The 72,089-nt window shown below is 30.6% G+C and overlaps 3 protein-coding genes across 6 annotated transcripts; 1 reads left to right on the forward strand and 2 right to left on the reverse strand.

Annotated features, from left to right (window-relative positions):
• Positions 1 to 11,138: 11,138 nt before the first annotated feature.
• Positions 11,139 to 38,626, reverse strand: LOC121120671 (uncharacterized). The gene is made up of 4 exons (XM_040715537.2): positions 38,015 to 38,626; positions 24,388 to 24,723; positions 19,541 to 19,657; positions 11,139 to 11,719 (listed from the first exon to the last, which is right to left on the reverse strand). The coding sequence occupies exons 1-4, from the start codon at positions 38,507 to 38,509 to the stop codon at positions 11,459 to 11,461; spliced, it is 1,209 nt and encodes a 402-aa protein (XP_040571471.1). The 5' UTR covers positions 38,510 to 38,626; the 3' UTR covers positions 11,139 to 11,458.
• Positions 38,627 to 63,232: 24,606 nt separating this feature from the next.
• LOC121119614 (4'-phosphopantetheine phosphatase) lies at positions 63,233 to 66,122 on the reverse strand. Of its 4 annotated transcripts, none has more exons than XM_071889017.1 (4): positions 65,861 to 66,114; positions 65,189 to 65,415; positions 65,034 to 65,126; positions 63,233 to 64,974 (listed from the first exon to the last, which is right to left on the reverse strand). In XM_071889017.1, the coding sequence occupies exons 2-4, from the start codon at positions 65,223 to 65,225 to the stop codon at positions 63,320 to 63,322; spliced, it is 1,785 nt and encodes a 594-aa protein (XP_071745118.1). In that variant the 5' UTR covers positions 65,226 to 65,415; positions 65,861 to 66,114; the 3' UTR covers positions 63,233 to 63,319. The 4 variants fall into 4 exon arrangements, with proteins under 4 accessions (XP_071745118.1, XP_071745119.1, XP_040570261.1 ...); XM_071889018.1 differs by having other exon boundaries at positions 65,838 to 66,004; XM_040714327.2 differs by having other exon boundaries at positions 65,189 to 65,489; positions 65,861 to 65,997.
• A 1,923-nt stretch (positions 66,123 to 68,045) lies between these two features.
• On the forward strand, positions 68,046 to 69,788 carry LOC121120166 (WD repeat-containing protein 13). Its single transcript, XM_040715012.2, has 2 exons — positions 68,046 to 68,780; positions 68,854 to 69,788. The coding sequence occupies exons 1-2, from the start codon at positions 68,140 to 68,142 to the stop codon at positions 69,425 to 69,427; spliced, it is 1,215 nt and encodes a 404-aa protein (XP_040570946.1). The 5' UTR covers positions 68,046 to 68,139; the 3' UTR covers positions 69,428 to 69,788.
• The last annotated feature ends 2,301 nt before the right edge of the window (positions 69,789 to 72,089 follow it).

The raw sequence follows: 72,089 nt of genomic DNA on the forward strand, positions 1-72,089 counted from the left end.
CTCATCCTCGTCAATTACAGACCTATCATACTTCTTGACACATCGTACAAGATCTTCACTGGAATCCTTAACAAAAGAATTAACTTAACTCTCATTCTGATCATACCTCCAGCACAAAGAGGCTTTATCAAAGGCACGATTGGCAGAAGAGAAAAAGTTTGCTATTTGCAATTATCCAAGATATCAACATTGGAACACTAAGGGTTCAGACATATTTATAAATGTTACAGGAAGTCCTAGAAACATCCCTGAACTCTGATTCCATAAGGAGATAAAATTGAAAACAATTGAGTTTATTTGCCAATCTCGACAGGGTGGAAACTATTTTATCTTTCGTCATTTTCGGTCTTCTTTTGGTGAAAAAACTAAATTGGTTCATTACTATAAGTCTTGGACTATCTATAGACTTAAAAGAAAACATCGTGCAGAAAAGATATGAGAGACGAGTGGAAGAGTATAAAGCTCAAGAATCGAACGGGGATGAGTTAATAGATTCAAATCAAGCATCAAATGTTTATTCAGAGAGTTCACTTTCATCCACATCGACTTGCAGGCATCTAGTGATATTAATGATAGTATCTCAGATTCTGCAGTGGAAATAGTTAGTTTAATTACAAATTCCTTGGAATCAAATTCAACATCCAACACTTTGCATACTGATACGCCTAATAAACCTTATCTGACCAACAAACTCCGGCACGAAATTTAATCTGTGTGTTTTTATCGTTTTTTGTTACTTCTTTCTAAATAAAGTAATGCGCTCAAACACAATTCAAACTAAAGCTTCTGATTTTTTTCGCGAAACAATGTATTCGCGTAAATAAGCAAGCATTTGATGAAACACATTCTAGCTTACGAATTAGTAGAATTCTTTCTTTCAATATTTGAGGAGGAAGAGATGTATTATTCCAACATGCATTTATGAAACACATAGCATCTTTCAAACTTGACATTATATGCCTACGAGACGTTATATCAAAGGTATCTTCTCGTGTCGGCCTCTTGAGTATTTTAACTTTTTTAACATCTATTTTAAGAAAAGTTGAAAATCCTGTATTCTCAGAGTGGCATAAAGTTTTAATACAGACTTTGCGTTTTGCTTAGTTTTTCTAATTAACACTTATGGTCCCAATCAAAAGTCCTTTTAGTTTATTCAAACATTGTCAAAAACCAAGGAAAAGACGGAACCCCACACTTGTTAATTGGAGATCTCAACGTCGATCTTGATTAATCGAGATACTATTCACAGATAATTTCAAATTTTATGGTCTGCTGGATAATTTGCCGGAATGACGCAAAAAATTCTAGTAAAAAGCAAAAATTCCTTAATTTGGGGGGCTACACCCCTATAGCCCAACCCAAGGGGACGCCCTGTAGACTGTGAAAAAATGGACAGAAAAGAAACATCTGGTAGCTAGCCTTTTGTGTTTTTTTTTAATTTGCCAAATTTTACTTATTATTTAGATCAAGGAGTCTAAACAAGCGGATACATGCTGAATCCGTCGTACCAGTCCTTGTTATACAGCCCGTTAGCATTATTTAAAAAAAAAAAAAAAAGCTTAAAAAATTGAGAAAAATATTCGTTATTTTCTTGAATTTATGCATTTGATGTTGGTATCTAAATGTAATTGGATCAGGATTAAGGTTACATTTTTACTGATTACTGATACCAAAAAATAAATAACCCAATTTCATTATTATGAGAACATATTTTTTATATTAAAATTGTACACGTATTTACTTTTGTTGTATCTTGTATCCTTTCCCACTAAAATAAACAAACAAAGGTCCAATATGAATTTGGTAATTGGCCAATTCTTCCAAATATGGAATTATAATTCAATAATAGTTACTAACTGTTCACAGCTTCCTAAAAACTCATTTGTATCCAACTAATCATTGTTAAAAACATTAATTAGAGAAAAAGAAGAAGGAACTTAGACAGCTGACAGCTAAATACAATCTACATTTGCGAGCCTGGTGTCACGTCGCTAACAAAAAATTATATAATGCTCTGCTGATAATATTTTTCATAATTTTATGAAAATTGATTGGTTAAATTATAATTAGATCCTTTCAAACTGTGAACAATTCTTAACAATAACTGATACAATTATTAAATACAATTCTATAGTTGTAAATAATTGGTTAAATGCCAACTGACTCTGGGCTTTTCTCCCGTTTATTTCAAGAGCCAGCTGGCATGATACAATAAAGGTAACAACAGTTTGGATATCAGTTATCTTAAGATAATACAAGCTTACTTATACCATATTTGAGTAATTCAGATCTATATGAACAAAAGCTTGAACTATGACCTTTAACATTCAATTTTTGGGAGTCAATGTATTGGACAATACAAAAGCTAGAAGATTCAGATTTTAGCATAATCATTAACACAATGTAGTCACTAGATTGTAAGTTTTTTAGTGATTTAGATTTGTTATAAATACCAAAATTATAATATGTATTTACCAGTGCTCAAATGGGCAATTTGGTTTAGATTGTATAATAATGTTTAAATTTCAAAAGATATACGAGGGTCCTTTGCAAACTCCGTGCAAAGTCCAAGAGATGTCACTACTGGTGCGTATTGGTGTTATATTTTGTTAGTAGTATCTCTTGGAAGAACACACACCAACTTTCAGCTAGATTGTTCTATTTCTTTTTGTTTGGCATTTGTTTGAATCGAGGAATCTTCACTCTTTTGTCATCCATCATCATATCAAGGATTTCATCAATGATTTCAAGCGTAGTAACCTCAACAGGGAGTCCAGAACGTTCAGCGTCACTTTTGCCCATATGACCACTCCCAAAATTTTAAAACCACTTATAAATTGTTCTAATTGAAGGTGCAAAGTCCCCATCATGTTTATGAAGCTTTTTTTTAGTCTGTGGAGGCGTTTTGCTTTCCATAAAGTATCCTTAATTAACACAGGAATAAATTTTTTTCCGTCCATTTTTATGATCCGTAAAAGTTCGAGTAGCCAAAGCTGGTTCATACCTCAGATTTAGTGGAAATTTCCAAGTTTACTTATAGCTTACTTGTTTACTTCAGATCCAGGTCTAACACTCTCTAAATACGATAAGTTTTTTTATGAACCGTAAAAGTTGGGGTACCCGAAGGCAGTTAGGTTCTTGGACCTTTTCGGATAATACAATTTGTATTATACTGGGTACTTCGAAGCAGGATCCAAGACCCATCCTTTCTCCAAGTACTATAAGTTTAAATATCCGTAAAATAACTCAGATCTTTTTTATGATCCGTTAAAGTTTGGGGTCCAAAAACCTGGTTTGGGTATCAAATCTTTTCGAATAATACAAGTTTACTAATACTATACCCGGGTACTTTGGATCTGAGTACAAGACCTGAGTACAATCTCAACTTTTACAGGATTGTAAATTGTGAATACAAATGTAATCCAGGGCCATTTGTAGGGAAAATCCTTCTAACTTGCTTTAATTTCGACAGATCACATATTCAGACTTATTAAAACATAATTTAATATTTCATTTTATTTTTCTTTACTAATATTTAAAAAAAATATTATATTAATTTATAATGTATTTATGGATATTTGTGATTTATGTTGTTTTGTTTTTTTCTTCTTGCATATATGTAGATTGTAGACGCATTTAATAATCCAATAATACCCGGTTGGTTTTATGATGAATGGGATTCAATTTACTATGGAAAAAAGTGTAAGGAGCATAAATTTTTCTACTTTTTAAAAAAATGAATAAAATTTATGTAAGTACACCCTTTTAACTGTCATCCACCTCCTTGTTCTAGTTCATGTCATCATCTTTTAAAAGAAATTTGATAAATCTTATAGTCTGTATATATAAATAGGGTGGAGTCTATTGGAGTATTAAAGAGTCAAAATGTTTTTTGTCAGTCTAAAAATATCATATACAGGGTGCACAAGCTATATATTCTGCCGCATTGGCGCATTCTCTACGACAAACACAGGTAATTTGGCAGCTCTTTTTTTTGTTATGAGACTTGTTCAAACCTGCACCAGTTGGAAATATATGGAATCAATTGACGAATTCGTTTTTCAAAAAAAAATTTAAAATGTTTAATTTAATTACTTATTTGTAAAGAAAATTGCGTTTTAACAAAAATAATTTTCGCAGCAGAGATAGATTGCGCAGCTTGTACATACTGTTTTGAAAGTATTTAGAGGTCGTTGAAAGGCCCAAAGTTTTGAAAATTTACATTTAAAAAATATATATATATAGGGTCGTGCACTAGAATTGAAAAAAAACTATGAACAAATCTAGATCCCGTATGAGTGCATCGCAGCCGAGATTTTCCATCCTCAAACATGAAGTTAGATGACTAATTTCCGTTTGTTTTCAGTTTGAGTCAGTTGTCAAGATGAAGCAGTATAGAAGAAACACGATCACCGAATAATTTGAAGCAAAAAGCCATGTCCGAACTCACTGGCTAAACTAGAAAACTATTCTGGAAAGTGACTAAGAAGCTGGAGTCTTCTGACAACATCACCAAGAAAGTTCAGGAGAGGTATTAGGAGAAGAAGGCGATTATTACCTTTATGGTAGGATTAAAGAAATCCATCAAGGCCAATCCAGGAACACAAATGTATGAGCTGATAAACAAATGTTCTCTTCATCGCTCCACCATCAGCAGGGCCGTCAAATGGATGGGTTTCTACTCTTACAAGAGTTTATTATCATCGACCATGAAGGTTGGAAGTGATAGGAAGATCTTCGAAAGCTTGAAGTCGAGGTCAATTAATCTCAAATGAGTAACTTTTAATTCCTGATTGATCCAGCAATCGACGGAATTACACTGTTATATTTTTTACACTTCCATGGAAGTGTAAAAATGCTATGAGCATGGGCCAATCAGGCCCATCTAAGGATCGGTTAATAATTTTTCCACCAGTAGATAAATCGTTGAACAATGATATTGGCTATCGAAGCGGCCATAATTCAAAAATGTTGGTGTCCGCAATACTTATTAGACAAAGGGAAATTAGAGCATTCGACGCGTAAAAATGAACTCCACTTCTCAATTTGTAAAATTTACAACTTGTACAAGGAGATCGTACAAGTTATGACGTCATGACATTTTTAGATTCTTCCGCACTAGAAGTCATTAGCCAGTTCCTATTGGATGCAAGCCCAAAATGATCAATATTCTGCGTTTTCCTCAGAAAACGTTTTCATGTGGTTGGAAGCTAGATGAAACATTTGTAAGTCTTAAGACCCTAATATCTTGAAAATATAAAAAGTAAGCTCTACCCTAATATACAATATACATCGACCCTATGTAATGTACACTTGATATTAATACAGAAAAATTTACCCTGTCCTTTCTCTCGAGTTTATACGTATAATAATAATAATAGCCCCTTATTGAAATTTGTAGATACAAAGTGTATATATACATTGCACATAATATTGAGTTTCCCAGATAAATGGAATGACTCATAAAATAGAGTATTACCATATTATCCACTCCCTCTTTAAAAAAAAAAGTAAATCTACCATTTTGGTAAGGTCAGAATGAAAGCTCATTTATTTAATATACCGACAATATCTTATAATATTTATCAAAATGACTTTGTCGAGTTAAATCAATTTGTAGCAAACTCTTCTCGTTAACATCCTATTATTTTTTGTAACAAGCATATTAGTCTTCTCCCTTCTATAGTGAAGTGTCAGTCCTTATTATTCAGTCCAGCATTAGCATCGGTCATTTTGGTCCTTGGAACTAGTCTTTAAGGGCGTCTGTCCTTAGTACTATCAAGGACTTAAATAAGTTCAGCTATTCCAGTGATGTAGTTTTTATCTCCTCAATCGTTGGGAACCTCCATAATTTCATAGGTATCTTCAGTTTTGGGAACAAGAAAAAGTCACATGTGTCCAAAGCTAATGAATATTGTGGGTGAAGCATGATTGTTGTCTTGTTTGAGGCCAAAAAATATCTCACAAACAAAAATGAGTGAGCTGGGGCATTATCGAGATCCAAAAGCTATGAATTGTTTTTCCACGATTCCAGAAGTTTTCTTCGTACTGCTTCTAGCAAGCGGCGCAGAACTTCAAGATAATACCCTTTTATTGACTACATATATCAAAATATAGTAAGAACTCTTGATGCAATACTCTACTGTAGTCGAAAAAACACAGGCGTCCCTAAGCGAGGCTTGTCATTGGCATCTTTCCGGCCATCTTGGAAGAGTTTGTACCATTTATAAACATTTTTTTACTCAAAACATCTTGTCATCATTTCTAGTCTTTTGGGGCATTTAATTTCATTTTTACAAAAAATTTGATGCATATTCTTTGATCCATGTTTTTCAATAAAACACGCAAAATACTTCTCACCGTTATGCCTCTCACAAACCAACTAAAATATTATATATTTGAAACAGTTAATATATTCGCCACGAGTGTACTAACATAAAAAAATCAAAAATACAGCAGACCAAATGTACGTTGACCGCGAAATTTGAAAAGTCACCTTACTTTTTAAATACGCCTCCTACAAATGTACACTTTATTTTGTAGAGGTGGACTGAAAATCCAAGTCGAGTCTTTGCTCACAAGTACAAGTCCTTTAATATTTTCATCAAGCCCAGTTCGAGTCCTTGAATATTTTTATGGATTCAAGTTCGATTCTTCAGATATCTTTTGAGTTCATTTCAAGTCCATTATTATAGTATAAAGACGTTAGTAGTGTTAAGGTAAGTTGAGTATAAATTAGCTTTTGAATTTTATTCCTCACCTCTTGTATTTTGTTATCTTTTGTTGATTATACTACTTCTTTGCTTCGTATCAGCACCATGAACTATGATTGATTAAAAGCTCTAAACAATTCTCAATAATTATTTAATAAATAATAAAAAGCTTCGAAGAATAGACTAATTGTTATCAACTGATTTAGGGGTTTTTTTCCTTATCGTTTTTTGGAAGAAAGGTTGTGAGATACAATAAAACTAATGACGTTAAAAATAACAATATATTTTGTTGTTAGTTGTCTATTCAGTTCGCTTCTTTTCACCTTATCAGTGTTCTAACTGTTGATTGATTAAATTCGAAGTAGCTCTTCTTAAGCTCTGGGCAATTTTGAAACAAGAGTGTGCAACGGCATTTTTGTCCACCGGCTGTAACCTATATTTATTATTATTATTGAAGTTGTAACTGACCATTAAATCTTTCCACAGTTATAAGTTACATCCTTTTTTTTAAATTACGTTTTAAATGTTTTATTTCGATTCAAACGTGAAAGAAGTATACACAGGATGGATCTTATTTGGTGGTTCCGTAAAGACCCATGCCGTCCTGAGAGACCACTTTGCGGACTTTTTTCACCTCAAAATGTGGTCTCCCTTCTCTCTAGATGCAAATCTCATAGACTAATCTATATGAACGTGGTTGGAAGAGAGATTACTACTCCTTATAAGATTGTCCAGTCTCCAGAGGCTTCCCTCATGAAGGAGTTAACCAAGCTTGAGTCTGACTACATAGTCAAGGACTGCAACAGATTTAGACTCCGTATTGAGGCAATTATTAGAGCTGAGGGATCACATATTGAATAAAAGTTGTGCAAAGCAGTATTTTCAGATGATTTTGTTTAATAAATGTCCTTACAAAACCTCTTGTAATAATATGTGTTCTACTAGATAAGATCAACCCTGTGGATGAAAATAAAAGTTAAAATAAATTAATATTGCAGCATATGAATGATTGATTTTGTTGTCTTGATTACACTCCCTTCCAAAAAAAATCCGGTAAAATGAAGAATCAATCTTCTTTGGAAAACAATACTTCGCTATATTTCTTATCATTGGCCTTAAATCATAGCTAAAATATAAAAAATTATAATTTTAAACAAAAAAAAGGTTTTCTATAAAAGAGGTCAATTTTGATTAATTTTGTAGTTTAACTTTTAAGTTTCTTATGGAATATTTAATAAATCAGTAATAAAAAAGGTTGCTTAAAAAATCTTCTTCATTTTACTTGATTTTTGTATGTTTAGCCTCATTTCTAAGGAATTATAATCAAGATAAAATATCGAATCATAATTATCAAAATGTTCTCGTCAATTGATTTCCACTTTTATTATATATGTATTATGTAAATCTTTGACGTAGAAATATGTCCCTGAATCGAAATTATACTCGAAAAACGTTATTTTCTTTTTACAGGCTCCTAAGGTTAATTTTATATCTGTTGAAGGTCTTAATGGAAAGTTTTTTATATTTTACGGCTGAAATAGCATTAATAAATGTGAGTTTTAGTCCATGGGTGCTCCAATACCTGAATTTTCTTACAAAATGTAATAATTTTATCTTTGGAAGAATTAGCTAATTACTACCAACTGCTTTCTAGCTTCTTTTTTTCTCTCTCTCTCTTTCTTTTTACAGGAAAAGTTGCAAAATATAATAAACATAGCAACGTGAAAGGTAGTCCTTGGTATTTTTCTTATAAATTACTCGTGTACGGCTCCGGCCTTGTTTATGCTCCACTAAGGTTTTGCCCTCGAAAATAATTGAATGGATGTTATTTCTTCACTCCTTCTTTGATATGAAGCATTTATGCGTTGCTTTTATATATATAAATTATCATTGTATTTAATTAACTTGAGGAAGTAAAAGTAATCCTACTGAGCAAGAGGCATATGTATTTTTAGACATACAAATGTATATCCTCTATATTAATAAAGCCAAGTTTACGGGTTTTCTTTGTTACTATTGAATTAAATAGATGAACAGGATTCCCGCGTGGCAGCGTTCACAGAGAGTTGATCAATACTAAGTCATACATGTAGTATTATCAGTAAATTGAATGATATATTGCAGAAAATGAAAAGAATGAGCAAAGAGTCTTAAGAGTAAAGAAAAAACACGCCTTCAAAAAAGATATTTACCTGTTTTTATGTTAACACATGTGCAATATTGTGATCACACTTCTAAATTAATCTAACTATGAATCTGTATTTTCGTTGGAATTGTCAATAATGTAAATATTACCATCTAAAATCAATATTCACCCCCCAAAAAAAGAAAAAAAGTTTGTCTGTCATAAAGTCATTTCTGAATTTTTGACTGTTTAGTACAGAAGGCCACTTGAATCAAGTTTCCTATTTTGTAACAGATCTAAATTGGAAAGCTTGACATGACCACTTATGGTGGTGACACGCTTAAAACAGGTGACCGGTTGACCAGGTTTAAAAGTAGGGTAGGCGGGACAAATTCCAGGTAGAAAACGACAAATAAATTCTTAAAGTTTGAAACATTATGTCCCATTTTGATGACATAAAACATTCCCATCTTTTTCGAAGAAAAAATTGTGCATTTTTTAATGTGATAAACTTTGACCCCTGGAAGGTAAAGGAGCCCCAAAAATAAAAGAATATATATTTATTTTTTTAACTATTAGCTTTTCTTATTTTTCTAATCCTAATACAGCTATTTAATGAAATATTGAGATTTATAAATTCCTCTTTTAAGGGTGATTATCAAACTTAATCTTGCTCAAAATTGAAATGTACGTTTTAAGGAAGATAATAAGTAACATTTAAATGTTCATTGAAGTAAAAGGAACAGTTTAGAAGGCGGAACCAACAATCAAATACACTTGGTCTGAAACTTTTCCAATCTTGTAATGAACTCCTAAAAAAATGATCAACTATGTACATTTAGGTAGATTTTGATCTCTTTTTCTTTTTTTAGAAACGAAGCTTATAAAACTTCACTCTGGCTCAGTTAATGTAGGTGGAATTGTAAAACGACCCTCATTCAATTGTAGAAGGGCTTTAGCTTCATTGAAATCCCCAGTCTGATTTCAATATAAATAAATGTTGCTGTTTTTTTATTTAATTTTAGCAATATTAAAGGAATGTTCACATACTTAAGAAGCGATCATAATTTTTCGGAATTCTTTAAGGATGTCTCAAAAGTTCTTAGCTTTTAAAAATTAGAAATTGTTCTTGAACAACTTCAATTAGTATGTTTTCATGAATACTATACTCTTTTTGTATCGAAAAGATTATTTGGTCAACATATTTGAAAGAATAAGACAACCTTAACCTTATTAATAGGGATTCCAAAATCAATATCTTTCTAAACCAAGTATTCATAATTACGAGAGGAGGCGCAAAAGGAAAGTAGAATTCTATCTAGGACTATTTCGATAAAACATGTTTTATCATGTAGAAATATACTGCACATTCCATTATTGGGAATGATTGACTTAATAATTTCCAATAATAAACGCAACACACACTTGTTTCCACTATTCAGACCATTCCCAACCACATTTTTGTATGCGTTTAGTGAGATAGATTAAAAATTTCGAGTAAATGAACTGAAAGCTTAGGAGATTCACTTTCATTTGATATACATAACATTAACACAACGAGCAAAATAACTACGATGGAAGAAAAAAGACCTTATATAGGCGTTATAGTACGCGACGAGAAGACCAAGATATGTTACACAATTGAGGCTTAAATCCCTAACATAGTCACAGTGGCCGGGTGCTTGGTCTTGGTGACAATCCTAATGTTGCTCCTGGTATTATCAAAGCAGACCACCAGGTCACTTTGGTTACTACAAACAGGATCCACTGTGAATGTTTTTCCATCAGAAAAAAAAAATCATCTAACTTCCATTTTACTTCAAGTCATTTAGAAGTCACTAACAACACACTTGAAGGAATTTTTGCTGTTGTTGTGGAAATAGGAGCTTCTCAATCCTCTTGGCATACTTTTTAGCAGCTTTTTTTTACGGCCTTCCCAACTGAGAACCAGTCTTCTGCAAACTTCATAGGCGGCTCTTATCAAATGCCTTTCTTACATCATTAAGCTTCAACTTTGTTGGTCTCCCATTCTAAGACTTGTCCTCAATGGCCAACTGAATTCTGAATCGACATCCAATTGTATTTCTGACCTTAGGTGTCTACATGATAAGCTCTTTTTTCTTCCATCGTGGTTATCTTCCTTATGTTCTATATATCAAATGAAAGCTGTAAACCTAAGCTTTCAGTTAGTTGTTAGAACTTCTTTATTTAACTCACTAAACTTGACAAAAAATCAGATTGAAAATGGTCCCAAAACTTTTTCCTTTCCGGTAATTAAAAAATAGTTAAATGTTGTATTCAGATAAATATGTAAATACTTATTATTAAGTTTATTTTTGGTTTAAAACTATACCAAAACTACTTACATAAAAAATATATAAACTTCTTAATACACTTCTAACTAGGCCATACATACATATACATATATATATATAGGTATACGAAACAATGCTTTACAATTTGTAGGTATGAATAACTAATCTGCTATTAATGTGCATTAATATCCAGTATATGCAATATACTTCTTTAAATAGAGTTTTGCACTTTCCTGCAATAATCCAAATAATAATCTGGATTACATAAGTTTACATATATACAAGTACATATTAACTATACAATTTTATTGCATTGGAGAACTTGCGCTGAGGCGATCCATTAAATCCTTAAATTTTGCGTTGAGAAGAAGAATTTCTTGAGGAACATTTTTTAATCTCATTATACTTCTCACGAAATGATCAACTTTTTCATTTGTTTCATCGATGGTCTTTGATATTCCTTGATGAGAGGCTGTAAGGCTTCTTTCAACTTGTCGTAAATCATTTTTGAATAGTTGGTTGTTACTTCGTATTTGTTCCAGATGTTTATACTCACTGTCTTTTCCCTTTAAAAAAATTTAAAATTATTAAATTTGAACGCAAGAACCTTAATTTAATCCCAAAAGCTTAGACGTAGCGAGAATTTAAACAATTTTTGGTCCAAATAAGTAACCAAAAAAATTAACAATGAGTATGCTGCTTAATCATTGAGATTATATTGTGGCAAAAGCTAAAAATATGCAAAAATGAAAACAAGGGTAGATAAAGTACAGTTCTTTATGTAACAACTCGGAGATAAAATGTTTAGCCAGTAAACATAAAATAAAGCTTAGTAGAAATACAAGGTTATACCATAATGAAACAAGGCTTGCCAGGATTTGAAATTTCATGTATCGTATCGAATGCTGGTCAAGACAGACAGATTTTGACGTCATAGTGTATAATAGCAGTAGTACTGCGATAGTAACAGGAAGACAATATATAGCTACTCTGTGTAAAAAATGAATAAACCATTTTTGCTTTTTAATAGAAATTTAATATCGGGATTTTTTTCCAAAAAAAGATGATAATTGGAAATTTAGTTTAATTTTTCAATTTTTTTGTAAAAAAAAATTAATTTTTTATGCATACCTATGATTTTTTGGAAAAAAACCGAAAAAATGTGAAAAAATTGCGAAAACAAAGCCCTGTCCCCCCTCCCTAAAAAAATTATTATAATTATAATCCCACGGACGCCCCTATATACTATTTGACGTCACTATTTAGAAGCGTGGCGAAAGTCAAACATATCTCGGAAAAGAGTTATGGTATAACCTTGTATTTCTATTAACCTTTGCTAAAAGGATTTTTCTCCAAACTGAATTTGGATTACATTTTCATTCTTCAATTAATTATACTATGCAACAGTATTTTTTTTCGCCGGCTTACACCCACACTTATTATTGTTGTTTAAGCCATAGAACAGGACAATGGTCATTAAAAATTTTAATCGCAAATAGGTTTTGCATTTAATGCCTTCTTTTTTTTTATTATATTTTTTTAGTAAAATTTTGCTATTTTTGTAAATGAAATAACTACATAGATAAAAATGTAATGTAATAAAAATTGATTTAAAAAAATTCCATCATTCCAAAGATAAATTATTTATTAAATTATCTTTTATATATTTCCTACAAAATTTGTCAAATCAAAAAAAAAAAATCAAGTTAAATGAAGGTTCTTATTTGGAAGCTAATATATATATTTTTTTTTTCAATTATTTTATGTTATAAGCAAAACAAAAAAATAAACGTTATATTACAACTGAAAAAATTTTGCTGTCAAAAAAATGTTTGATGTTGATTTATTTTTTTCAGTTTAACTATTAATTTTCTTATAGAGTATTTAATAAATAAGAAATGTAGCAAAATCCTAAACATTGAATTAATGAGAGCAACTGCAGATAGATTACAGTTTTCGAAACTCATTGGGGTAGGGGCAAGAAAATCAAATGTGTGGTCTGTCAACACAAAAACAAGCTAGAATGATTTTTCTCAAAAATGAGTGTGGATAACATTTGTATTCTTTGGTGAATTATCGTCAATTTCTATCAACAAATTATTCATAATATCCCTTTGTGTGACAGTCGCAAATGGCATTTAAATAAAATAAAAAATGATTGCACGATAAAAGAATGAAAAATCAATATATTTTATATTTGGATACGTCATATAAGGGCGAAAATAAGCTTTAAAACTATACTGAGTGGTCCGTTAAAATCTGAACACTTTGAATTTAAACAAAATATAATTTAATCATTAACGATAGAATTACAACAAAATTAATGCAATAAATAGATGTTTGTCTGAGCTCTTTTAATCATTAATATAGCCGGCCTAAGCGATAATGATGGCTTACAGGCGGTGGCGGAAGGCCTGGCTACCGCTATTGATGTAGTAATCTATAATGGCGTCCTAGTACTGGCTGATAGTGGCATTGAGGGCTTTGGTGATTGGGTAACGGTCATTGCAGGCCTTTCACTCGCCATACATCCAAAAGGTGTAAACGAGGGAGTTGACATCAGGGATCTAGTGGGGGAGGAGGCAAAGTATTTGGGCCAGAAAATAATGTTGTTGGCCAACCATTTCTTTGCTTTTTTTTAAGTGTACACGGTGTACTATACTACTGGAAACCTATTTTCCCGGCAGAATGGTTTGCTTGCACACATGGCAAAAGGTTCTCCTCCAAGGCAGTCACATAGTCGGGTCCCGTGAGTCTGTACCCTACCGGGAACAGCCCCAGAAAGGCTACATCATCCTTAGATTCCATAATGCCCAAGGACATGGCAAATGTAGGGTGCTTTGTGGTACTAAGTGACCTAATTGATTCATCAATGTCTCCAAATCTTAAGTAATTGTCATTCTGCATGTTCCTCACGGGTCGATGTTCAAGAAATCCTTAGTGTGCACGAATGGAAATTCGTCGATCATATTTTAGTGTCAAATTCTCTATTTGTAAGTAATCAACAGAGCTCATGTTTATTTTTGTTTTATAACTAATTGTTAGTGCTTTAATGTATCGGAATATGAATTAATTTCAATAACTCGACCTTCATTAGATATTGAATTAGTGAGTGTTCCGATTTCATGTTCAGATTTCTATTTTTTCTCAAGGGTTGCCATGAGAGCATCTTTATTTCTTGAAGGATAAGCATGGACCTCCCTCTCCCACATTCTCTAAATGGAAATGTCCAGAGGATTTAAATCAGATGAAGAGGGAGGCCACATATACTTGTTCAAAAATGGTGGCTTTTTTTACAACAGTTTTGAAGTGAGTGGGCACCATCTGCTGGAACTTAATCATTCGTGAAGCAAACTTCTTAAAGTGGAAATGCTGTTTCAAACTAGGGCTTCACTTTAGTCTTCAAAAAGTATAAACAAACTTTTTGATTAATTTTTTATCCCATCAGGAATCCGGAATATAAATGATTTTGCCCCATTTGAAGGCACAACTCCCCGAACCATGATTGATTGGGGTTTTTCCACTTTGAAGGCAAATTTTTGGCAGCAAACATTGTTGTCATATGTCTTTGCCAAGACTCGTTCATTTTCCTTATTGAATTTCCGACTTACAGTAAATAACTTTTCGTCAGAATAAATCATGGTGACATTCTTATGTACTACATGCCATTTGAGCAAAACTTTACTTCTATCCTTTCTCTTTGTAATGGCACCCTCTGACAAAAGATGACCAAACTGAATTTTGTAAGTTTGACCCCAATGTCATCTTTAACAATCTTGATCATAGTGGCTCTGCTTACATTGTGATCTTGGTCCAGATTTTGTATGGATCTTTGTGGATTTCGCCGAATTTTTTTCATAGACAGCCTTGGCCTACCTTGAAGCTCCCACAGTTTTGGTTGTTCCACTCCTTGACCTCCTATAGGGACTCAATTCCATCTTCCACTCATTTTTTTGCACCTGAAAGCGATTTTCCAATTGACCTTGGTAATCTTCTGGATTGACTTGGAAGTGTGCTCATCTTTTTATAGAATTAGAATCTGTTCCCTTTAGCATTTTTCAATTTTTGAGAATTTCAAAAAAATTAATTAATCTATTCATAGGTACCCTTCTCTTTAAAGATTTTGAGGGGAGAATTTATAATTATCTTGCAGCTTTCAGTCAGGCTTTTAACTAATAAAAAGGAAATTGCAAATTTCCTATTCCTAAAGTAGATGTGTGTATGAGCTATCTTCATCATTAATGCAGCCACTCTTAGCTCTCCTCTATCATGATGTCCCAGTAGTAGAGGGAGTTGGCATCAGGGCTGTAGGTGGGCTAAAAGTGTCAAAAATGATTTCATAAGAACTCGAAAGACTCATTCAAAAGAGTATTGCATCACCCCTTACGGGTCCAGTTTGGCCTTTTTGATAGAGTCCTTCTTCCTCTTCCATGTTTTGGACTTGCTGCCGAGGTAAACTGTGGTTCCGGAGACGCACAACTGCTTGGAGTGTACAAACAGAAACTCGTATAGTCACGTTCAAGTGTAATTTTCTCGACTTGTACGTAAGTTAGAGAGCTCAGGTTAGTTTTGTTTTGTAACTAATCGTTAATGCTTTTATATATCGAAATATGCATTAATTTCAATCTCTCAACTTGCATCAAATATTGGTTTAGTAAGTGTCCAGATTTCAACGGAACACCCGGTAGAAGTCCATTTTTGTATTCATCCTTACTACATATATATTTATGTGTTGAATCGAATCCATTTGGATTTACTCTTAATTTAGTATGTTCATTTTTATTTCTCAAAGCTTACTAAATTGAATATACTTTACAAGACATTAATCAAAAAATAAATAAGTCTTATTGTTAAAGGTGTAAAATATATTTTTCATAGATTTTAAGTAAGACAGATGTATGAAATTTAATCCTTAGACATGAAATGATGTGAGTGGTTAAAAGTTAACATATCTCTTATACGTAGAATAAATATATGTTTTGATAAATGAGTATAAATATTTTATTCCTGATTATATTTAAATTACATAATGTAGTTTAATGATCAGAGTTGTATAAAATATGACCATAACACGTTTTAGAACATTGTTGTTTTGTTTTTTTATTTTCCGAAGCTGTCATCAACATTTTTTAATTCTAACATCTATATTAATATAGAAAAGTTTGTCGGTATGTACATATGTATGAAAAACAATCATTCTTGATCGAAGGAATATAATTAAAATAATGATTTTAGCATGAAACATCGAGCGTGTAGTAGGTGCACTCTAAATAGTGCTCCCTGATGTATATATATTATATAATATTTTCTATCTTCGAAATAAAAATGTAGTAATAAAAATGAATGTTATATAATTATCATATAATTATCGAGTGTGTATACAGGATTTACTGCATTGCGGGTGGCTCATTATAATATGAACACTTGAATTTTAGAATTATCCGGGTAATGCCAAGTACTACCGCTAGCCTAACTATAAAGTAATCACTGAGAGACCATGTGGAAAGAGACACATGCATGTTAAAATAATAATGAATCTAAAAGCATGTACCTTAACATATTCACTCATTGACACATCTTCGATAAAAAAATTACTAGGAATTGGACTAGGGGAGAATAAAACTGTAATATTTATCTACAAAAATCATTTCCCTATCAATAATGCAACTCAAAATAAGTTCATAGCGCAAGAACACAAATGTATAGCTATAATTATTTATGCCGATATTTTTTCCCCTATTGATAGAACCCTAAATGGGCACTTTTCCAAAAACCTAATTGCAAAATTCCATTTTGACGAAGGAACACTTTGCAGAGTGATCTAATTGCCGAATTACCACTTTGCCCAAAAAAATAATAAATATATTCGATAATTATTCAGGCTGCCATAAATTGAATTCATGATTCCTTTTAATTGTACAATAATTTTAAAAGATAAACTATTTTATTAATTGCCACGAATTGCAATGCTTAAGTGTTGATTAATTAATAGTTGGTTCATTTCGTTATAAGGCCCAAACCACTATTAGAACAAAAATCATGGTAACTGTCCAATAATTAATTTAATTCATTCATTAAAATGAGAAAAAAATTTTAAAGAAGAGAAAAAGTCATTAAATCAATCAATGATTGGGATTCAATGGACAAAGTGAATAAATCGATTGTTTATATCGAATGTGGGTGAGCTCTTATGTATCTATTTAAGTCCTGATTGGCACACCTCTATTCACAGGTTGTCTTGGACCTTATTTTTATCAAGATATGTTTTTCATTGGAGTAGTATAATACATAATTAATTACAAAATATTGCAACATGAGTCATCATGAAATATGTACATAATTTTTTTCGGCAAAGGGTCTGTTCACCAAAGTGCCTATTTGGAAAAGTGTTTGTTCACAAAAATGTCAATTGGCAAAGTGTCATAGAACCAATAGCAGTTTAGCTGTTATGCTGTTTAATTAAATTAGCTGTTATCACCTGTGAGATGAAGGAAATTAATTATCACAGGTCCACTCCATTTAAGCAAGGTCAAAAACAGGATTTTCATCTTCAATTACACTCGTGGTCTAACAAAGACTTACACTTATAATCTCATCGTTACTCTTTATCATTCATGAGCAAACACATTCGTGGCTTCTCTGTGTACTTAGATGTTCTCTCCTCAAGAATGAAAGAATAATGATGACAGCCTTGGAAAATAAAAACACTATCATTGTTGTCTACTCTAAAAAAACAAAAAAAAACCGGCACGCTAAAAATACCTATCACCTATGATGTACATTGTACAGGCCTGGTTATAAGAGTCGGTCCTTGTTGTATTCATAAAGGAATTGAGGATCGACACCAATGTAACCTTGTTCTATGTCCTTGCTAAATACGGAGTAGGATTTGGGAATATTTCTTTGCTTGCAGCAAACTTTTGTCTAATTTTAGTATGAGGATGCGTGAATATAAGGGTTTTAGGGATGTCATTCAACTGTTACCAACTATTGAGTTATTTATGAGTCGACTATTGGCGGAAAACATTCTTGTAGGAGGACATTTCGTCGAAGGGCAATTTGCCAAATTTACATTTTACAAATAAGGGCAATTTGTCAAACGGATATATTGCCAAAGGTCAATTTCGCTGAAAAACTATATTTAATATATGTGTACGATTGTGTATTTTAATTCAATTTAAAATGATAGTTTGATAAATAGATTTTGCTCATATAGGCAAAGTAATCAGAGTTATTTCTCAGAAAATAAATTTAATTAATTAAATTGATTAATGATCATTATGTCAACACAACAGATTAGTATGTACCCATGGATTGGCGAAAAAGCATACTATCAGGCAAACACACTAATCTTCCGATGAAATTGTCTGCCTTGCCTGATATTATGCTTGTCAGTCAATAAATGGGTCCAAACTACTGTTTTGTGTTTACATAATTATCATTAATGAATATGATTAACAAAAACATATTTTCCGCAAAATAACACTAATATACCTATATGAAATATATGGCATATGAACTCTACCAATTTATCATACAATTATTTTAAATTGAATTATAATATACACTCCCATTTATCAAAATATTAAATATCATTTTTTGGCAAAATGTCCAAAATTGACCTTGAGCAAAATGCCCGTTTGGCAAATTATCCTTCAGCAAGGTGTACATAAGGAATATTTTCTTTCGTTTAAATATCCTTCGGCCAATTTTCCTAGAACCGGAATTATTATTCAATAATAATTGAGAATTGCTCAACGCATAGCATAAGCTAATTCAATCCAATATTTGTTCAAAAAAATCAATACGAAATTTTTCCTTACTATAATTTTTCTCTGTTGTGAGAGTTGACAATAGAGATAAAAAAACAGAATGAAAATGTAAAAAAGAAGCTAGCACTATCGTAGTAGACCAAAAAAGATGATTCCATCTGGAGGTATTGATTTGAAAATAGATATATTTTTCAATGTTTTGATCAACTAATTTTTAGATTAAAAAAAAAAATCCTTACTTATGCTAAGCAAAAGCAGTCTATAGGTATATTGTATCTCTATATGTTTGAAAAGGCTTAGAAATATACAGTTTTTTTCCTGAAGGTGCTCTTTTTATTTTAAGAGGCAAAATTTGAGAAAATACTCTTATTTTTCGACAAAAGTATTTAGGATTTGTCTACAACCATTGTGGATTTGACTATTTTGAACTATCCTTTTTATAAAGAACCTTCTTTCTTATTTTTTAAGTTATATGAAACGGATCATTTTTGGCAAATGATTCGAGATAACATATCAAAATTATTTGACAATAATAATTTTAGTTGACTAAGTTTTATTATGAGAAATAATTAGATTTTTGAGCACTATTATTTATAAATATAATACAATACTTACTCTTTGTTCAACCATTTTCTCAAAGTTTTCGAGCCTAGATGTAATATTGTGTAGGAGGGAGGATTCCAGATCTTTTTGGATAAAGCTCTTACTTTGATTCAATTCTTCAAATATCTCCTGTTTAAATTATATAATATTGTAATTAAAATATATACTTATATAATTCGTGTACAATTTGCGATTTTGTGGAAGTTGTAAATTGTACAAATAGATTGTACACGTTGTAACCAAGCAATGAATAAGTATAATTAAATTATGATTGAAATTGGATATGGATGTTCGATAAAAAAAGTTGCATAGTTTTTAATAATGTTTTGATACAATTTATTAATTGATTTTGTGACATATTATATATAAGTTAAAACACCCATAATAATGTTATGTGTATCTACATTAATGAAAAAAGTATGTTTACATGTCTGTTGAGACCTAATTTTTGATTAGGCTTTAATATTTTGGAACTGCCTGCAGCAACAAAATTGTGTAACGCTCCGTGTTTATCAACGTCATTTTGCTTCCCACTTGAGTCACAGATTCTTCTTTTTATATATAGGCTTTACACATACATTCCCTCTTCCATAACTTGTATATTTAGATACATTTTTCGATGATAGTTCTTTGTAAACAAGCATATTACATGATATCCGTGATAAGTAATGAGTTTTTAATTTGTAATTTTAAAAATAATTTAAAATTTTCGAAAACAGTAAATTAAAATTTGTAATAAAAAAATATGAGGAAGACCCATTTTTGCAGAAATTTGTAGTTTGACATTTAAAAAAAGTTAACCACAATATTTTTGTGTATTATTTTCGTCTTATACATTATTCTATATAACAAAAGAAAAAAATGACTCATTTGGGAATGGAAAAATACCGTTTTTATTCCAAGTATCTATAATTCCCTGGCTCAGTGTGTCATGTTGTTTAAAAAAAAATCATGGTCTTTGATATGTTGAATGATTAGTTGATGTTTCACTTCTCAACTACCAAATAATGAGACCTTTCATCCAATTTCATGAAAATTTCAAGAAAATGTTGAAATGTCCCTCCGCCTACACCAATAATATATTGGTTCCGTTGTGTCGCTGTGCTTCACTTAGCCCAGTTATTTTCTTATCGTTAATGGATTGCGATAACTGAATTTTAACTTTCCACTTTTATAGTCTCCCATTTTATAATAAAAAGATAAAGAATGGCGTATGGGAAAACTTATACAATATACCCATTAAAGGTTCTTTCAAAAATTGTATGTATATACAGGAGCAAACAAATTTTTAAAGGACTTCCTTTATAAAGATCATTTAAAGTAATTTCATCAAATTCAGGGTCATCTAAAGTTTGATTTTTAAGAAATCCCCTAAATATATAAATGTGCTGTTCTAGGATTCCTAACCCCTGATGGCGACTCCCCGTCATTGTATCCCCTGGCAATTTACCCCCCAAGGCATCTACTCCACCAGCATTTTATCCCGTAATACAATAAATAGTAACCCTACGACCAAACATTCAATCTTTTAACAACCATACAAACGTAATTATTAATTTAACTTAATAACGTAAGTATTAGTAATCCATCAGACTTCTCTCTACGTCATCATTTGGCACCTCTTGAAAGAGGAGTTTTCAATTGTATATTTATGATTTATATTATTTATCTATTTGTTATTAAAATAATTAATAGTATAACAATAATTGTGTAATTTAAGATACAATGGTCAATTATTGCCAAAGGTACACTGGTTAAACAAAATCTGAATTCAATCAGATTGGGGCCTCAAAAAGTTGCTACCTTACATGTTTACAAGCATTTCCTTGAACTTTGTTGATTTTACACTACATTTACCATAATGTCATAAATGAAATCCAGATTTTAACGAAATATTTATTAATAAAAATAATAATTGAATGGCTAATAGAAAAAGCACTCCTAGTAAATTAACAACCCTGATACTTGAGGAAAGAAAGGCACGTCCATGTAGAGGCAACTGTAAAAGCCAGAATATAGGCTATTGTGAGAGCAACCAAAAGGTTGAGGTGAGCCAGGGGGGTCTGCAAGGAGAAGCTGAAGGGGTTGTAGCCCCCCCCCCCAAAAAAAAAAAAAAAAAAATTAGAAAATTTTTATTCCGAATTGAAAATCTAATATTTAAAAAAAAAAAAAAATTCACCATTTGAAATTTAACAAATTTTTTTCAAAAAAATTTAACTGTCTATAAATACATTTGGATTTTTTAAATTTAAAAAAAAAAAAAAAAAAATTTCTTAATGGGTATGGATTTTTGAAAAAGAAATAATTTTTTGAGGATAACCAATTATTTTTGAAATTTTTCTATGAAATATTTAATATTTGAAATTTTTTTCGAAAAAATATTTTATATTTGAAATTTAATTTTAGCTATACTTTTCCAAAAAAATTTCATTTTTTGTGAAAAGATCTAGAATTTTAAAATTTTTTCCAAAAAAAATTATTATATAAAATAACTAAGGATGTTTAAAAAATTTTCTTAAAAAATGTAATATTTGAAATTTTTTTCCTTAAAATTTTATATTTGAAATTTAACTTTAGTAATTTCATTTTTGGTTAATAGTTCAAGATTTTTAAATTTTTTTGCCAAAAAAAAAATTATTTTTGTTGAACAACTCTGGGTTTTTTAATTTAAAAAAAAATACTTTTTTCTAAATAGCTGTGGATTTCTGAAATTTTTCCCTAAAAATTTAATTTATAAATTTTTTTTTCAAAAAAACTCCAAAAATTAAGCCTCCCCCTCCCCCAACATAAAAAATATATATTTAATCCTACAGGAGCCTCTGAAAGCTCATAAATTAACTTATTTCAGATAATTAAGTGGTGAAGACGGAGTGAAGAGCAATTTGATTGTTCCGCAACGTATATTTGAGTAAGGCTCTACAGAAAAGTGATCCTCAAAGGCTCAAGGATTCAATTCTTTTATTTTTTTATTTCCTTCCCCTCTCTATCAAAATATTTATTGATTATCTTTACCTCTCCGAATTATTAATTACCACTTAGTTCTATAAATATCTGGAGTAGCACCAAATCTACTTCACAAGTAATACCTCATTTTTCCTTCTATACCATAAGTCACGTTGCATAATGTGTACATCCAATATTTAGAGTATTATTATTAATATTTATTCCATCTTATATGTAATGCGAATGGGGAAACAATCAGCCTAAGTATCTATTTTAATTCAAACATATTTTTATGTTTGAATTAAAATATTGATGAATTATAGAAACTCATAATAACATTCATTTATTACTTTGCCCTTCTATCATTTTAAAACTGAACTACTCAATAATAATGGATGAAATGCCAGGAGGTAAAATGACGGGTTTTTGTTGGTCGGGGGGTAGAGTCCTGTTCCCATTTGAGAGATTTATAATTAGTACGTACGTAATAACTGAATATTACATGGAGTCTACCATAACTAAATTTATTCATAAATACATTCTCCGATCAGAAGACGAAAGTCAAATGAACTCAACCTCTGATTGAAGCTATGCAAGAAAGCATAAGAAATAAAGTTTCAGTAATGAAGCGTGTACACGATACATACTTTTTCGAAAATAATCCATTTTTATACAATGATGAATCGAGAAAAAAAATATTAGTTTTATTCAGAGGATCCAGGAACAATAACAAGCAATAATTTGAAAAAATCTATTTAGTTTTTGAAGGTTAGGACTGTATAAATACTAATCAGAGCCGGGCGTTCCGTATCAAAAGTACCCGTATAATACCCTACGAACTAATGAGAAATTAAGACCCTCTCAAATGTAAAAAATTGCATTTAACTATCAAATGATACTTCTTTCGTTTAATCTCTCGAAACCTCCAATAATACAAGCAGTGATGGGTAATAAGTTTTTTAGAGTTTCAGTATTGGATTTTGTAAGACTTATTGAGTAAGCCCTCCAGCCGAATTGGACTCACGACACATAACTGATAAATATAATTAAATTACTTTTTCACAGAGTAATAAACCATGGGCTGAAAGTCACAGGCTTAACAAAGAAAACACGTGAGTTATTTTTTTTCGTTCTAAATTGGCATTTATTTTTATTTGCTTTATGAAGTGGAGTCCATAACAATTTTCATGCCACTACATAGCTTGAGCTGTATTTTTTATCATCTGAAGCAGTTTAAAATTAAAACACAAAACTGTTTTAGATCACTAGTTTTGGAAATAACAAAAGTTGTTACAGATATCACACAATAACTCATAAACTAAAGAAGAGATTGTCATGAAATTTTGACAGCTGTCTTTTAAACGTTGGTACTAACTGAAAATAACGTGAATTAAAAAAATAGCCCCCTCTATGGTTGAAGTAGCTGACTTTTCAGCCCATGTAACGTATTGCTCAACTATCAAACATTACCCAACCCTGTTTTTAAGTAAGCACATCTCATGCTCAGGGAAGGGATACTATGTCAAAGATAAATGTTCCGGGTTATGTCTTTCATTTTTTTTAATTTGAATTTAATTACGATTTTTTTTTTTAAATAAACAAAGGGGGGGCAGTACTTTTTACGTGTAAGTGGGAGAAAGTGTCCAGCAGCAATGCCTCCCTCTAAAACCGACTCTACTCATCACCCATTGTATTTATAAATAAATCAAAACAGTGAAGCAATTAAATTCATAAGCATTGATGGTGGAAAAAAGTATTTGAAAGCTCAAGAATGTTGAAGAAATTAAATTTGGAAGAATAAATAAAAGAGATGAGAGGTGTTTGTGCTTGACAGGCTGTCAAGTTATTAACAAAGGAAAAAATTGACAATTTATCTTTTTGGCAAAGTATGCAAAAATGTTATTAAAAAAAAGTACCTTTTTGTGTTGAGAGATCCTCATTCGAATATCCTCATCGCCATTCTCCAATTGTTTTATCCGTTCAATAAGTTGATCTTCCCTTCCACGAATTTTACTCAACTCTTCTTTCCTCTCTTGACCAATGTTTTCAATTTCTTTCTGTAACTGTTGAGTCAATGTAGCTAAACTTGGGAGTCTCTCATTTAAAGATGCCAATTCCCCTTTGACATCATTGATATCCATGAAGAGTAACTTTAAAGAGTTGTTATATGAGATGTACTCTACTGCGTTCGTGTTACTCAAGTCTTGTATCGCCTTACGATATTCACTTTGTTCCATACGAATCGTTTGTATCTATGTAAAACAAAAGAAAAGAATTTTAAACGGTAATGTCGATGACCAAAGATGAAAATTTATGTTGATAATATGAAGCATCGGTAAATGCAAAAAAAGAAAATTTACCCTGACAATTTTAAGAATGTTTTGGAGGAGAGCTGTCTTGATGTTTCATTAAATTAGCTACGAGCAGCCGCGAGATTAAGGAAATAAATATAAGCCCCACTCCGTATCTTGCAATGATATAGGCTGGAATTACTCCGATTTTCTCCGTGTCCAACAAGGACACGCACTTTTTACTCCTCATCGTTAGTTACTCTCTGGCCTTCATGAGAAAACACATTCGTTTTTATACTTTTAATATCTTCTCTCCTCAAGCATGAAAGAATAATGTATCAGAGAATTTATACACATATACTCAGAAAGTAACTACTAAAATCAGGACCCTATTTCATTACAGTATTATTTTTTTCATCTAATGTGGATGACCCATAGGTAGAGTTGAATAGTTTGTAATCAAAAAACTATCATTAAAAATTATAAATGGAAAAACGGTTGTTGCTTGAGCTCTTTCTTTCTCTTTGGTCATTATTTAATCGATCGTCGAGGTGTTAGCTTATCACTCTTAAGTATGCATTATTGTCTATATTTGGTGTAAATTGCATAATAAAATAAATATATAATAATTTTAATTTAATTACAATATTTTTCCTGGATTAATGCTATTTTAAATGCTGGGTGTTTTCCACATTATAGCAATAGTTCATTTTCTCCATCCAAAATCATATAACAGACAGCTGACATTAACAAAGCTTTTAATTCAGGTGTACTTTTATGGCTCGCTCTCACCTTCTCCTTGGACTCTTTTTGTCATTACAAAAATATTTATTTTTTTGGAAACAAGTTATTCTCAAAAAAGTAAATTTTTCGATAAAAATTTCAAAAATCTACAGATATTCATAAAAAATTAAGTTTTTTGGGAAAAAAAATTTCTAAATCTATAGTAGTTCTCAAAAAAAAAAGTCAAAAATCCACAGCTGTTTAAAAATAAATTTCAAATATTATATTTTCTAGTATAAAGAAAAATTCCTTAATTGAGGGAGTAGAACCCCATCTCATCAAGCCCATCTACTCCGTACTCACTATATAATATGATCTGTTAAGTAGAATATTCGTAGCAGTGTTATTTTATGTACAATATATCTTAAATTTTTAGTATTATTTAAATATAAAAATAGGTTTAAATGTATTTAGCTTCCATATGAATATTTCTATTGTATCTAACAATCTGTCTTCCAAATTGACACATAAAAAATAAGTTGGTAGTACAGTTGGAGCTTGAAATGTGTACTATATGCCTAAATTACTTTTATTTACTAACTAAAAATATCATAATAACAATTATAATTACATAATAAATCTTGAGGATCCCCTGGTACTCCCATTAATTCCATCTATAGCTAATAGTATTATTGTTCGGTATACCACTACAATAGTTATATAATACTCTGATAATCATATTTATATAATAAATCATTGATCAATATTATAGTTCAGAGTACTTGACTCACAGAGATATCAGAGGGAAAACCCTGGGGTATCCTGTACAAGTGTTTCCCCACGTCATGATTTCTCTTTCTATCTCGAAAATTAGAGAACGCGACAGAGTATAGTTGAAATACAATCCTTGCAATATTTAATAATTAGAAAATAACTTTGCTACGTCAAACTGAAGCAAAGAATATGTATTGACGGATGAAGAGGAGAAGAATCTCGACTTTTTCGAGTTAATAGGATAATTAGCACTTGTGTGGAAGAAGTTGTGAAATTGACTCTTATGGAGTATTCGGAGACGGTGAGTTCTCTCGGAATCCATCCATTGACTGAGGTTCAATTCTAATTATGTAAGGTATGGCGACTTTTTCTTATATCTATCATGTCATTATTCATGATAGATATAAGAGAAAGTCGCCATACCTTACATAATTACTTTCAGGAATATTTTGCAAAAGAGTCGTAGTGTGCAAATTCGTGCCCGCGTTTTTCTTCTTGGAAAATGATGAACTCGGATAAGAGTGACTTCAAAGCCTCTTTGAAGTATTTTTACCCTTAGTTTAGAGTATATAATCCTCATCCTAATTCAAAATGAATCATTTCTTACCTAATAATCAGTCTTAATATTATGTTATATTAAAATCATTTGATTTTCTGTTAATATTATAGATTATAATTAGTGGAAAAAGTTTACAGGTAGGATTATACAATCATAGAAGCTTATACGGTATATTTACATCCCTAACAAATATACAATAATATTAAATAAGTAATACTAAAAAATAAACGCTTCAATTGTTAATAATGTAATTTAAATTAAGTTTCTTATTTAAAAGATACAAACATATGAAATTTTATGATATTGACGCTTTGCTTCATTTTTTCTCTTCTTTTTTTCTGTCTCCTGACTTAGTGGATTTGAAGACAGATTTGTTTTTCACAATGATACCCATTACTTTCATCTAATAAGGAAAAGAAGACGTATATCTGACATATTATTCCCAAATTGGACTTGTTCGATAGCCTTGGATGAAAAAAAAATTCTTTTGGAAGGATTGTGAATTAAACAAATTGTAATTTTGGACTGCTTTAATTTAAAATGATTATTTCTTTTATTTAAGTATACTCTTCTATACGATTAGACATTCCATTTACTTTGATGACCCTTCGAAGCCTTAATTATCCAAATTTTTCGAAAAAGTAGAGACTATTCTCCTCTTCCTCAGTCAATATATTATTCGCTTGACTTCGCGTCTCTACGCTTGATGTACCAAAGTTATTTCCTTAGTATTAAAAGGTTGTAAGGATTGATTTTCAACTATCCTCAGTCCTTGTTATTTAGGGGATTAAGTTTTGTAAATGTAAGGCCTGTTGTCTCATAGAATCTAGGAAAGCTAACCTGCGGAAAAATTCCCGAGGGATTACTCACCCTGCGAAAATTCTACCTAGAAAAAGGCTCACCGGGCAGAGGAATTGTCATCCTCTAATTAATGTAAATATTATTTACATTAGGTTTTTGAGATCCTGAAAATCCCTCGGATCCGTCAAAAGGTCGAATATCTAAACCGGACTTCAAGACCCGCCTATCTCTAATCCACACAACACTATTAATTAAAACTATTGTTTTCTTTTTAATTTCCCAGATCACACTTGCCAAATGGCCCACGATGCTCTGATGAGTCCTTATAAGGAATAAATTAAATTGTTTTATTTAATTAAAATATATATTTGTATAATCGAATATCTTTCTTTTTAATCAATTAGTTCGGAAGGATATAATAATATAATTGTTTTTGCAGCAATAAAAGTACTTGAAATAGAAAGAAAGAGAAGGAAAAAAAAAACCAAGTTGTTTTTCCAAACATTGTTATTCCTTCTACTTTATAGGGGTTTCTTCCATCCATTTTCTCTACTCTTGTAGTCTATAATTGAAATATATTTTCTATCAATATTCAGCTACTAGATAGATATAGAATAAAAAAAATACTCTCATATATAGAAAAACAAACATTATAACTACAACATACTTTTGTTTTGAAATGTTCCCTATGTTTAGCGGGAAATAACAAGTCTATTTATTCATCTACGTGTACAAATTGACCAAATATATTTTGAGCCTTTGTGTCTCTTGAGACCAAGGCTCCGAAGTTGGTACAGGAAATTCCCGACTACGACTCCAACAAAGAATATTATTCCTTAATAATGTGTTTTATAGACAATATAAGTACTATTGAGTCTATATTAACATACTTTAATTATAGATTTAAGTTATAGCTAGAGGTAATTATTAGTTCTAAGTAGTAATTAATTGTGCTATGTATAAAGAAAATATTCGGAGTATAAGATATTTGACTAGATGATGATGCATTTTAGGCATGTTAAAATTAAAGAAACAATAAATCAGCAGGGTAGCCCTGGCATATGAAGAATCTTTTCGAGGAGAGCAGTTTTATTCTACTTTGAGCCCAACAAAGACTTACAATTATGAATTCACAAAAACAACTCTGGGTTACTCTCCGTCTATTATGAGCTCACACAATTCAGTTTCGCATGCATCAATAACATGTTCTATGTAGTGGAAATGGTAGTTCACTCCAGAGGTATTAAATAATAATGATAACAGGTTAGGAAAAGAAAATCCACTCGACCGTTTGCCAACTCGAAAAAAACGGTTGAGCTAAAAATATACAACCGATTTTCATCAGTAGTGATAAGTTTTGTCGTTCCTTATTTCGGACTGTAGATGTTAGTCGTGTCCAATTAGGCTTTGGTCCGTTAGAGTTCCGTTTTGCATATCCTAAAACTGATTAAGTTCGATCCTTGATGACGTCTCTCAACTTTTTTTTAATCAGTTCTAAGACTGACCGTCTGAAGGACTGACGATCTTAGGGGCCGGTATCAAAAACTGTACTGGACAAATAAAAAAGGAAGGACAGAACAATAGGTATTTTTCAAAATTGGGCCTTAACTTGAGAGGCATTCCTCCACGTCCAAAGAACTATGGGAGTAAACGACATATTATCTCAAGATCCATCTAACTAACTTTATACATCAAAAATAAACCTTGCATTAATGGTGCATCAATATAAAAACAATCTTAAACAAAGATCTAAAGTAGGACAAAATCCCATTATTTTTTTTTTCGGGGGGGGTTCTTAGAGATATTTAAGTCAGTAATAAGCTTTACATTCAAGTTTCTGGGATTACTTGAGATACTCAAGAGTGTTAACTACAGTTTAAACCATCATTTGAGTAAAGAGACTTATACTAGGCCTGATATGGGATTTTAAATAAAATCTAGGCTATTTTTTATTGCGATGATCAATTTGAGGACTATAAATGCAATTTTGCAGACTCTTCAAAGAGTTAAAAAGAATAGTCTGTTGATAAAATTGGTCGATAATACGTCGGAGAATACAAAAGTAATCCACACATAATTTTGAGAAAAATTAATCCAGCTTTCCTTTGTGCTGACATGTCATAATTTTGTTGGAATGAATATGCTTTGTTTATTTTCACACGAATTTGAAACATGTATGGATAAAAATCGATCAAGTTATAGAAGTTGAAGTTAAATTAGTGTTAAATTTTGAACCCTTAAAAAGGACTCGTGACGTCCTTTATAAAATATGGTATAAGTCATATAGTGGACATTGATTCCAGACTTAGATATTCATTCATTTTAATAGAGTGTTTATTAACAGGGCCGGTCTTAGTGGAGTCCTATTCGAAACAAATTGTATGGGAGACAAATTCCAATTGTTGTAGGGATAAAGAGTATGTACATTTAGTCATTTAAGAAGTATGTACATTGGACATTGGGGCGTCTGCAGGATTATATTTATTTATTTTTCGAAAAATTTGAAGAATTAATTTTTTTGGAAAAAAAATTCAAAAATCCAAATTTATTTACATAAAGTTAAATTTTTTGGAAAAAAAAATTCAAAAATCTACAGTTATTGACAAAAAATTTTAAAAATTAAATTTTGAATGTTAAATTTTTTGAAAAAAAATTTCAGGAAGCTTCAGCTATTGACAAAAACTTTAATTTTTTGAAAAAAAATTCAAAGATTGAATTTCAAATATTGAATATCTTGGACAAAATTTCAAAAACACAGAGCTATTTTCAAAAAAATTCAAAAATCTATAGCTATTCTGAAAAAATTAATTTTTTTTAGAAATAAAATTCAAAAATCTATACCTATTCACAAGACACGACATTTTTTGGAAAAAAATTACTAAAATTCAAATATGAAATTTTTTGGAGTTAAATTTCAAATATTAAAATTTTTTGGAAAATAGTATCAAAAATTCATAGCTATTCTCAAAAAATTAGATTTTTTAGAAAAAAAATTCAATAACTTAGGGGTGTCACAAAATATACGAAATTTTTTGGAAAAAAATTTCAAAATCCATTGCTATTCTCAAAAAAGAAGAATTCAAACATCCAGAACTAAAGTAAAATTTCAAATATAAATTTTTTTGGAGAAAATTTTTATAATTCTATAGCTTTTCTCGAAAAATTAAATTTGTGGGAACAAATTTAAACAATCCGAAGTTGTTCAGAGGCAATTAAATTTTTTGAAAAAAATTTGAAAAATTTAATTAAACCTTAATTATTAAATAATTTGAATTTTTTTACAAATATTACATTTTCTAGTAAAAATAAAGAAATTCTTAATTTGGGAGGGGGCTACAGCCCCTCCAGCCCTCCCTCTGCGGACGCCCCCGTCTCCTAATTCACCAATAATATATTCTTGGAGTCGCTTCGCTGTACTTTATTTAGAAAAGTTATTTCCTCATTATTAAAAGGTTGCAATCATTGAATTTCAACTTTCAGCTGTACATAGCTGTCCCTGACTTCAAGATACAAAGAAAAAAGTATGATGTGCGTGCAAACTTATAAAATGTACCTTAATATTTCATACACATATTTGAGTCAATTATAGGCTTTGACTTTCAATTTGTTGGATGAGTTACTATACCCGAGAATATTAGTTATAGTTTAAAACATTTATGTAATTAAATGACTTATATTGGCTGCGATATTTATTTGCATCTAAATTAATTACACATTCTTATTTACATAGTGTTGAAAATATGTTTTATCGACAAAATATAAACGATCTTGAACAAAAATCAAGAAAGTTGAAATTCCCAATTCATATTTTACTTCATACATATATACGTATACCACAATATTTTATAGACAATGTCTATTAGACGTATGTGAGTATTATTCATATTTCTGGGATTTATGAAGATATCTAAGAATTGGAACTACAGTTTAAGATGTTTATTTGATTTAAAAGACTTTTATGAGTCCCGATATGGCATCATTAAATCTCTCTTTTTTATTATTATTTTAATGAGGTTATATTTCGGCTTGAATAATAATACAAATGCAAGCAACACACAATTTTGATCAAAATCCTTCTAGCTTACTTTTGTATTGATGGGCCACATATCTATTTCTATGACTAATATATTTGTATGTAAATTAATTTATTGCGGTTGTTTATATTATTTATAAGTATTCATTTTCGTCAAACTGTGCTTATAAATGAATGGATTATTCTTTCACTCGTAGACATAAGAATATGTATTAGTAAGAGTTGGATATTGTATATACTAAATGAAATAATATAGTATAACAAATGTTTACATTTACATACTACGAATGTTTATTTTACATTAGTTTCTCAATGGTCAATACCACTCGAGATAAAAACCTTATCCTTCACGTGGTGAATTAAAAGAAACATTTTATTGAGCAGAGGAGTCCTCATAATTATTTATACAAGAAAATAATATTAATATATATTAGAGATTATACTTATTAAATGTCAGAGTACACTATTTATTACTTAAAAAGCACAATTATCCGGCTTACTATTCATTAATCTATATTAATACGTTTGCTTCTATATATTTATCAGATTGTTACATATATTGTATCTTGCAACCTTTCCAACATATAGTTAGTTAGCCATTTCTTCCTCTGAAATCGGAATCTTATTTAATATCTGTCAGAAATTGTCATAGAGAGACAACCTCAGCTGCTTTTTTTTACACATTGAGTATTAGAGTCTGAAAAAATGGGGCGTCAAATTGAAATTTTGGATTATTTAACGCATTCAATTACTAAAATTGAAAGGCTTTTGAAAAATTCAGACATAACTTTTTCTATCAAATAAAAAGGATTCTTAAAAATGGTAGATGAAACTATTACTTTGTACAAAAAACTTCAATAAATTTAATTAAATATTGATTCAGTTTAGGATAAAGATCCCCCCCAAAAAAGCGGTCCTTTTTCGAAAAAACAGTGATTAAAAAAGTGAAATAACTTGATAAAAAAATAGACAATTTATTTAGTAAATAATGTGTGTAAATAATATGTGAGTATGTAAAAATGGAATGTCTGAGGGAAATTTTAGATTATTTAACTCAAAATTAAATTTTGACTTTTTCTATACAAAATAATTTTTAGATATGTATACATAGATAAAAATATTACTTTCTAAAAAAAACTGTATCGAATTAAATTAAATATTGACACATTTTAGGAGAAGAGCTCAAAAAAAAAGCTGGACGTTTTTCGAACAAAGATTACATATATCATAGTACCATGTTTGATCAAAGTCGATTTCTACGTATTTTTTGACAAAATCTTGGTGAATAACTTACAAACAGAGACCAAAACCGAAAGATGATTTTTAGAAACGGACAGCAATATTGTATATAATTTTGTAGTTGAAAATGTTTCGTAATTAAATCATATTTATTCAATGTTAAGACATTTTTATCACTTTTTTTATCTATTTACTCTCTTCGACATATTTTATTTCACTTATAGCACAGAATACTCAATTTCGTAGTACACATACTGAATAACAATTAATAGGTTGCTTGGCCCATGTTGTCGTAATTTACAGAGAGTCGGATCTAGATATCCCTTTTCTTTGCGTAATGATGTGAAATAAATTTAAATATTACAACTTTAGAATTTCAATGCATGGCAAATATAAGAAGAGATATTTTACATTATATTTATACTTTTATTCATACAAAGAATACTTATTATAAAAACACTTAAGAATTTACCTGATGAAAGGTTTTAGAAAGTCAACCTGTATTGATAAAGATTAGGATCGTTATGTAATAATGAATATATCTATTTCATGATCTATTTATGGAAATTTTATCGATTCAACACAGGCAGATTATGTTCTTACGTAAAAATACTTAATTGATTCAATATTGATGTAAATTTAGGACTTCCTATGTCGTATTTTTAGTTTATGTGATCAATCTCGTTGTATAAATAATTAAGAACTTTTTTATCAAATTGTACAACATTTTTTGAGTTAAAATTGGCAAATCATAATTTAATGAAGGAAAGTTGATCTGTCTGTTATTTTTGTGTGTACCCTTAAACCCTTAAAATTGCGTGGCTACTTAATCTAAAAAATAATAATGTAGAAAGGGGCGTGTATTTTAGCCCAGAAATTTTGGCGTTTCGTATATAACATATAGAGAACACTGGTTTGTTTGTCTTTGTGAAGTGAGTACTCTAGAGATTAAAGTATTCATCAGTCATCCCTTCATATTAAATTATTTTCCTCAAACTTTTATTCTTTCATTCTTGAGAATAGAACACCTTATGTGGATAGATATAAATATTGACTAAGGTTAATAGAAATACAATGTTAGACCATCAATTAATCGGGCTTGCAAGAATTGCATGTATCGTAGAGACTGCTAGGCAAGACACACCGTTTTTGACGTCATAGAGTATAACATCGTTACTCTAGCAGTAACAGTCAAGGAGAGAGATATGTAGCTACTCTGAGTAATATTTAAAAAAATATATTAAAAGCGTGGTGGAAGTCAAACATCAGTGGGGAAATGTGTTATGGTATAAACTTCTATCCAGTTTGAGTATTGACTAGTTAGGTGTGAGTGAACTTAAGAATAACGGAGAATAACACCAAGGATTTGTAGGAGAGTTATATTTTATATTGTTAAAGCAAGGATTGTGTATTCGTCCACGACTAATAACTCCGGGCCATCCCGGATACTACCGCTAATATATATATATATATATAATAAAAATACTGAGTATGAAATGTAATGAGGTTTAACGAGTGGGTGAAGGTAAAGCACAGACAATGAGTATTCCATAAACTTAAGTATTCCCTGGCTCATCAAATTTTTTTTTTTTTTTTTAAATATCAATCTCGTATTTTTTTTTTTTTTTTTTTTTCGGTGAAGAGATCGTTTAAGTATTGAGTGACAAGGTGTGAGTTTGGTCATAAAAAACGGATAATACTACCAAGGATTTATTGGGAAGTCATATTCTATATTATTAAAGCAAGGTTTGTATGTATATAGAGGCCTAATTACTCCAGAAAATGACGGATAAGGTAAGGAAATAAAATGAAGATAAAAACGAACAAAAGAACTAGGATATTCTTTGTATGTACTTTGCTTTGCGTATATAAAGGGAAATGTATAATTTACATACGACTATTTTTGGCAATTTCCCCCCCCCCTTTTCTCATGTTTATAATTGAGTAATATACGTAGTTTTTTAGATTGTGTTTGCAACTTCAAAAATCCTTCTAGCTTCGAACGTTCTTTGTAGATAAAGCCTATTGAGCTCCTTAATTTGTAGTTTTTAATCTTATAAGTTTTTGGAATTAAAAAAAAATATTCAAAAATCCATATCTACTCACATAAAAATTAAATGCTTGGGAAAAAAATTTCAAAAATCCATATTTACTCACAGCATTTTTTTTTTTTTTTAAATCTACATCTATTCACACAATTTCAATTTTTTGCATTGAAATATATAACTTTTTTGAAAAAATATTCAAAAATATATATCTACACACAGAAAATGTTTTGAAAAAAAAAATTGAAAATTAATTTTTTTCAAAAATCCACAATAATTTTTTTGGAAAAAATTTCAAAATTAAATTTCAAATAAGAAATTCAAAGTTATTGACAAAAAATTAAAAATTTTGGAAAAAATTTCAAAAGTTAAAAATTTTGGAGAAAAATTTCAAAAATTAAAAAATTTGGGGAAAAAAATTTCAAAAATCAAAAATTTTGGGGGGAAAATCAAAAATTAAATTTTTTGCTCTGCTGCATAATTTGCTCGAATGACGACAAAATTTCTAGTATATGTAAAGCAAACATTCTTTAATTTGGAGAGGGCTACAGCCCCTTTAGTCATCCCCTGCAGACGCCCCTGTAAACAGTAGAGGAAGAAACTTTTAGCAAATTATTTGTAAAGTCTGTAGGTCAATTTTCCTACAAGGGTAACTTTCCATGGACAATAGTATTCCTCGTGTCTGTACATACAAGTTAACGAATAACATCGATTGAAAGAATGAATATGTTATTATAATTCATTATGTATATGCAAAAATACCTTGATCTTAGACATCTTATTTATGATTTACATAATTTAAACTATAGATAGGCAACCTTTGCCTTATTTAGTTATTTATATATCTATACAAAGAGAGTTATTGATTGATTATTTGTTTATACTTGTAGTTTATATAATGTAGGTTAAGGGGCAGTGAAAAAAACCTTCAATTTATAAATTCAGCAAGAGCTTCACTTTCCAGGTATTTATTGTATTGATTGTAACAAACATTGTAAGATGTTTTAAGCCCAAATTCATATTTTGAAATCTTGAGACTCGACTTGAAATGAAAATCAATGACTGGAGACTTTGTGTATATTCGAAACCTAAAATTTGAGACTTAATTGGAGTTGAGACCATTTGTTAACAATTAATTATTTGACAATAATCTATTTATTTTTGCATTTGAGGGATATAAAGTACATTTTATATAAACAAAAATGTACTTTTCGAGTCAAAATAAGTAGCAATTTATCAACGATGAAATAAAGACTACTCAACAATGGGTCATGAATGTTATTTAATTATATTAGTTTGTAAAAGAAGCAACAGATAGTCGTCTTGCAGCAGAATAATACAATTCCCAGAATGATAAAGTGTAAATAGGTGTGTAGCTCACATTGAGGATTATGTGAAAAAAATTTGCTACGCTCCCAGGCTACTGACTGTCAATCCATCTTAGGGATATTTTTTTTTCTATTTTGATCATGCTCAATTATTTTTTATTTAATATAACTAATTTACACTGAAATACAGCTGAAAACTCAAATGAAAAAATATATAATTATATAACTTCCTTTCTCCAAAAGACAATAAAGCAAGTGTTATAAATATTTTTGTTTCATTTGGATACTCAATAAAGGACACTGTAGACCTTCTTCTCCTCGACATGCATCCAAAAGGTAGTGTCTAAGATGTTGGCATCAGGGCTATAAGACGGCCAAAAATGTCAAAAAGAGTTCAAAAGACTCATTCAAAAGGGTCTTGCAACAGAGAAAATGTTTTTTTTTCATTGCTAGTACAATAAAAAGTGGACTCTCCACCCTGAACAAAGCTCTTTCCACCCACTTTTTTTTTTATAGTTCTCTGGACAGTGTTGTGTGAACCCCAAGATCTATCACATGAGGTCCCATGGACTTGAGGGGATTGGTCTGTCCTGTTTTCTTTAACTCATCCGGAACCAGTTTGGCCTTTTTGAAGGAACCTTTCGTCCTATCCAACGTTTTGGACGGTGCTCAACTTCTTGGAGTGCACGAATGGAAATTCCTCTATCACGTTCAAGTGTCATTTTCTCGACTTGTACGTGAGCTAAAGAACTCATTTTTTTAACTGATTGTTGATGGTTTAATGTATCAAAGTATGAATTAATTTCAATTACTCAACCTTCATTATTATTCGATTAGTAAGTGCTCAGATTTCAATGGACTACGATATACGGATATGACTTTAATTTTATTATTGGTATCATTGATACTATTCTACTTCGAAATAAAATCTTGGATGTGTAGCCCTGAGTTCTGAGGTTATAAATTATCACTTTGATTTTTTAGTTATATTGTAAAGCAAAGCAATGATAGTCAAGTATAATATATCATTGAAAAGCTAGGAAATAACTAAGAAATACCGATATAATATTTTTGTCATTAAAATTTTTTTCCTTAAATATTTTCAGGTTGGTGGTTTTTTCAATAACAATTGTGGCGTCAAAAATAAGCTGTGGGATGTAGGTTGACCTTACATGGGTTTAATATTTACTTTAATCAATAATTGCGTAGGTAATGGACAAGTCCCACAGTCAGACATATAACTAATTAGCCTCACTTCAAACTATATGAGGGCTGAGTTAGGGACTTGGACTTTTCTTTGAGGGTTGACTGGTATCGAATATTTAATTAATTTATTTTTGTAACTTAGACTAATTTATTTATGCAATTTTCACTTATTTATTTATGAAATTTGGAGTTATTGTATATTTATAAAATTTTGAATTATTTATTTTTTAAATTATAACTTATTTATTTTTGAAGAAATGACTTATTTATTTTTGTTATTTTTTAAGAAAAGACAATTTATTTAACATTTATGTTAGTATTACAGATTTAAGATAAGGCAGATTAAAAAAAAAAAAATAAAACATTGCTAAGCACAATAATTTAGAACGAAGTCACAATTCTTCCATTTTAGTGGAATAAAATTTAATTCAACAGTATATTTCAGTTGGTGTATTAAAAACATCATTTTTGGGAGATGTCGGCCCCTATTAATCCCGTAGTTACGACACAGTAATTAACTATATACATTATTACAAAATATTACCTTCTGGGTCAAATTGCTCAGGTGATTATGAGTGTTTTTCTTCATTTCCATAACTTCCCTTTTCAATCCATCGTCCTTAACATTATTCATGGATGGAATATTTATCCGTGAATGCATGATTCGTCCAAAAGCATTATTCCTCTTCATTTGCAACAACTCACGACTCAAGTTCCCGCGCTCCTCCTTTGTTTCAACAGCCAAGCTATTCAGTTCGTTTAATTGAACCTTCAATTGATTGACAGAGTCATTATATGACTTTTCTAAATTAAGAAACTCAATCCTTTGCTCCTGTTCACGATAAAGGCTCAACCAAAATGTTAGAACAGCCATTCCAAGGCTAAGTGTTATCATGGCATATAACAGCCAAAGACAACTTTCTTTGTAGCATGAGCACTCTGAACTTTTGGGTTTTGATGAATTTGAAATATCAGGGGTATGATGATGATAGGCTTTGATAATGGAATCTCGACCCATTTTTTTAATATTATAAGGCATCCACAAGAGAGAAAAAATCAACTAATATATATTAAATATTTAAATATCACAACTTGTAAACAGGAATTAGAATGAAACAATTGTATATGTTTTTGGGGAAAAAACTTAAAGTTATGTAAACATTTTTGGATTTAATGTGAAATAAGGCCGACCTGAAAGGCGTACACCCCTACGCTATTTCACATCTCTCCCCCACTTTATTTAATTCTGTGAATTGAAATTAAATTGATATGCTGTCTTTTAGGTTCAAATCCAGGTCTGTTGATTTCTTTTTACCTTTTTATTTATCAGGTTCTTTTAATACAATTAGAGTCGGCTTCTTTTAACAAGACTAAAGGGATTTGAATGCACTTTTTTTACTTTTTTACCTCGTGTCAGAGTTAGAAATGAGATTTTTCCCAGAGAAAAACTAAAGTTTTTTTCCTTTTTGTGCTATACAAAAGTTAGTCGTTGTTATTATATTTTTGATCGATGTTGCGTGAATGACTGAACATAAGTAATCATGATTCTTTGATTTCATTATTTTTTTCAACTATCTTGTCACCTCTTTCCTTACAGTCTTCTTAAACAAGAATATTCAGAGGCTTGAAATTTGTATCAAAATATTAAAAAAAGCTGTTCCCAAATTTTGTAGACTCGTAAACAATCTTTGCTAAACAACGTTATCCTATATATCAGGGATTCTCAACCTTTTTTTAATGATGTACCAATTGTGAAATATTTATTAAAGCCCAAGTAACCCCTTACCAGCACAAAACACTGGGGGGTAGAATTTTTTTAAGAAGAAATCCAAAAGTAAAAATTTCTTTGAGAAAAATTTTACAAATTAAATTTTTTCGAAAAAAAATTTCAAAAATAAATAGCTTTTGTCAAAAAATGAAATCTTTGGGTAAAAAAACAAAAAATAATTTCCAAAACATTTAAATTTTGTGGAAAAAAATATACAAAAATCCTTAGGTATTTACAAAAAAAAAAATTCTCTTACTCAAATCATATTATAAGCAGCTGATATTTATAAGGGCCATAATTCAATAGTACTATATGTTTGGCTCCTGCATTTTCCTCGCACTCTTTTTTTCCTTACAAAAATGTCAACTCTAGTTATACTATACTTATGCTCAGTTTCCAAAAGGACAGGAATCCATTTTTTTGTTGATCCCTCGTTGTATATATAATATTTCCGTATATATTTATATGAGGCCGCGTAATTCAAACTTCAAAATTATAGGGCAAATTTCTTCATAGAAATATGAAAATATTTACAATATATAGGTATATTAAATTTTAAAAATTTTGAAGAAATAAAATGACAACGATCGTCTGGACTCATGGAGTATTAATGGATAAAGAGCCGTTGGTAAGATTGACTAATTTGGTTAAATACCAACTGATTTTGGACCTTTTTTCGGTTTCTGTTTTTGAGGGAAGGTTGCGTGACACAATGAAGGTGCCATATTTCTAAGGTCTAAATTATAAATACTATCGTGAATGGATACCATTAACAAGGACAGGGCCAATTTTAAGTCCTTCATTGAGAACCCATACAATCATAATATTTTTAGAAAAATAGTAAATGTTTTATTTTCTTGAGTACCACGATTTCTTGTCCTCACATTCTTTAGTTATACAATTAACAAAAATATTTATTATTTATTAAATTAAATTATTGTCAATGTCAAATTTATTTATTCTATTCGGCGCCCATTTGCATTACAGATGACGACAAGCCTCTTGTAAAAGAATTGCAAGTATTACAAATGAATTTAGGTTAAATAGCCGCCCACTCTTTGTCGACAGAATCCTTCATGGCATCAACGTTCGGGTGATAGATGCTACAGGCCCTCCTGTCGATGTGTCGAAAGGTCGAGGGGATTAACATCTGGACTGTTTGGTGGTAACATTCTCTTGTGCCAGAAAGTGATGCTGTTAGCTGAGAAATTCTGAGAAATTTTCGTAGTTTGAGCAGGGTCCTCATCTTGCTGGAAGACGACGTTGCTGTGGGGGAAATTTGATACCATAGATAAGACGGAGGGCCCCAGAAAAGGCAGCACATCTTAACATTGTAGATGGTCATTGCAATGTTATAATAACAATAATTCTGATAAATATATTCTAATAGTAATTGTTTCGGCATCAGTAATCAGTAAAAATGCAGTCTTACTCTAGATCTTATTTTATTTAGATCCAAATCCATCCGTATACGCCCTACCTTTACCTGGTGGAGGAGGGAAGATCAATACTATAACTACAACTGATTTTAGGTCGTTTTCCAAATTATTTTTAGTAGAATCCATATGCAATATACAACTTCAACGAAGATAACGACGTGATAACAATTACAATCTTTAATTTTAACTTTTTTTAAGTAAACAAATACTGTCTAATATGAGGATAAGTTATGTTTATTACAATTAAAACAGGTCTACAGGGTGTGGATTTTAAGTCCAGAAAATGTAAGGATAATGTATATTAAAATTATTTTCGGCAAAATTAATTCAGGCATTCACAAAGCTTTTGCTTTTACATGTAGGGTTTCATAGACGGGGAACTCATTGTCTATGGTGGTCAATACCTCAGGAATGGAAGCCCCCAAGGAGTCAACAGTGCTATGTGGACGTTACTTGGACTCTCTTTCCAATACGCCTCAATCATAGTAGTCCCAGGTCCGGTCCGGTGAGTTAGGAAGCCACATTTCCTTTTCCTTTTGATTTAAGAAGTCTGGAATGCGTTTCTTGCTCTCAGAACGATCATAAGTCTTCCCTGCAGGTGTTCCCGGCCATTCAGACTCCTTGAATGCCATGACAATATTGCATACAGCTGATTTGGATAATTCTTATCTCATTAATCTCCTTGGGCGTGCACCCGGCAATCAAGAAAAGAATAATCAGGGGCGTCTGCATGATTATACAGGGGGCTTGGGGTTTGGATTTTGATTTGGAAAAAAACTCCAGAAGTTGAAACTTTTGGGAAAAAAAATTTCAAATTTTTTTTTTTCAAAAATCCACAGCTATTCATAAAAATTATATGTTTGGAAAAAAATTTCAAATATTAAATTTCATATATTAAACTTTTTGAGAAAAAAAAATTAAAAATCCACAGCTGTCAAAACAAAATTAAATTTTTTTGAAAATAATTTCAAAAATCCATATTTTATTCTCAAGAAATAGAATTTATTTGAAAAAAAATTCAAAAATCCCCAGTTGTTTAAAAATAATTAAATTTTTTGGAAAAAAAAATCAAAAATTCAGTTCCAAATGTTAATTTTTTTTGGAGCCAAAATTTCAAATATTAAATTTTCTAGTAAAAATAATAAAATTCCTTAAGTTGGGTATGGGACGCAACATCCCCTAGAGCCAACTCCAGCAGAAGTCATTGATAATAGCCTAAGGCGTTTGTATTTGGAAGACATATCAAGGATTGTGTATTTTTACTAATACAATTTTGTCAACTAAATCTGATGAGCAGATTTTCATAAACATATATCTCAGGGTTGTCAAGATATTAAGGTCTAAACTTGTTCTGAACTTAAAATCCCCACCCTGTACTTAAGTACAACGAACGCATACAAACAAATATTTAAATACAAATGAAATGAATGCTTGTTAACCCAGACCTGACATTTGTATATAAACATATTAATATAGGTATGTTTGAACAGATACAAACTTACGCTTTGACTTTGTTCCGCCTTAAATGTGTATATATCAGTGTAGTAAAGGGTCATTCCACTCAAAAAGGCACTATTCGGCATGGGTAGAGTTTGAAATGTACATATACTAGGAGACCAAGAGTTAGTCAAATTTTTTCTATGGGAGGAAATATTGTTATTAAATACTATTGTAAGTAAACAAATTACATGGTTTTAAGATGTTTTGCCCCAGGAAATTTCGCAAGGTCTGAAAAGTTTCTGACTTTACAAAAAAACAATTTTTTTAAAATAAAGTCTCCATATAACTCCACAAACTTCATCCCCCAGCGATGTTCCCATTTTTGTAACTTTGTATCCTTGCCTTTCTCTGCAAAATGATAGTTCACGAGACACTTTTTGTTTTTTGCTGAATTACTGCGAGTTGGATTGATTTCGACGCATCAAGTTTTAACACAACAAGCCTATGTTATCGGCTATTGTTTGAATCTATTTAAAGGTTACACTTTCAAAAATAAATATTTCATGACAGCTCGAAACTCGATTTTCACATTAACACTCCCATCAACTCACTCAAACGACTTTTACATAACAACTGCACCTCCAAAATGGCTGATACTTTTGTGAGTCACTGTCAATATATGCTAAATAGATGCATCTACCTTTTATTTATAAAAATATGTCTCCTTTCCCATAATTAAACAAGTTTCAACTTCAAGGGGGGCTCAGAACTATCGAGACAAACATAAATAATTCTTGAACATAGGTCTGCTCCTAATACGTGGCGTAATCATTTGTAATGGGAAAGGGGGGGGGGATGTATTCACCAAGATATCTCCTGGGATTTAGATTGAAATAACGCAAAAAGACAAATTATACATGTTTGTCCTATTCCGGAACTTATTGGTACAGCGTTGATAATATTTGCTTGGGTAGTTTTTTTAAAGTTTTGCCGCGAGCCCAATACTTGTAATTGACGAGGTAGATAATCCCACTTTTTTCTCCTCAAATTGATATACGATCTAACAAGGTTTGAGTTCCAAATCAAAGTTAAAAATTTTTGCTTCAAACTTAGGGATTACATTGAAATCAGTTATCTCTGAAGTGACAGCAAATTTGGATTAAACCACTTTAGCTGTACTCCCCATTATTTCGAACTTGTTGAGAAATATACGATATTAGTAACAAAAAAAAACCAAAATTATTTTTTCATCCATGAATGAGTATTTTTTTAAATTTTTTCAAAGTAATACGAAGAAACTCGCAAATGCGTGACTATTAAAGCCTTTTTATGCGTAAATTTATATTTATATAACATTTTAAGTTTATAAAGTACAGTTTTAAGATTATAAAAAGATCAAAGGTCACAAAAAAGTGAACTTCTTCCATTTTATTTTAACGTGTGTACTAGGGTGTCCAATTTTTAGGATGACCTGTTATTTCCATATTTTGTTGTATTTAAACCAAAAAATTATGTTCCTAAAGACTTGTTCTTCAAAAGGCGTTTTTTTACTTAGATAGTCATTTTGACAATGACTTTTTTTAAACGACATTCTATAATTGTTAAGGGATTCAGAAGTTTAAATTTCAAAATTATGGGTTGAGTTTTCGGAAATTAAAATTTTTAAGTTATTTTGTTGAATTTCACAGAGGGGGGGGGGAGGTTTGGCCAAAAAAATTTGTTTTCCAGAGTGCTTAAAAGATCATTTTGCATTCAAAAAGTTGGGCTAAAATTAAATTTGCTCATTTTCATGAATTAAAATAGTGAGGAACGTTCGTTTGCTGTCAAAAAAAAATAATTGTAAAAAATTGTTAGAAAGAATATTTTATAAATGAAACTAATTGCAACTTTGCTGCTAATTTTTTGTTTTTTCTAACCTTTATGAAAATCAGGTAATAGCCTCCACTTTTAATTTACAAAGAAATTATTTTTCTAAATTTTTTTTTTTGGAAAAAATTTATATATTAATAACTTATAAATATTACATTTTTTGGAAAAGAAATTTAAGGTTGTTAAAAAAAAATCGAAAATTAAATTTCAAATATTAAATGTCTTGAGAAATATTTGATAAACTTAAATTATCAAATATTAAATTTCGCAAAAAAAAATTCTAAAATCCACAGTTGTTCACACAAAAATAATTTTTTGGAAAAAATATTTCAAGTATTAAATCTTTTGTAGAAAAATTTCAAAAATCTATAGATATTCACAGAAAATTAAATTTTTTGGAAAATACAATCTGAAAAAATAAATCAAATTTGAAATATTAAATTTTTTGAAAAAAAATTCAAATATTAAATTTTCTAGTAAAAGCAAAAATTCCGTATCTCACAATCCAACAGGTAGTTAGGGCTTGGCTGTCGTTTCTTAGTATATACTAGAGTAGGTTTGTCGTGCGTTGTCCGGACATTAAGAAATTAAAATTTTATTTTTGAACTCTTCTGCTTTACTTAAAAGAAAAAAAGATTCTCGGCGCATGTTAATATATATCTTTCCACAACTTTAATATCATTGTCAAAAATCCAATGTCCTATTCCTTCTTTTTTTTCTTCTTTAAAACTTGTAACCTGCTTTAAAAAAGTGTGCAATGATTCTTGCCAACAAATTGTTAAAGAATTCTTATAATTTTACGGTCTTCATTTTTTGTTTTATATAAAATAGTCCTTTGTTAGTCAAAAAAATCGTTTCAGAAAAATGCTATTTAAAGGCTGCCATTGCCTTCAATGCCAAAAATATATTACCAGAATCATCTCTTGGCCCTTAAAAACCTATATTAAAAATTTCAACAAAATTCATTCTTTGGTTTGGGCGTGATTCTCAGATAAACACACCCACACACAAACACCCACTTTCGCATGTAATATTTAGACAATGATGAAAATCCAGTGTAGAAAGGGCATGTTAAAAAAAAACCGAAAATCAGAAGAATTTTGTGGAGGAGAGAAAGAAAAATGCTCATGACATTTCATCTACAATCAGCTGTGACAAGGAAGGCAGAAGAAAAGGATATAAACAAGGGCAATTGCTATAATTATGTTACTCTTATGTCGATCCGCAATTCTACTTTGAATCCAAAAAGGATTTACAATAATTACTCCGCAACAAATACTCGGGGTTACAATAATAATGATAACTGCTGTGGAAAAGAAAATTTCTTCTTTATACTACCAATTACAAATGAACGGGCCAGCTAAAAAAACACATCGGATTTTCATCACTGTATATACCCATCCAGGCTTCTAGGCGTTCTCCAATTTTGGCGTTCCGTTCAGTTTTCCGTTCAACTTTTCTTTTTTCCTTCATCATTTAGCCATTATTTTCGTTCTGTTCCCCATTCCATTCAGGGTTCCAATTATAAGGCAGTACCAGGCGTGTACAGTATACATACATACGCTATCCCGCTCGTTAAATGAAGCTCTACAGTTTTTAAAGTATAAAAAGTCGTATAGTCCAAATGAGATTGCTAAATTAAATTGAACGCAGAAAAATGAAAACTTATGTCTGGGCGCCAAAGCTGTAAAATTTTCTGTAAAATTTCTATATCATAAATAAAAATTAATCACCTCAAGTTTGAAACACACATAGCCGACTAAAAATTACAATATTTTATTTCATAGATGTAGAATAGCTATATCCGTTGTGATTCAATCATATCGATCTTGTCTTAAGCCCATATATAAATACAGATGAATTAAGTCATAATTAATTATCAAGATCTATTATATATAACTTATGACTAACTCTTAATAGTACTGAGTCATTGTAATAAAATTGCATATTTGTAGCACGTCAACCCAAAATGAAGTTAGAATATTTTTTTTCAAAATTGAACATAAAATACAATTTCCATCAAATTATAGTTCATTTCAATGAACAAATGATTCTGATTAACCCTTTAGAGGCACCGCCAATTGTACTTAAAGTAGCCAAAATTAACAAACACATTTATAGAATTAGGAAATTAATAAATTATATTTATAAGACAATATTAAGCCAAATTAAGTCAAATAGATAAAACTGAGTTTTTAAAATAGAGTTAATACTCTTGGGCATTTCAATTCATACCAGAAAATTTGAATTCAATGCCTTTAATTGACCGAAATATCTCTTTAAAATATTGCCTCTCATTTTATAAATATAAATGATTGAACCATTGTTTATATGCTTCGTGTATTTTTCATAAAAATAAATAGTTTTTTTTAACTAAACCCCAACATGTAGGCGACATTGAAAAATTACATTGCAGCCAAGATTAATAGAAATACTATTAACCTTGATTGCAACCAAGAACGTAAACATATTATCCAACTCAAATATCCACTCAATGTGACGTACTTTAAATCCATACGAAAAATTACAGCCAAAAATTAAAAAGCAAAGAGTGTGAGAATGTGTTTCCTTGAGTTCAGGATAAATTAAATTATTTCTGCGTAAAAGGGACATACACAATAAATATGTACTTTTAGAGTGGTTAATTCACATTTACACGAATTTTAATATCTGGGGTGTCTGCAGTGTTGATGGCTTTATGTCCCTCCCCAATTTCAAAAATTGCCCCTGAATTTGGATAGTTGTGTTTCTAGGATATTTATCCCGTAGACAACTACACCTCCTCCGAAATTACTATGCCCTATTGGAACGGAACGCTAAAATCTCATTTTTAGCATTCAGTGTTCAAAAAAATTCCGGTCCGTTCACAAGCCTTTACATATCTAACAAATTGCATGCTTTAATAGAAAAATTGCGACACTGTAGTTTTTGAGCCTTGATCACGAACTCCCTTAGGGTGAAAACTTTCATATGACGGATCTCCCAAGAAGTCTTAAGGCTATCTTCATGATATGTGTGACGTGGTGAATAGCAAGGTTCTTCTTGGGTAGGAGGTGAAGGGCCATGTATTTCTTGTCTCATTAAAACTTGTGAAGATTTTAGCTAATTAGCTAATGCCCAACAGGGCCAGTCAGTTGTTTTTTTACTACCACTAGTGAAAAGTTCACTAGTATAGAGGTACTTTTTTTAAATTAAAGTTTGTCTTTTTAAGTTAAATATATTTTACTTAAAAATCACACATAATATTTTTGTTTTGTTTTGTTTTTTAACATTTTTTATTAGGTTTATATATTTTACAGAATATACATATATAAATAAACCGGAGCAATTGCGTGACAAGTATATAAATAAACATTATAGTTAATACTCTGGTGTAGAATTTCAACTAATATTCTAAAAAATTAAATAAGCAAATGAACAATAACGATAAATATTTGTTAAAATTCATAAAACCTTTTTTAAAATATTTTTACGAATACTTAAATTCGATGGGAGGTACAAGATTTCTTCCCTTGCAAAATTTCATAACCCATATCCTGATTTAGGAATTTTCATTGCTATAAGGACATAGTGGGCAGAAGCTGCTACAATGATAGCTCTCAACTCATCTCCCCGAATAGACGGATATGTAGTCAGCTTACGATGAGGGCTTTACAATTAAGAATTTCCAAGTCTTGGACCCTTTTTACAAAGAAGTTTCATTATTCTAGCCTCGCTGAGCAATTCTTCTAAGCTTAAATGATGAACCGTTAAAACCTTTCGTCTGTTCACATGTACTTCTGAAACTGAAATTTGTTTTCAATGTTTATTGGACGTGGAGACGTTGACGCAGGACATGATTTGAAGCCAATATTGTCTTTCTATACGTAGTATTTAAGGTACGGCATTACATAACCAGCCAGGCTAGATACTAAGTATCCTCCAATATCCTGACTGATTGTTTACTAGCCACATGATAGTGGGCTAGCAAGTGTCTGTTTGAATAACCTTCAATGTTACTCTATGTCAGTCAGTATTGAGCAAGGAGGACCCACACACTCGTATTTGCACTTAATAGAGGCTGCACAAACTATTTGTGCCGCCAAAAGGTGTTTTTTTTAAATAATTTTCTTTCCGACCAGTTATTAGATTTTAAAAAATCCAGATTCTGAAGTCTTGATGAATTCTGACTCATTTTATTCAATAAAATTACATCCAGCCTCACTTACAGTCTCTATATGAGCTTGAAAGTGTGAAATACCTTCGCTACTTTGTCCCTTTACAAATCTTGGAATACCTTCATTTTCCGACTGATAATTTCGTCTTTCAGTGTCTCAGGGGATCCATTGGTTTTTCGTTTGTTTCCAAACCATCAAATTGAGATCCACTTAGTTTGGTGGCCAAAAGTCCGGCAAGATGACGTCATCAAAATTGTCTTGGATCCATTTGATACTTTTTTTAATATGTGGCAGGGAGCCGAGTCCTTTAGAGGCCTCAAATTCCCTCCTTACATTGCGATCGAACGTCTGACTGAGTCCCAAAGTTCGAGCAATTGTTATGTTGTCTCTCCCGGCGTGGATCCAAAGGAGACCTCATAGCCTTTCCCAAATATTTGGGGCAACGAATACGGCAATGGATTCCAGATTCCATTCTTTTCAAATTATTCCAAAAAAAAAAATAAGCTACCTAAGTCTCTGTGTTTACCCAAGAGAGTGCACCAATGTGTTGGGATAGTTAATTTGCACACCTTGTCCTTTTAACAATATTTATCCGTCTTGGGCTTGCATTTAAAAAGACATCCATAAAAGGATAATCTTTGAAAACAGCTTCTAAAATGGAAGAATTTGACAACATCCTTTATGCATAATTAACTTGAACAATCTACTTGGTCAAGTTGTAACAAATAAAAGCAAATTTTTCAAATTATAAGCAGAAGTTAATTTTGAACGCTGATTCTGTTCATTTTTTCTTCCCTATTAATAAAACTCCCATTCCCATCAAGATTCTTAATCGGCTCAGGATTAAACATATTGTTGCCGTATGAACGGGGCCTTAGGTGTTATCTCCTCAATAATTATAGAATAGTAATAAACTATTAAATTGCTGGGAATTGTTCAGAGCTTCACAAAAGCGGATTCAAATTTAAAGAATGAACAATCAGAACACTTTTTAGAGGTTTAGAAGCAGAAAAATATAGATCTGACAACACAAAACACTCTAAATATTTGTGTTAGTGATATTAATAAAGACAAGGTTTGTCCAGATTGCCGTAAAGTCATTTTTGATCAAAGAAATAACAATGTAACAACGAGTATGTGAAGCTTAGTGCGTCATATTTAAGAAATTAATTTTAATACAAAAATACAAAAAACTGTGTTGTAGAGCTCAACACGCTATATTAAAGAAGAAAAGGGGAGCACATATTTGTATTATGAAAGCAAAGTCCTTCGAAACCTCATAACTTTGAGTACTCTTGATTGTATTGAATAAGATGGCTGTCCAATTAGAGACATTTGATAGCTAATTTGACTGTGTCACTATGAAAGGTTGCCAATCTATGATTTCAATTTTTCCTCCTTTTTATGCTACAAGTAAGGACGTTATTTTCGTAAATAAAAAAAAGAGTGCTGGGAGAAGGCTGGAGAGAGACTTTTGGTATTAATTAATTAAGGACCATCTTAATATCAGCTGCCTGCTAGATGATTTTGGAGTGAGAAAATTAGTTACTGATATAAAGGGGAGAACGTTCTAATTTTAAAATAGCAATAGTTTGAAAAAATTATAGTTAAACTCATTTATATTTGTTTTATAAGGCATTTTTAAAGCAATTTGCACCAAAAATAGGCGAGAATGCTTACTTCAGAAGGAGAAATTAACGCCCCAACCAACTATTAAATAATAAACAAAAAAGAAGAAAGTGCACAGGCAAAACCGTGTTTCCTTTTCTAATTTATAAACTTAGTTTTTTCATTGCAAAAATGGCAGCCATCGAATCTTTTAACTCTATAAATAATATGAAAATTTAAAACTAGTTTTAAATTTTCAAACAAGAACAATTAATTCCTTTATCCATGTTATATCTAACCAAAAATCATTCAAATTTATCTATCTTTAAAAATACAAAAACCTCTCTTTAGGTGTAAGATCTTAAAGATTACTTTATGAAAGCTGATTCATAATTACAGGATAAATTAAATTATAAAAATAGCAAGTTCATTTCACAGAACCCATTTTGTTATTACAAAATGTTCATAAATAACAGACTCTAATAATAAAATTTGGAAAAACAACCCGTGAATTTCTTGGCACTTTGTGTTTGAAAGTTATGCCATATTTTCATCAACTAAGTAGATTTAATGAAGCCCAACAGACTTCACATCGAAGTAAGAGGCCTTACCACGAGGATCTAATGGAGTGGATGAAGGGTTGTAAATAGTAATGGGACGATTTAAAAAAAAATATAATGCCCATTCCGATGCAATTCTATTACAATTCCCGAGTTCGATTTCGATTCTTTAATATTTTAAATAATAGTTAAAAAAATACAATTTTGCTATCAGTGGCGTCCAGAGGATTATAATTTTTTTCTTGAGAGTCGTGAAAATTATTTTTTTGGAATTTTTTGAAAAAAAATTCCAAAAATGAACTTTTTGGAAAAAAAAAAACAAAAATTTAAAATATGAAATATATATTTCAAATATACAATTTGATATTTAAAAAAATCCCAATAATTCATATCTATTCACAAAAAAGATATTTTTTTGAAAAAAAATTCTAAAACACAGTGTTATTTTAAAAATAATAATTTTTTTTGAAAAAATTTCAAAAATCTAAGGCTGCTCAGAAGAAATTAAATTTTATTCAGAAAATTCAAAACTCCCTAGCTGTTTTAAAAAATAAAAATCTTTTTGTAGAAAAATTTCAAAAATGCATAGTTATTCACAAAAAATGAAATTATTTGGGAAAAAATTTGTCAAATTAAATTTCAAGTATTAAATATATATTTCGAATATAAAATTTGATATTTAAAACTTTTTCAAAAATTCACAACTATTCACAAAAAACTAAATTTTTGAAAAAAACTTATAAAACACATTGCTATTTTAAAAATAAAATTGTTTTGGAATAAATACTCAAAAATCTACAACTATTCACAAACAATCTAATTTTTTGAAAACAAAATTTCATAAATTTGAACTGTTCTCACAAATAAATATTAAATAAAAGTATTAAAAGTTTAAAAATATATTAAAATATTAATTAGAATCACAAATTAAACATTATTTTCCCAATGCCGATTCCAGAAATAACAGCTGATTCTATCATTCCGATTCATCGTCCTATCACTAGTTGAAACTAATACCCATTTTCAAATATAACTATGAAATAATAAGAAATTCATTTATATGATTGGTTTGTATGTTTTTAATTATTTATAAACTTGGGTTTAGTATTTTATATACTACCGGTAGAAACCCGCATTACCCAGATTAATTAGGCGTCAAAAAACAGACACACTCTCCTTTAATAAAATCCTCAGTGTTACACACCATTTTTTCAAGAGAACACTCACACGTAGATACTCAAAGCATAGATGTTCTCTCCTCAATAATGAAATAATAATAATAAAAACAGCTTGAGAAAATAGAAAACATTGTGCAGGTTGTCAACAACAACAATACTCGTACACTTACAACCCTAAATATATATACATACTCTCCTTTTCTTTTTTAATATGACGTGATATGCCAGAGAGTACTTTAGCCTCTAAAACGCTCCTTGGTTGAGCTTTACCTACAAACACCCCTTGCTAAACCTCATCTAAAGTAACATTCCCTTCACAATAACAATACTTTCCTTTTCTTTTGCTTTTATGATATGACGTGATGAGCGAGGGAGTACTTTAGTCTCTAAAAGCCCCAGTGGCGTCGGCAGAGGGAGCACTGGAGGCGCTATAGCCCCCCACAACAAAAAAAAAGTAAATCATAAACATTTTTTATTCTTGATAGAAAATTTAATATTTGAAATTATTTTCCAAAAGAAACTGAATCATCTGTGAATAGCTATAGATTTTGAAATTTGAAACTTTTATATTTGAAATTTCATTATAATTTTTTTTTCCAAAAAAAATCATTTTTTGTGCAATGCTCTTGATTTATGAAAAAAAGATACAAAAAATTTAATTTTTAGAGAAAAACTATGGACATTTGAAATTTTTTTCCACAAAATTTATTTTTTATAAACAGATCTGGATTTAAAAGAAATTAACTAATTTCAGAGAATAGCTATGGACTATTAATTTTTTTCCAAGAATAGTTATGGATTTTTAAATTTTTCTCCGAAATTTAATTGTAGAATTTGTTCTACAATTAAATTAGTTCTTGTAGACTAACTATGGATTTTTTCGAATACTTAATTTTGTTGAATGACTATAGATTTTTGTAATTTTTCTACGAAAAATTTAATATTTGAATTCTGTGTTCAAAAAATTATACTTTCTAAATGTAATTTTAGATTTTTTTTTTGCAAGAAATTTAATTTTTTCTGAATAGCTATGAATTATGGAAATTTTTTATGAATAGCTGAATATTTTTTTATTATTTTTCAAAATAATTGTTTTTCCAATTTTTTTTTTTTTTTGAAAAATAGGATTTTTCAAAAAAATTATAACTCAAGCTGAACTGACGTAACTTTAACTACACATGCTTGATACTAGACCTCGCCTAAAGTCACATTCATTAGTATCTATATGTGGTCCCTTTTTGAGGTTCACCTGACAATCAAAGAAACAAACAAACTGACAAACTTTACTTTATTCATAGAAGAAGAAGGGATTTCTTATTGAATCATTACTTTTACAAGTGAAGAATCAAAAACTTCCCGCCTTTTATTTCATAGAATTCTTCCTTTCTAAAATATGCAATATTATGAATTTAAGTTTGCATAATATTTACATTGACTCTTACTTAAATGTTAACAATCCAAACATAAACAATTACGTCAATGTAATATTTAAACAAGTATACGACTGAGTAATTCTATAAAAATATATTTATAAATAGATACTTTTTATGATAATTAATCTCAATATATTTGATAAATATAACTTTTTTATTCTATTAGTAAGTTGTTTTTGGATCAAATTTCCAGAGTAGGTTTGTATCAGCAGGGGCGTCCGCAGGATTTTTTTTTTTTTTTTTTTTATGAGGAGAAAAGGGCTTGGATTTTTTTATTTAAATCCAAAAATTATAATTTTTTAAATAAATTTCAAAATCTATATCTTTTCACAACAAATTAATATTTTTGAAAAAAATAAACATGCCAAATCCATAACTATTCACAAGAAATCAAATTTTTTGGAAAAAAATTTAATAAATAAAATTTTTTGGAAATTACTATTTACAAAAAATTAACTATTTTGGAATTTTTTTATAAATCCGTAATTATTAAGAGAAAATTAAACTTTTTCGAGAAAATATTCAAAAATCTAAAGGCTTTTCACAAAAGCCTTAAATTTTTTAGTTAAAGAAAATCAAAGATTAATTTTTTTCTCTACTGCATAATTAGCCCGAATCACCATTTTAGGCTAGGAAAAGAAGTCTTTAAAAAAAATTGACCACTATTTTCGCGAAAAATGTTGTTATTCCTACCAAAAAAAAATTAGTCAAATGCAAAAATCCCTTAATTTGTGGGTAGGATACAGCCCCTCCTGCCATTACCTTGCTTGCCCCTTATCAGAGATGCCAAAATGTAAAACAACTTACATACCGATGTTTGCTATTGTTTGAACCTATATAAATATTATACGAGTCATTAGTTTCTTGAAAAATCCATCCAACTTTTTGTTCTAGGCGGGAAGGATTGCAACGGACCCTTTTTTAACAGCCACAGAACTACAGCCACCAAATGTACATTAAAATTGTATGATATAGTCAGAGAATTCTAGATAGCTGGAATAATCGTACATAATTTTATTCCCACATGAGGGGAATATGAAAGGAGTGATTGGTTAAAAAAAAAAGAGTAAATTTTTACTGAATTCCTTTAAGAAGGGAAATAAAAAAAACCACGCCAAGTTACATGTGTGAACTGTCTAGAATTTCATGGATATAATGCAAACTATTGTGAAAAAATGGGGGGGATGTTGCTTAGTGGACAACACACTCGGGAATAGTTATTATCTTTAACTCAATGTGCGTATGTTCAATTCAGGAAACATACATTATATTATGTGTATTGACTTCAAAGGCAATTCCTAGGTAAGATACAGTATTTGCAATACTATAATGTTTACTTATGTTATACATAATCAGTACAACTAACCAATTAAAGGAACAATGAAACAGAAACTTATTTCCAGCTGTAAAAGATATTTTTTAGAGGAACAATATTTTTGTAGTACTGCAGTTCAGTTTTGCATTATTGTTGTTGTAACAAAAATTATAATCTTACCAAACTCGAGACTGACTACATAGTCAAGGTCTGAAGGGATTTAAGCCTCGTATAGAGGCAATATTTAGAACTAAGGGCTCACATAATGAATAAAAGTTGTTACCAAGACCTATTTTTAGAGGATTTTGTAAAATAAATGTTCTAACAAAACATATCGTTTAAGTTTTACTCTTGAAAAATTGAAAAAAAAATAAAAAGTGTACCACTACATAAGATCAGCCCTTTACCCATATCACCTTCCTCCTTCTCGATCTCCAGCACTGCCTGTTCGACCGATTGAATGATATACTTTCAATGTATTGCCCTGAGGGGTGATAGAAAAATACTCAATTAATTAGTTAGTAGCATCATTTGAATGAACACACACCAACTTTCCGACAGATCCGTTTATTTCTTTCTGTTTGACATTCGTTTGAATCGAGGAAGTGGAGTGATTTTCAAAAAATGGAGGAATTTTTTTTTGTATGTTTATTAAACATTACTTTATAAAAAGCAAAACCCCTCAGAAGACTAAAAGAAGCTTGATAAACATTACGGGGACTCTGCATTTTTCTTGGAGCTGGGATTTCAAACAGTCCAGTATCGATGAATGATGATTTTTCATTGCGAATCCAAAAGACAGCCGCTATAATTTTTCTATCCGTTTCCTCAACTCAAACAAATGGCTGAAAGTTGGTGTGTGTTCTTCCAAGAGATACTACTAAGTAAACATAACCTCGATACGCGTAAATATTGTCATCTCTCAGACTTTGCACGGACTTTTCAAACGACTCCATTAGACTTGTGTGAGTCGAACCAGCGGACAGGAAGTGAATCAAAAATTATCTAAGTTGCAACTGTCTCCCCTATTTCTATTATGAATACCTAAATGTATAAATAGAAACCAAGGCTTTCTATGATTGACGTGCATAAAAACATCCAAAATTGATTTTTGAATCCCCATCTATAAATAGTGATTCCAATCAGTCATAATCCTAAGCTTCGATTCTCCATCTCAAAACATTTTTGTTGTTGTTTTTCATGTTTCACTTAATTAATTTTATTCATTACGGACATCGTGATATCCTCATAGAAAGTCGATTATATCAGAAATGCCATTAAATTTTTGTATAAAAAACAATCTCTCTTTATAAACGATAATTTTTATCTCCCTCACTCATTTTAATTATAACTAGTGATGATTCTAGGGTAAATAGTAGAACCAACAACTCGGTTCAGGTCCTAATTAATTAAGAAACCCCTTAAAAAGAGGAAAACACGGTTCAAAGCCGTGTTTCTGATCCGAAATATATATTCAGTATATTTGTATTCGGAAACAAAAATGTGACAAAACGTATTTCAAAAAACCTGGATCAAATTTTTGAGTAGTGTTGGATCGGTCCAAAAAAAAAAAAGACTCTGCCCGGTCCTAATAAAATTTGTCAGTTCTATAACCGGTACTTATCGGTCTTTTATGATAACTATAACAGCTGAAATGACGTAGTTAGTAACTAGGTCATTTCAGTTGTTGAAGTTAAATCATAACCCTCTTTCCAAGAGATAAGATACCTAACTGAATTTTAAAGTAGGAGGTGGGTAACTAGAACTTATTATTTTACGTTCTATCATTTTTTTTTTTTTGTGTTTATATTCTTTAATTCTAGTTAGTAGTAAATAAATTAAAAAGATAGCTAGAACCGTGGGACTAAAGGGTCTACGTTGACCCTGTGCAAAAACATAATAACTCGAACCACATAAAAAAATGAATTTAAAAACTTTTTGCGGGTAACTATAATTGGAGATTTTGACGCCTAATTACTATGGAAATCCTGGGTACTACCGCTGGTAATCAATAATTCAAATGTCATAAGCTACTGTAAAATCAATGAAAAACTAACTGCATTATTGTAAAAATAATGCTTCTGAAAAAATTACGTTTTACACCCAAAATCTATAAGAGAGCCTTACAAAAAAAATGATTTGTTTTTACAATAATTTGCATTGTATTATCTAAAAGCAAAGTGAATTTTATGACTGTCGCTTCTTTGATGTTAGAGAAAAAAAGCCTTTTGCAGCCGTCCAGTGGTGCAATTGTCCACAATATTATCTATCTAAGATTTAAACAATATTTGAATTCTCCTCCGATGAAGATCAACTATTTTAAACGTATTTCATATGAATAAGTATTAGGAGAGATTCAAATAATATAAAACGCCGGTATGGTGGAAAGCTTTAAATCAAGTAGAAAAAGGAGGGCAAAAGTGATAAACAGCTGAAAAATGTCTTGGTCATAATTTACTTTTTTGTACGCCATAGGGAGTATTTTGCTATAATTTCTAAAGAAGTTATAACAAAATACATTCAAAGAAATAAAAACTCTAGCTACTAGCTATAAACTAGAATATATTCGTGTATTAATAAAAATATAGCTAGAGTTGAGTCACAAGTGTAGAAAGTAGAATATATTCTATTCCACTAATTGTATAATATGGAATCATATTGATTGATCTTTGAATAGTTATATAATTAATTCATAACGATGATTATATGGTATTCATTAATAGCATTTATATGCAAACATACAACTACGATAAATATTATAGAACAATAACAAGGGGCCTTTACAGCCAGGATTTATAAAGTAGCATATATTCTATTCTAATAATTCTAGTATTAATAAATAACTATTAACAATAGTTTAGTCATTTTAGTGATAAATTATGTAAGATGGATGTATGAGAATCTTCCGAAAATGGTCTACTTTGACAGGTCTGCAACTTGATCTTCAAGGAACCAGATGAGCTTTTGACGGTATTAAGAGTAATTTTAGAGAAGAATTTTGCTAGTAAACTGACCCCTACAAGTATTGTATGGCTTTGCTGCCGACTTTCAGATGATAACTACTGGAACATTCCTGTCTTCATGTTTTGGAGGAGTTTCATTTTAAAATTCACCAGAAGGTCCTTCAGAAGGATGAATTGAGTTTTTTATTCTCTGACGAGGTTTTAAACTTCAAGGCTCCATCTTTAAATCATTCATGCAATAATTTGTTGGGGTATCTCTGGAAGAGGAGGAATTGATGGAAATTCATGAGGTTAAATCAGAAGTTGGGACAGCTCAATACTGGTCTGCAATGGTAATGCTGGTTTTTTAGACGGAAAAGAGGGCAAATGGCGACCCGGACTACAGGCGACAGATATTGGCGGAACCTTCAAGGGAAGAATGTAGAAGAGACCGTTATTTGATTTGCAATTTATTAAGTTTATAGAGTTTGCCTCAGATGAAAGGTATATCTTCCATAATAAATTAAAAGAAATAAAATATATAAACTCTGCTTGAATTTGTGTTCCTTCTTTTCAACTTGTTTGCTGTAAAGTTTTTATTTACTCTTTAGTTTTAGATTCATTTATAGGAAAATACTCACTTCACACATGTATTGCCATTGTGAAGGATCTTCTCATGAAGAATCCACCCACTAGATGTAAAACTAATTTGTCTCCAATGATAGTATAAAATAATTGAAACAATATCGGCAATTTTAATTTATTTCTTAAGTGGTTAGCTAATAACATTTATAATATATGTATAAAAGGTTATCTTCTCTTCCCTTATGTTATCTAAGTAGTAAGTGTGTTCCTTTAGTTTTTATTAACTTGGATATCTCATTCATAACTATTTACTGTATATATGTATTAGTCATTTGATTTTATATTAAAACAGGTACTAGAAAACTGCCGCATAGAAAATTGCCGGTGAAAGATTGCCCTGGAGAAAATTGCAAGTTAGGAAAATTGCCCGTATTTTCTTCAAACTTGATGATGAATAATAACACATAATATAATTGCGATTTATATTATTTATGACAAATATCTAAACATATTTGTTAGTTCTATTCGCCAAGGGAGTACCTTCAAGTGTGAGTAGTTTTATTACAATACAATTTCCTTGCAAATTTTTAAAATCAATCCAATCTTCTAAGAAATGGATCGAGAGGATTGGTAAGGAGAGGGAATAAACAGTTTTAAGGCCTATTAAAATGTGGTTGAACACCCTCCAACCTCGGATTGGGCCGGGGGAGAGGGGATAGTGTGGGATTGCTAAGAACTACCGCCAATTCATCAATACAACCAAGGAACCCCTTTAATACCAAAAAATAGTTCCAAGCCCTCGGGTTGTGCAGGATACTTGGGGATACCCCTGAATCCTTAAATACCATCACATACATCCCAAAAACTCCTCTAATACTAAAAATAGTTTAAGCCCTCAGTTTGCAAATTGAAAACCACATTTTTTCCGTGTTTTTAAGGCATTTAACTCTTTTTTTATATGGATACTACGTTAAATGCAAATAACATTATTTGTACTTTAATGGTCATATCAATAATAGTTTTTCCTTTAATTTTGTAATGGGTACCCTCAAGTATCCTGCCCAACTCGAGAGCTTTGAACTTTTTTGTGGTGTTAGAATGAATTACTTGAATGAAATGGCGGTGGTGTTTAACAATCCCACACTAACCCCAGGACACTTGCTAATCCGAGGGCGGAGAGAATTCAACCATATTTTAGGGGGCCCTATGTAATTTCACCCCTTTCCCCCTCCTATATTGCAATAATATTACTCACACTTGAAGGTACTCCCTTGGGAGATAGAACAAACAAATATGGTTAGATATTTGTCATAAATAATATTAAGCGAATTTATACTGTGTTATTATTCATCATGAAGTATGAACAAAAAACGGCAATTTTCTTCCAGGGCAATCTTCCACTGGAAATGTTCTCCAGGGCAGTTTCCACACACGATTAAAACATTGCACGGTCACATAATGTATCGCAAGCTCCTGATATAAAAACACATTTAAGGTCAATTTTCCTCGAAAAATTCTTTACATCTAGCCTTTGAGAGGATCCTCGAATCAAATATATATCGTATCCCCTTATCAAACTCCATGTAAAAATTTGGTACCGAAAACGAAGATCCAGAAGATATGTTGGCAGACAACGGGAGCGAGGGGATCACTTCAAAGAAACACGGAAGTCAAAATTCACTTATCTAAGGATTATCTTGGAGACACTTTATCATTTATACGTATAATTAATACAGTAAATAGTTATGAATGAGATATCCAAGTTAATAAAAACTAATAATATTAATATGTTATCTTCTCTTCACTTGTGTTTAAAAGCTGCCAGCCGTCCAGTCTTGCAACTGCTACAGTCTCCTCGTCTAGTTTTTGAGTATTATTTTATAATAGACATGTTTTTAATGTATAGAAGTTCACAGTACCTGTAGGCAAACACCCTGTCTTTTAGCCCAGAGAAGATGGGAGCATGGCATTGTCATTGTTTCCAATTACCCAAGGGTCATGATGCTGCCTGTAAACTTGGTTTTGAAGACGTCAGGGACATTAACTCTCTCTGTGGGTAACCATCTGTCGTTCCGGAAGTTGTGGGATATGTCGATAGTCCATTGTTTCTCACCTGAATAAAAGATGATTCGGTTACCATGGGACTTCAAATTGATCGGCAATTTTCTTCCGTGGAGAGCACGGGTGGCAATTATTTTGTCTGTAAGGATATATCTTTTATAGAGGGGTATGAATTAATCCTTAGGTCAGTGTTTATGGCTCTGGAGACTTTTCAGTAAGAACGTTATCGAAGTCCCAGTAAATCCCTTCACGGACCATTTTAGGCCTACCAGGAATCTGGGAGTAAGATTTATATCATTCTGGGACTTGTGTGCTTTTCTCTTATATATCCTCTCCTCCTTCCAGCAGTTGTAAACATCTTAAAAAATACTTTTTGGACATCCGAGTATCTTCTTGATGTCCACTGGACTATGTCCCTTGCAAGCCAATTCGATGTTGGTGTTTCTCTGGGTCTCCTACATCGTAAATACTTTTTTTGAATTTAAATTGAGCAACGAACTTAAAGTTAAGGTTTCAACCTCTCACTTTAAAATTGAAATAACCGATTGTTCAGGATGTAGTTAAAGATCAGGGTATTATGTGTGTTTTTACTCTGAAAGCCATTTGATGGAGTCAAATTAAGATCTATTGAAAATTTGCCCATTTCATGTGGTAAAAATATCAACTTTGAGTCCCCAAGATGACGTCTCCTTCAATGATGGTGCAATTTATGACACCAGTGAAATTGCTCTATCGCCATAGAATTACAAAAAAATTGAATGTCATCTGTGGTATCTCTATGTGAACATCTTGCGAAGGAAAATGTTAGCTAAATTGCGATAAAAAATGACCACGTGGTCGTTGTTTTGTCTTAGAAAATTAATGGAAAGAAATTAACAAATTAGTGACTGAACAGTAATTTACAGATATGAATACAGAAAGTGTAAAGCCTGTGAAAAATCTTATTATACTGAATGGAAAAAAAGGGAATATATACAAAAAAAAGTGGAAATTTAAATAAATTTATATTTAATTAAATACAATTATTATAAATCTGGATTCATTTTTGAAAGAAATAATTTGCATTTAATTAACAAAAATGCATTAAAGCGAGTATACCAAACATTCTTACTTTAATTATGGATTACTTAACATCTGGATAAACTATTCGCTTTTCAAATCACGCAGCCTCTCTATTTGAAGTATTTATGTTTTGATTCAATAAGTTATATAAATATTTTTTTTTTATCGTCAATTAGTTATAAATAAATATTATTTTGCATAGAAATTGATTATTCTTCTTAGACGTGAAATATGCGTTTAAATTGTGTGATTTCTTGTTACCACACTCGAAAAACAACTGATCGAAAGTTCAATGATAATAAAATAAGAACTTCTTTGCATAAAGTTCCTACATAAAACATGGAAATTCTTGATAAATGAAAATCAGCTATACTAATAAATTATGTACTTGGTAAAAAAAACTATAAATTCATTTTTGATAAGTGTTTCAGAATAGAATTATAATTGTTCATATAGATGGTAAATCCGTTGATAGCTCGAAAAATATTGTTTTTCTCTTCATTTAAAACACGAAGATTATGAAACAGAAACTAAATGAAAAAATGAAGAACTAAAAAGACTTATTCTAAGAAAAAGAGCTCTACTTTCTTTTGGATTTAAAAAAGTGACAATTAAACAAAAGGCCAGTATAATGCCAATGGCTGAGGTGATGCATAAACGGAAAAATGATGAAATAGAATTAAGGGTACAAAAGATAATATTTCAAATTTGTCGGAGCTCAAACAAAAATTAGATATCAATTGTGTTCTTACAAAAATAATAGTAGATTGAATGGAAGATGATGTTCAATTTCTGTACATAACAAAATCAGATTCAGGTAATTTGCACAACACACAAAATAAGTGAAATGATAAATCTCTTTTTGAGAAGATTATTAATTATTATTTTGATTTAATAACAATATGTTATTAATTAAGGATTGATATCTTGTTTTAATTTATTTTAGGTTGTCTAGTTATTGGATTTAGTGTAATAATTCAAAGAGACTTGAAATATCAAATGTGGAATACTGCAAATAATATTTTAATAAATGAAATAAGTCATTGGTGGTTGCAGAGCGTATAAATATATCCAGCTAAGTTTTAAGTTTACTTGCTTTTTTTGATGACCAAGTATGAGGACGTTCCCGAAAAAGATGCGATTATTAGAATAAACAGGTTCAATCAAACCATTTTCGATCTAAATCAATTATTTTCATATGAAAAAAATATCGTTTATTTCCGAGCATTTTCAAATAAAAATAATAATTATAGAACTGAACAAGAAATAAGATCATATGTTACTTTATAGGTGAATTACTCTACACCGAGTGATCAATGCAATCATGAGGTATTCCAATTAAAGATTCATATCTAAATATAATGTGATACATAAATATCCGGAAGTAAAAGTTGAACTTGCTGTCACAATAAATTCTCAGAATAAATTTGAAATGAAATAAATATCAACCCAACTTCATTAGGTGCCGTGTCTTCAGTTTGAGTGGTGGCGATAATAACGATTTGTTGCATTAAAATAGGCAAAATATGGACAAATTCATGCTTCGCATGTTGAATAATGAAGGATAATTCAAGCAGATAACATAAATATATATATTTATATAGGAGGATGATGAGACATCCTTGATCATAAATTCAACAAAAATAGCTAATCAGATAAGAAACACTATTTTCAACGATTTTAATGAATTAGAAAAGGAAAATCAAATCCAAAGACAAGAATTACATAATGAATTATAATAGATGGAAACAGGCTCATCAAGAGACGCTCTTCTCCCAATACAAGAGAAATATGATGAACTACGAATGGATATTCCCTCAAAAAATTACTTCCTACGAGTTTGATGTGGTTTAATAATAGGGCCTTACTCCATACTCAATAATAAAGGCGATCAGCAATTAGAAGTTAGATCTGAAAGGAATAAAAGTAAATCTTGTTTAAAAAATTATCTCTTTTTTCGATAGAATTGAATTATACTTGATGATTCCTTTAGGAGGACTTTTTCAAGTTTCACCACCAAAAATGAAATTTTGCTACAAAATCTTTCACCAAACGATCCACAATTCCATGGTTGATTACTTAAATCACAAATGAGGATTTTTAATGAACCATCGGATAAGTTCCAATCTCGGCGTTCATGATTCATCACTTTTTAACAAGAATTAATTCTTCTCTTCTACAATTGTTATTTAATAGAAGAATTATTTCTTTTAAAAGATCTAATAATTAAGTTGCGTGGCTTTTGTCTATCCAGATATTAAGTAATCCAGGCTTTAATGTACAAAATAGTTATAAACCTATTATACTATGAAATAATTTTTTTTTTTAATGAGCCCACACATATATTTGTTTAAATAATATAAATATATATTTTTATATCATGATTTATCTAATTGTTTAAACAATTTTAACAATATATTTAATGTAAAAATTCAATTATCATCAGGGACTTCATATTTGAAAACCACGCTGAACATTGATCCCCCTAATTTATTAGCCAACCATACATTTTTCAAGACTGCAATTTTAAGAACCTCACAATTAAATTTAGCATTAAGATTAGTATGGACTGCTCGACCCATTCCTTCAAGCACCATTAAATCCACTTGTTTTTCTAAAATTAGTTTAACCAAATCTTCATTGAGTCGACTTAGATCTAAGCAAGGAGATCCTTGGCCAGAATCAACAGGATGTAAAGTTCCTTTTTCCAAGGATTCTTTTATTATATGTGATATTTTAGAAGCTCTGTTAAGTATTTCATTGAGTTCCCTAAATGTTACATCGTTGAGAACAGGGCGGTTATTAGCACATAGAATGACTTCTGTTCCACGCTTTAACAGATAAATGACAAAAGGAAGAATCCCTAAGACAATATCCACGCCACTATTATCAATGAATATCACAGCACATTTGTGTGGTTTTTTGTTCATTCGCTCTAACCAAGGATCCAAGTCATCGACAAGCCATGGACGAGGGCCAATAAAACTAAGAGCCATATCAAAATCCAAACCTTTATCACTCTCCATCATAACTGCAACTTCCTTAGCTCCCCAATCAAACACATTTCCAGCCAAAATACCACGAGCAAGTGTTTCGTGAGCGTCTACCGGCTTCATGCCCTCAATTTGGTACAAAAGAGCTTCAAATAGTTCAAAAGCCTGATCATTCTCCAAAGTTTTCTGTTTGAGATAAGGATCCTGAAATCCAAACTCTCTCAAACAGTGCTCTCTCAGATCCAGTAAATTTCTTACGGTAAGATTTCCAAAAGCAAATGGACGAGTGGAAAAGTCTTTTAGCTTTTTTAAATACTCTTCTTGGAATCTCCTGGATCGTGCTTTAATTTTCTTTTCCGTTTCTTGATCAAGTGCCTCTTCACTTTGTTCAGCTCTATTCGCAAACTTTCCTAAAGATTCTTCAAAGCACTTGAGCCAATATTCTCTGGCATCACTATCACGACTAAGATCAACAGTATCGGGAATATAGTTCTTGGGATCTTCTAAAAGTGGACAATGATACAATATTCGTTCAAATCTATCAATTTCTAAATTATGAGGTATGTTAATGGTGTTAGCATTAGAGGACTTCCAACTTAAACTAGTACTTCCAAAGTAATTCTCTGTCCAAGAATAGTTGCTCGTTTGAAGCTCTTCAGCTCCTTTTAAAAAAGCTCCAATAGCTCCTAAATAACCCTCATGTCTCAAAAACTTTGCTCGCACCATTCCCTTAGTCCAAAAGTTAACACTATAATCAATCGAATGCATTGATAAAGGATGGTGTCTAATAAAAAACCCTCCAAAATATATTGTTTTAACTTGATGAAGAAGAGCGTATAAGCTAGCAATTTGGCATATGTCATTACTTATAAGAAAAAGCAAACTTCTGGCTAAATCCGCCTCGGAAAACTTGGACTTGTCTACATTCCAAATCAATTTACCAAATGTCGATGCAATAACCTCTGGTCCTAAATCTAAATTATGTTTTCCTTCACCGTAGATGTCTTTTATCAAAAGATCCACATTGGTATGGTCTCCTTTTGAAGCAAGATCCAAAAGCTCATCAAAGTCGTTGGCCGACGTCAGCAATTTTCCTAAGAAAAAGAGATGTTAACAAAAATTACAATAAACTGATAAAATACCTCATACTCACCAAGTCCCCAAAATGTTCCTCCGCCCGTTGCCGTTCCTCCAATTCTGACAAAATTACCCTCACCCTCAACTTTCAAAATCGATACACCAGATCCTATTTGTACCAATATGTAAGGATACAGTTCAGAAAGAGGTATTAAGGGTTCAAATACGCACTCAGGAGATAAATGACGATTGTAAATGAAAACTTCATCACTTAAATTTCGTAGTAAGAAGTTTATTCCAGCTACAATACATTCACATTCACCCACTTTATCAACCAATGAACCAATCTTGGATGTGATTAGCTCCGAGTACTTATATGCACCACCACCAGTAACTTTGACTTCTGGAGGATGCGTTCTGGTTTTGATATAGTCCAATGCAGATTCAATCAATTTTGTCTTTCATTACGAACGATCAACATTTTTTAGCAAATTATAAGCAAGGGTGTACATGTAAGAACGCATAACCTTATCTAATGATTTAAATCAGTCAATTATTTTAATAACTTAATAGAAAATTGAGTATGTACTAATTGTAAAGCTAAAATGAAAAAATATATATTGTGGTCAATGATTCCACATAAAAGCCCTCAAAAATTATTAAATATTAATGCTAATTGATGTTTGCGTTATCATGAATTACAGACGGATATCTGAACGTGAGTACCTAATTAAATAATAATAGCAAATATTGAATATATAATTCATTTGTATCAATGTCAGATAAACTGATAGCTTTTAATTTTTAAAGCATATCATAATTTTTTGAGCCATAGTTATTTCAGTTAAATTTACATTGTATACTTTCAATTTAGTTCCACCCTTGATTAAAATTGCAGCAGACCTCAAATTTAACAAAATGAATGCGAGCTTCATCCGACGAATAATAAGCAATTTTAGTTAAAGATCCACCAATATCCATAGCGATATATTCGGCATCTTTTATGTTCCTGAATGCAGCTTCTATGGGTTGGGGAAGCGCTTGAAGTTCTCCATCCCCACCTTTCTGATCCGTCATCTCTGCCACACTAGAAATATATATTTAGTATAGATTAAATATAGCATTTAGTACGTTATGCCAAGGAAATGTACATTGAATTTCGATAAGAATAATATTTATTGCTCATAATGTCATACATGCAATGACGTCATTGTGAAGAAAACACCTTATGCTTATATCAATATAGGTAGGGGCACCGGAGTATGTTGTCAAGACCATTTATTATTATAAAAACTAGGGATATTATTGATGAAGTAACACTTTATGCAATGAATAAATACTTCATAATCAGGAATTTGTTTTGTAATTCATACCAAATAATGGGAGGGAGCTCTTAAACTAGATTACGACCCTGCAATATTTTATAATATCCAACGTATTGTTAAAATAGTGCATCTTATCAAATTTATTAGTGATTTAATTTATTATTTATGTTGGTATGTAAATTGGTATTGATTAAGCAATGGACATGAAACATAATATTGGATGTTGAATAAGCGGCATATTCTGATAACTTCTCTCTGGGTCTGCCCTATTATTAATGAATACACAAATTATAAGTTGATTTTCATAAATTTTATATCACTCAACCTCTTGCTTTGATAAATTACTTAGTTCATATGACTATACTCAGGGTTTGTGGAGTTATTTAGCTTCATATTCCAAAAATGTTCATTGAGTTTATGTGTATTATATTAAATTTCTATCCAAGCACTAATTTGTTATAATGAACCCATACTAAGTTTTATTTTCAATTTTGAAAGATTCATTTGTTTAAGAATGTTCCGTATCTAGTGATTGGTATCTTCGTTAAATACTAATAGCAAGGAGCTGTATTTCTTTCTCTATGAATAATCATACCACTTTTGTTTGTATTCATATATAATTCAAACTTTTAATTGTCGTTATTCATTTACTTAATTGTTTTATACGACGTAGTTAAATGATATATCTACAATGTAGTCAAACATTTTCAACAATTAAACTTGGAAGTTTTACATACAATTTCTGGTTATATTATTAAATCAGTTCCTACTTCTGGAAGTAGGAACAAAATAACTATATGATGATATGTAAATAAGATTATTCACGCTTATATATAAAGATAATCCTTGAAAGGTAATTTAATATATAAGATATAGAACGTAGATTGTCATTTGTAAAAAGCTATAGACAATTGTTATTTTTGTGCGTAGAAACCTTATACATATAAGAAAATATGACTATTTAATTAATAATTGTTTAAATAATGGTTCTAGTCACTAATTATAGATTAATTTTTGATAGACATATAATAATATTATCAGTCAATCATCATAAAGACAACTTCAATGCGTGACATGACAGAATTAAAATGGCTTTTGATATTGACAAGTAAAAAAAAATATTGTTGATGTAAGTAAAAGTAGCCAAAGACAGGTGTACCATACGATAATCTTTCATGTAATAATAAAAGATATATTTTTAATTTTTCAGCGTTATTAATATATATATCAAATATTTGGCCGATCAATACAAAAATATAATCAAAAGTAGATTTAATTTGTTTTTCTCGACGAATTATCATAACTTTCTATGAACAAACTATTCTTATTAACCCTTTATAGGCTCCACAAATGGTAGTTGAATTAGCCAAAATGGATCGTCACAATAAAAGAATAAGGGATAGATTATATTTGAAAGGGGGCATATGGGGCCAATATTAGTCTCTTAAATTATTTAAAGGTTTTAAACTATAGCTAAAATTCTGAGATATATTAGCACATCCTAGTAATTTGAGTACAAACACTATAAAGGACTCAAATATGTCTTTGAAGTATTAGTTTGTATGTATATATGAAGTTAAAAAAATGAATTGGGATTTTCTACTTCTCGTGATTTTTGTTCCAGGTTATTTCTATGTTGATGCACCACATATACTAATTAGTAATTATAATAGTATCCAAGTAGATACCCAACTAATTTCCTTTTCTAAAGAGTTACGTTTAATGTGGCCATAGTTGGCTATGGATTATTTTTGGCCATCTGCTTATTTGTTGGAATGAAAAGGAAGATAGATATTATAATATTAACACACTAAGTTTCTAACTCTGAGATCATTGAATCAAGTGGCTTAGATATAGATGTGGCAAGATATCTTTGCCGTGGATTCGGCGTTTACTAACTCGAGTGATCGAATGGCTGCGAATCCCTTATATTTGAAGCGTCGGTGGCAGCTCCTCTCTCGTCGACGTCCACACTATGGCAAAAGAATGGAGTTGACTCGGAAGAAATATCTGTCCCTACGAGTTGAGCTGCTGAAACGGCAATTCAAACTCCCCTCCCCGGATCTACTGAGTCTTAAAAACCTTTCCCTCAATGATACTCCTCAGGAAGATCCCGTGAATGAACGATTTGTGAATAATGGCTCTTTTCGTGGCGTGCATCAAATATTTGATGGGCATTCTCAGGCGATCACACGTCTCACTTTTGGGAAATCCTCTTCCAAATCCCTTTTAGCTTCATCTCTCGATGGAAATATTTCCACTGTTCAGGATCTTCGAGTGTTTCAAACGCAGCCCTCATTCTTAAAACCCTCACTCAATGATGGAATCCATTCTTTTGATCTCTCAGAGTCGGATGAAGTCCTCATTATTGCAGAGGAAAATTCACTTATTCTAAGAGATTCCACATCTGGGAAAATTCTACGAAATATTTCCGACATATCAGCCTTTGCTGTTCGATTTCTTCCTTTGAATAATAACTTTTTTGCATGTCTACTTCGGTACGTTCCGTACTTATAGTTCATATATCTCTTTTCATCATTAATATGTTAACATTCCTTACATTCATTTTAGATCTGGTGAAGTGGCAGTGATGAATATATCCACGGGAAAGTTTGCATCCTCAAGCCCTGTCCCCGGAAGGCCAACGTCTGTAGCTCTACTAGGCTCCCTATTATGGGTGGCGAATGATAGCGGCGTAGTTGAATCTTTTAAATTAAACCCAAACACTGGAAAAATCCAAAAAGGATGTAGAATGCACACTCAGGGACCTATTAACGGTATGGATGCGATTTCATGGAGAGGCAATTCAATACTTTTAGTCAATCAAAGATCTGAATCCGGCAAGGATTTCTTTATTTGCTATCGAGTTGTTGATGATTTTGGATCTATAGTTCCGTTTAAAACTTTTGATTCTGAGTCGAGATCTAAGATATGTAGTTCAATATTTGCTCCTCAATCTGGTCTAATTGCTGCTGGCGCAGAGGATGGGTCGCTCGTTCTCTATGATTTAAATAGAGATGGAAAGGCAATTGTGAATCAACTTCATGGACATTTGGAACCTGTGATAGCCGTTGCCTTTTCAAATGATGAGGCCTATATGGCTACTGCGGATTCTTCTGGGCAAATCATTGTATGGAAGAAGTAGATTGTAATTCAAAATCACAACTCTGTCTCTCTTTGATAGCTTTAATGCAATTGTTTGATGAATTTTTGAAAAAAACAAAGAAATATCACAAAAGTTTCAGGCATCACCACCATCCATTTAGTAAACATTAAAGTTTCATCACTTTCAGTTTGACGTTATTGTGTTATATTCATATATTTGATGAAGGTCTTACAAATTATTTCATGATATTTTTTTTGTTGTTGATATCTCTTTATTTTTTTTATGATTTATTGACGGAAGCGACATTCGTAACGATTCTTATGATTCTCTATTTCTCCTTCTTTCTTTTTTAAAAAAAAATAGTTTTTTTTCTTCTCTCTTCTCCTTTGTCTATCTCAAATCATAAATTTATAATGACTTAAATAGTTATTTAAACTAAAAAATTAAAGTTTTTATATACCTAAATAATAAAATTATTCAATTTACTGATTTTCCAAATGAATAAGTATAAGAAATTGCTGAATACTTTTTCCTCAAATATTCATAATGAATATTTTGTTTTTCTTATTTAGTTTATGTGTGATATAAAAGTCATTAAATGTTGTCTTATAAAATATGTGTATATAATATTATATAATTAAAACAATTATAATAATAAAAAATCTTCAGAAAATCAAAATTTAAATAATAATGTTGTTAATTACTAAATAAGTAATTTAAATGTATTGTAATATTATTACTAATAATTATATATAATATATTTCTCATTTTGACAATGAAATTCGTTAAATATAAAAATAGAATCGTTGAGTTTCCATATTACTGTATTTCGTTACGTATATTTCCTAACATATTACATAATCTCCAGCCCTCTTGAGCATTTTCAGGTGATGTCCGCCATTTTGGGGGCCTAAACAACCAAGTTTTTTAACAATGAAACCCCTTTTCATTAATATTAAGGAATATGTATGTCAAAATGGGATCAACGAGTAAAAGGACTTAAACCTTAGTGTCTATCAAAAATCGATCCCTCTTTTGCAGTGGTTTCCTATCCTTTTTGAGTTCGAACGTTAAAACCCTCTTCGCCTCAAATTGAGAGATAAATATAAAATTTGGAATGCATTTTATGCAGATAGATCACTTAAAAGCCATATAACAACCCCTTTCAAGTTCAACCCAGAGGCAAATAATATAAATTATTTAACAATACTGATCAAAAAGAAAGATTTTAATTATAAATATATTGAAAAAAATAATCGAATATATCGTAAATATCAAATCAGTGATATACCACATATAATCTTTTCTATACTATAAATTCTCTTTTCAAAATGGAGACTCTCAAGCAAATAATATAGAGGCTGTGGATGTGCAAATAACGAATCAAGATCTTAATTTGACGGCTGTGCAAAGCAGGTCTATTCTAAGCTTAACTTTGGACACAAAACCTTTTCTGTATTAACTTATATCCAAGTCTTCGAGTTGCTATTTCAAAAATAAGTTGAGCCAAATGATATAAGTAAATCTAAAGCTACTTTAGCCAGCAGAGGGTACTCATTCATCACAGAAATCCAGAAATCGTCAAGTATTTTAGAATCAAATATGTTTTTTAGTGTTTGGTCAAATGAAAGTTCTATAAGAACATCTGCCATGTCAGACGACCGACAATTAGCTGTGGCGGTAAAAGGGGTCTGTCCAGTTATATTTTTGTGGAGCACCATCTTCTTGGAAAAATACTTTTTAATATGATCCAGAAGAAACTTATAAAAAAAATGTGCATTCATCATTATTTAAGCTTTGATGTTAGAATATTTTGTTATATTCTTCTTTGTTGGAAAATTATCTTACGTCTTATCTTATCTTATTGTGTCCCGTGACCTCCACTTTGGGAACCACTGTTATATTGCGTAAACTGCTATATACCGTACCCTATAATCTTTCTCTAATTATCCTGCCTTTTTCGTCCCTAATCCCTTAAAAAAATTAAAAATTTGGACAAGTCGTAGGGATTTTCAGTACATAGTACTTTGATTTAATTCAAATATCACTGTTTATCATTGACATCAAGTGGTATTCTATGCAGGTGATAATTCTTCTTTTTATTCTTAAAAGTTGAATTGAATCAAGAGTTATTGCAAATTTGTACATTTGATGTAGTAACAATATGAAATTTGTGCCTCCAAAATGGAAGCGCCTCCTTAAATTATGATGGAATTTAAGACACAAGGGCGTCTGCAGGGGGGAGGGGCTGTAGCCCCCCCCCCCAAATTAAACAATTTTTGATTCTTACTAGAAAATTTAATATTTAAATAATTTTTTAAAATTTAATATTTGCAGTTTAATTAAATTATTCAATTTTTTTCCAAAAAATTCAACTGTCTGTAAATAGCTATGGATTTAAAAAAATTTTCTTCCATAATGTTTAATATTTGCAATTTTTTTTTTCGAGAAATTTTATATTTTAAACTTAATTTCAAACATTTTTTTCCAACAAAAGATTTTAGTTTTTTCTGAACAGCTCTGGATTTTGGAAAAAAAAAAAAAAAATCCAAGAAATTTAATTTTTTGTGAATAGCTATGAATTTTGAACTTTTTCCCATAGAAATTTATTGTTTGAAATTTTTCTTCAATAAATTTAATATTTCAAATTTTTTTCCAATAGAATTCCAAAAATCAATACAATCCTGCGGAAAAAAAGTTT

This window comes from Lepeophtheirus salmonis, chromosome 6 (genome assembly GCF_016086655.4).
Source record: "Lepeophtheirus salmonis chromosome 6, UVic_Lsal_1.4, whole genome shotgun sequence".
Lineage (NCBI taxonomy): Eukaryota > Metazoa > Arthropoda > Copepoda > Siphonostomatoida > Caligidae > Lepeophtheirus > Lepeophtheirus salmonis.

Bases quoted from the DNA above. Each gene is read 5' to 3' on its own strand.
- LOC121119614 (XM_040714324.2), bottom strand. From the start codon at position 66,034: ATGACGGATCAGAAAGGTGGGGATGGAGAACTTCAAGCGCTTCCCCAA. The intron at 65,416-65,860 runs GTCTGCTGCAAT...TCGTAATGAAAG, and splicing joins TTCATTTTGTTAAATTTGAG to ACAAAATTGATTGAATCTGC. The intron at 64,975-65,033 runs GTGAGTATGAGG...TCTTTTTCTTAG, and splicing joins AGGAACATTTTGGGGACTTG to GAAAATTGCTGACGTCGGCC.
- LOC121120671 (XM_040715537.2), bottom strand. From the start codon at position 38,509: ATGCCTTATAATATTAAAAAAATGGGTCGAGATTCCATTATCAAAGCC. The intron at 24,724-38,014 runs GTAATATTTTGT...TGTTTTACATAG, and splicing joins TGAGCAATTTGACCCAGAAG to ATACAAACGATTCGTATGGA. The intron at 11,720-19,540 runs GTAAGTATTGTA...ATTTTTTTAAAG, and splicing joins AGAAAATGGTTGAACAAAGA to GGAAAAGACAGTGAGTATAA.
- LOC121120166 (XM_040715012.2), top strand. From the start codon at position 68,140: ATGTGGCAAGATATCTTTGCCGTGGATTCGGCGTTTACTAACTCGAGT. The intron at 68,781-68,853 runs GTACGTTCCGTA...CATTCATTTTAG, and splicing joins TTTTTTGCATGTCTACTTCG to ATCTGGTGAAGTGGCAGTGA.